Genomic DNA, 72,089 nt, shown 5'->3' with positions numbered 1-72,089 from the left:
CCTTTAAGCGTTCACTGAAAACCCACCTCTTCAGACAAGGTAATGATATTCTGCAACCACCATCTTAATTTCCCTAGATTTCCCTATTACCATCCTCTACACAGCGAACGCAAGACAACAACCCTCTGACCAACAGCTGGTCCATTGTGCAATATGATGTAGCACATGCCCTTGTGTTTCAAACTCCCATTGTCCTATAGATTGTAAGCTTGCAAGCAAGGTTCTCTTGCCTCTCTGTCTGTATTACCCAGTATTGTCTTATTAATGTTTGTTCCCAATTGTAAAGCCCTACGGAATCTGCTGGTGCTATATAAATAAATGTTGATGATGATGATGATGAATGTTTCATTCAGTTTGAACGTCTTCCATTTAATTTCCCTTCTTCAAAGGTTAAAGTTGCATATATTATTTCTCTTTTATCTGGGTAAGCATTTGTCTGGCCCTCCCCTCTGTGGGAGTGGAATGATAATCTTTTGAATGACTGTTTCTGCCTTTATTTCTAGGTTTAGTAGGATTTTTGATGAACCAGGTGTCACGAGCCGCGGCGGTACGCTGCCTCCTGGCGTGAACTAGCAGCCGGCCACGTACTCTGATTTTATCCTTGTGGCATAGATGTAGGAGGGTGTAGGGATATCCTCCAACTCCAGGGGGAGCTCTCATATTATTTAAACTAGTTCATTTATATTTGTATACATGGTTCCTGGTTTGTGTTATTACCTATGCTAGTTCTAGTTAGTAATTAATTAGCAGCATCCTGAGCCTGATTGTCAGCTCTGTCCTCCTCTGTCCGGATTGGCTCTTGGTACTATTTAAGGCAGTGCAGCCTCACTGACGGTTATAGCTTCTGTTACCAGTCTGCTGACCTGCTCTGCTCTTTGCTCATGTCCTTTGGATATTCTGTTGGATTGCCCTTGCCTGGATTTGGACCCTGCCTGTGTTTCTTGTGACCCCGACCTCTGGCGTGTTTACCGACCTTCCTGTTTGCTCGTGACCCTTGACCTCGGCTTGTTTATTGGATTCCCTGTCTGCTGCCGGCCCTTGACCCTTGCCTGGACTTCTCTCCGCTTTCCCGGGTTCTCCCCAGCCGGTGCGCACTTTACGACCCTTTGTCAGTCTGCGGCCCAGTCTGTCCCCACCACTAGGGGCTTCAGTGAACACCTGATTGGCAGAGTAGATTCCGGGTTGTGCAGTATCGGCTAGTGGGGTTCCTAACACCAGGACGAGTTATTTCTTCAGCTTCCAGTATCCTTAGTTTACGCCAGGGTTCGCACTCTGTGGTTCAATATGTAATAGAATTTCGGAATCTTTCTTCTGAATTACAGTGGAATGATGAAGCCCTGGTGGCTACTTTCTGGCATGGTCTCTCATATAAAATCAAGGATGCCCTGTCTTCTCAAGAACTACCAGCAACTTTGGATTCTTTAATTTCAATGCGTAATAGAGTGGATATTAGATTCCGTGAGAGATCTTCTGAGAAAGAGAATCCTAGATATCCACCTTTTCGAGTAATTCCTCGATTTCAATTTTCTGGCTCCTCAGTTGAATCTATGCAGTTGGGTCATTCTCGTTTGACTCCTGAGGAAAGGTAGAAGAGAATCAAGAATAAACTCTGTCTTTATTGCGGGGATGCCAGACATGTTCTTAAACCTTGTTCTAAACGGTCGGGAAATGCCAGACCTTAGCCTGTTCAGGAGAGGTTAGGCTAGGGGCATTTCATCACTCTCCGAAATTTTCTTTTGATCAAGTTTGTTCGTTTCCTGTCAGTTTACATTGGTCTTCTAAAACTGTTCATACTACTGCTCAGGATTCAGGAGTTGTGGGAAACTTTATTTCTCTACACCTTGTCAAACAGTTGAATCTTCCTACATTGCCTTTGGAGAATGCTATTACGATTACAGGAATTGATGGAATTCGCCTCACCAATGGTTCTATTCAGTTTTGTACTAAGCCACTTTGTTTACAAAGTAGGAGCACTTCATAAGGATGACATTTCCTTTCCTGTTTTGCCTTTTTCTACTAGTCCACTTATTCTAGGTTTACCATGGCTTCATCTCCACTCGCCACAACTAGATTGGCCTTCCTCTGAGATTACAGTATTGGGAAAAGCCTGTTCAGGAAGATGTCTCACTCAAGTCAAGCCTTTGAGGACTCTTACCGTACCAGATTTTAATATTTATTTTTTGTCATCACAGTATTCTTCCTTTGCGGATATTTTTAATAAATCTAATGCTGAACGGTTGCCTTCTCATCGTCCATGGGATTGCCCTATTGACCTTGTTCCAGGTAAAACACCACCCAGAGGACGTGTTTATCCTTTATCATTGTCGGAGACTGAGGCTACTACTAATTATATTAAGGAAAATCTACAAAGAGGTTTTATTAGACCTTCCACTTCTCCAGCTAGAGCTGGTTTCTTTTTTGTAAAGAAGAAAGATGGAACTCTTCGTCCTTGCATTGATTATTGAGGTTTGAATGCCATCACAGTAAAAACAAAAAACATATCCTATTCCATTGATTACTGAATTATTTGATCGTCTTAAAGGTGCAATTTTTTTTTCTAAATTAGATCTTCGAGGAGCATACAATCTTATTAGAATACGAGCTGGAGATGAATGGAAGATGGTATTCAACACACGAGATGGCCATTATGAATATCTTGTTATACCCTTTGGTTTGTGTAATGTGCCTGCAGTCTTCCAGAGTTATGTCAATGAAATTTTCTGTGACCTTTTGAATTCTTCTGTAGTGGTGTACCTAGATGATATACTAATTGTTTCAAAGGACTTCCAGTCCCATCTTCATGTTACTGAAGTTCTTTCTCGACAACAGGAGAATAGCTTGGATTGTAAATTGGAAAAATGCTCCTTTGAAGTAGTTGAGATACTCTTCTTGGGGTATATTGTGTCCAGAACGGGTTTGCGGATGGATCTTACGAAAAGTTTGGGCTATTCTGGAGTGGCCTCGTCCTAACACACTTAAAGCTATCCAACGCTTTTTGGGGTTTGCCAATTATTATAGACGTTTTATTTCTGGTTATTCCACCAATGATGCTCCATTGGTGGCTCTTACCAAGAAAGGTGCTGACTCTCAACATTGGCCTACAGAAGCATTTGAAGCATTTTCCTTCCTTAAAGAGACTTTTTCTACTGCTCCTGTTTTGAAACAACCTGACCCCTCCCTTCCATTTTTTCTCGAAGTTGATGCATCTACAATGGGAGTTGGAGCCGTTCTTTCACAGAAATCTACTCATTCTGAAACCAAAGTGTCTTAATGCTATTAATCTTTCTAAGAATCCTACTCCTCCTCCAGGAAAAAACTTTTCTTCCGCTCAGTTTACGGAAGAGACTATTAATTTGGTTTCATGCCTCACATTTTGCTGGACATCTGGGAGCTCGGAAGACTTTTGAATTGATATCCTGACAATATTGGTGCTGCTTCACTGTGGGATCATGTGGGATTGTTACAAAGATGGAATATCAAAAGCAATGATGAAAAAAAATATATATTTAAAAAAAAACACTTTGGCAGGAATCTCTTTCATGGCCAAATCACAAGGCGTCCCTGACCCCACAAAAGGTTTCCTCATATGCAAAGCCCTCAAAGGTTGGGCAAAACTCCACTCTGTAATAGCAGATAGCTGCAGACCAATTGACGGCCCCATATTATACCTACTGGTTTTAGCACTGACGGACATTACCACAGATGAGTACAAAGCTTTGCTGTTCAGCGCTGCATTTTCTATGGCATACCAAGGGGCATTTAAAGTTAGTGAACTAGCAGCACTATCCAGAGAACATCCAGGTACAACATTACTAACAAAAATACAATATGTTTACCCTTGGTTATAAAAACTAAAATATCCAGTTGCAAAACCGACCAAATAGGAGGATGCCACTGGTTATTTTTATCAGCCCAACCCAACCAAAATATTTGCCCCGTAGCTCTATGTTGTAAACTTTCCAACATTTGCCCCAAAAGTGCTATACGGTTGATACACAGGGATGGCAGGGACGGCTCTCCCCTTTTCAGGTTCCAATTTATTGCCCTTTTAAAATGAATCCTAGCCCACATAGGCCTAGACCAGGCTTCATATGGCACACATTCCTTCAGGATAGAGGCAGCCACTGCTTCGGTCGTAGGCGGAGCTACAGTCCCTGAGATACAATCATTAGAGCTGTGAAAATCTGACATACAAAAGATGCATAAGACCAGAGAAATAAGTTACCTCCGTCTGCAGCTTTTAGCGGAGACACAAAAGGATTTTTTAATTTTTTTCCTTGGATCAAGGCCTGCTTAGTGGTGTGCCTCCGAGATTTTATGGGTCTTTACCTGTGTTTGGATCAAAGGCCCCCTTTTTCTTCCATTTTCTCTGTCAGAGTCGCGTTCTAGTACTAGGGTGAATAGTCAATGTTGTATATGTCTTTTGTCCTAGGCTTGCCAAACAAGCGGACCCAGATATGGATATTTGAGCATTGTTTTGTTTTGGGCGGCCAAACACAAGATGGCCACCAATTGGTCCTGTTTCCCCACCTCGATAAACATAAAATGGGTAAGGAGGAGTGGTATGAACTGGTCAGCCCTCATGCCCATGCTAACTCAGGAAATAACTTCACACTGTACTCTTGACATACTAGCGATAGATTTAGGGGGTAATGACATTGAGTCATGCTCAGCACTGGCTCTCATCCTCCAGATAAGGGAAAGATATTGTGGCACGATGGCCAACAATTCAACCTTGTTGGTCAGACATAATACCATGTATAACATGGAGATCAGACATCTCCCCCCAATGTCATGGCACACATAATTAAGAAGGCCAACAAAGCCATAGGATGGGTCCTAAACAAACTAGGGGGAACAGTCATAGAGTATTCCTTACTGGCCACAAAAGCAGCCTACCTCTTCAGAACAGACATTTTACACGTGTCAGAGGAAGGGACATGGATATTCATAGAAAAAATTATCTAGAAGCTTAGGGCAGTGGTTAGGAAGTCAGATGGCTGGCCATGATTCTCCAAGGTTCACAGCTTTTGATTATTTGGTAGGATATCAGCGCAGTCAGCAGGCAGATAGCTTATGATGCTTGTTTACCAGCTTTCTCGAGTCAATACACCTCTCGAAGTCACCAGACTCTTGGACCTCTAGCGAGAAGTTCCCCTTGGCCTGCTGAACGGTCACATGCCACTGTCGAGTCCAGAAAGGGAGTAGTCACTGCTTGACCCATTTAGTACCGGCCAATAGATAAGGTATAGCCTGGGTTGGTGGTACAATGGTCTGACTTTTACACCTTTATTGGTTTTGCAAATGTAGCTTACTGCCCTGCTCTCGCCACCACCGAGGGTTCAATATTAAGGTTTAATAAACTGTGTTCTTTTCCAAACTTAATTACGTGTCCTGTCTTTATTTTAGTTAGTATAAGTTATGTAGAAACGTAAGTTTGTGAGCAGGGGTCTTGAAGGAATAATCAACGCTATACATTTTAGTAATTTAAGGATAGTTATCAACTCTATCACAGTCACACCTTGATAATTTTTCTTCCTCTAATAATTTGCATTTCCTGTTGCATGAGAATATATCATTCTTAGTAGTCAGGCACTGCAAACAGATGTTTCCTAATCAATGTGGGATAGTTTACAGTTCTCCCGTGAATAGTAAATAAAAAACTGCATACAAGACAATGTACATTTCATCAAATATGTGACCCAAGAATAAATATATTCTAGCCATTGTTGGCAACAGAATACATTACAGACAGTTGTTTTAACAAATGGTTTGATTAGTTACTGTGCGTCTTGCATTGTATTTTAACCTCAGTAGTGGAACAATAAAAGCCAGTGAGCCTGAGTCATTAAGGAAAGTAATGCAAAAAAAGAAGTAAATTTTCTCAGAGACAAACCACGTTACAATGCAAGGGGTGCAACTTAGTTTATTATTGTGCACATAAGTTAAATACTGGCTGTTTTTTCATCTAGCGCACAAATACTTGATAGCTTTATTTTCACACTGAAATTTAAAGCTGATCTAGGACATGCCCTTCCCCAACTATAAATGTGTCCCCACATTTTGAATTTACCTCCCCCTCCAATGCAACATGGTTTTGCCCATGTGCAACATTATTCCTTTTTTATGGTTTACTCTTCTTAATGACTCAGGCCCAGTGTGTTACGAGAATGCATTTGACTGGTTATGGTAAGTTTCAAATTGTACTGCAAAATTTTTCTCTGTTACATAATGGAGCCTTGTTATGAGAAGTATAAAGATAATACAGAATGACATAATAGTTTATCATCATGTTGTACTTCCACTTCTTATAAATTAATAATTTTGTTCATCCATTCCATATAAATTAGATTGATGATTTTAAGCTAGGCAATGGTCAAAACAACATTTCTACTCTTAGACACCTCTGGAGAATCTCTTTCTCACCAATGGTAACGCTCTACACAAAACCACTGATTTGACACTCTCTTATCATGTGGTTGTCATCACTTAGCATTTCAGTTGCATCAGGGTCTCTTTCCCCTTCCCTTGGCATCACATACTATAGGTTTCCTCCTCTTTAGATGTTCTACATTTAGATGTTTCTCCTCTTTAGATGTTCTACACTCTGCCCCACATGTTACTTAAGTGAAACTTAGCGGTATATTTACTATACTGCAGGTTTGAAAAGTGGAGATGTTGCCTATAGCAATCAATCAGATTGTAGCTGTCACTTAATTAGTACATTCTACAAAATGACAGCTAGAATTTGATTGGTTACTATAGGCAACATCTCCACTTTTTCAAACTTGCAGTTTAGTAAATATACCACTTAGCTCCTTACACTTACCTTCAAGGCCCTCTCCAACTCCACCGCCCCCTACATCTCCAGCCTCATCTCCATTCATGCTCCATCCCGCCCTCTGCGTTCGGCCAATAACCGTCGCCTCTCTTCCCCCCTGGTCACCTCCTCCCACGCTCGCATCCAAGACTTCTCCCGTGCTGCCCCACTCCACTGGAACCAGCTCCCCTGCTCCATCAGAATTTCACCCAACTTGTCCAGCTTCAAACGGGCCTTAAAAACCCACCTCTTCCTTATAGCCTTCCAGTCCCCCACTTAACTGCCCTCCTTCCTGTCTCCCACCTACCTTCCTCCTCGTCGCTCTCCTCTTCCCCCTTCCCCTCCGTCTTTGCCTCCACTCTCCCCCTCTCCTCCTCCTACCCTTGCGTCTCTGTCCGTCCTACCCTCCCCTTAGATTGTACGCTCCTTCGAGCAGGGCCTCCTCTCCTCCTGTTCTCCACCACCTTAACTCTGCTCTCCAGCTCCTTGTCTCTTCCGTGAGGCCCTTCTACCCCTCTAGCTACCCCGCTGGGGCTCTCGCCTGTCATCTAGCTGTACTTTGAGCTTCTGAGTTACTGTGCTTTTTGTTAACTGTTCCGTGATGTCTCACCCTGTACTGTATTTCTGTCTGTCCCTGTACGGCGCTACGGATACCTAGTGGCGCCCTATAAATAAATAATAATAATAATAATAATAATAATAGTCTCTGGATTTAAATACATCACTCATTACACTTGAGTATTCATGTTGGAATTCACCCTGACTAACCTGTCAAACATGGCTTTCAATATCTTTTGTTCCCTCCTATATCAATAGAACACTGGGTATGAAGGGCTGTGGCACTGAAATGAGAGGTCATATCCAAAGGTAATGATTTGGGCTCAAAGGGAAGGTAGTAGATATTGTCGAAGTATTGATGTAACACCTGTGGGTGTCCCTTTGAAGGCTTCCCCAAGGTTTTGCATAGGGAAACATATTTAACAAGTAAAAAGGCTGTGCTTGCATCGACAAGCCGGCTCATGCATGAACATTTTTAAAGGATTGGCAAGCTAAATTGTTTCGACAAGTGATTGTGGAGATAAAAAAATCAGCCTTATGACTGCAATTGGGACTCTAATAATAAATAGGCCCCTTAAACTGCTTACCTCTTTACTTTACAAGCTGAATACAAGATATTTCACAAGAACCACACATCATTTTTCTGTGCTGTTGGGAAACCTTCATCCATTCACTATTTACTTTTCAGTCCATGGCTTCCTGATTAACTCAACTCTCCTCTTCATATCATGATTTGCTCCTTTCATATGCAGCTGTGTCCTAACATGATCACACAAGTGAATATATCGCTGCCTATCACAAGATCAGCACAATCATCTCCTAATATAATCTGTGCTGCTGTGCACATCCAGATCTTTCTAGACTTTGTTCTCTCCCTACTTCAAAACTGGAGGTTTAATAGTCAATCAATAGTTGAAGACTGAATACAAGTGAAGTGTATGAATTTATTTCATATACAGGTACAATTGACACCATAATACATTTTTTCTCACATCAATTAGACAGGACCTTCCAATATCTAACTCAGACTCTGGTTGAATTCAAGCCTTTTGCAGTCAGAAAACTGCTGTGTACCCTCTTGGAAAACATGGAATGCCCCTTAAATTTTCCTTCTAAGCAATTTAAATAATCTTGTCCTGCAAAAAGCTATTTCTTTTATCCATGTGGATTTATTCGGAAATAGAAATAAATGCCCCTGATCCACCATCTCCTCCCATCATAGGATGCACAATTTTGTATAACCACAGACACCACAATCATGACCTGTAGACCCATGCACTTCCACTTAAAAATGGACGCGTGACATTACCAAGTGACTGCAATTGCTGACATCCCCTTCACTGCATTTGTACTTCATTGGAGCCATATGTGTAAAGTAGGGATGTGCACCGGCCACTTTTGGTGTCTCGTGTTTTGTGTTTTGGATTCGGATTTGCTTGAGGTTTTGGGTTCGGATTTGTTTCGCAAAACACCTGACGAAAGGTTTTGGTTCGGATTTAAGGCTTTGGATATCGATTTATTTTGAAAAACACATAAAAAGTGTTAAAATCAAGTTTTTTTTGTTTATTTTCACTCCTACGCTATTATTAACCTCAATAACATTCATTAGCAATCATTTCCACTAATTCCCAGTCTATTCTGAACATCTCACACCTCACAATATTGTTTTTAGTCCAAAACGTTTCACCGAGGTAGCTTTCTGGACTGCATAGTGCAGTGGTCCCGATACACAATTTGGTACCGGGGCCACAATATATCACCCTCAACTGGTCTCAATTCCACCAAAAAAGTATCTGGACTGCGTAGTGGAGTGGTCCCCACAATATAATAAAAAAAACCCTCAACTGGTCTGAATTCCACCAAAAAAGTATCTGGACTGCGTAGTGGAGTGGTCCCCACAATATAATAATAAAACCCTCAACTGGTCTGAATTCCACCAAAAAAGTATCTGGACTGCGTAGTGGAGTGGTCCCCACAATATAATAAAAAAACCCTCAACTGGTCTGAATTCCACCAAACAAGTATCTGGACTGCGTAGTGGAGTGGCCCCGGTACCCAATTTGATACCGGGGCCACAATATAATAAAAAAAACCTCAACTGGTCTGAATTTTACCAAAAAAGTATCTGGTCTGCGTAGTGGAGTGGTCCCCACAATATAATAAAAAAAAACCTCAACTGGTCTGAATTCCACCAAACAAGTATCTGGACTGCGTAGTGGAGTGGCCCCGGTACCCAATTTGATACCGGGGCCACAATATAATAAAAAAAACATCAACTGGTCTGAATTTTGCCAAAAAAGTATCTGGACTGCGTAGTGGAGTGGCCCCGGTACCCAATTTGATACCGAGGCCACAATATAATAAAAAAAACCTCAACTGGTCTGAATTTTACCAAAAAAGTATCTGGACTGCGTAGTGGAGTGGTCCCCACACTATAATAAAAAAAACCTCAACTGGTCTGAATTCCACCAAAAAAGTATCTGGACTACGTAGTGGAGTGGTCCCCACAATATAATAAAAAAAAACCTCAACTGGTCTGAATTCCACCAAACAAGTATCTGGACTGCGTAGTGGAGTGGCCCCGGTACCCAATTTGATACCGGGGCCACAATATAATAAAAAAAACCTCAACTGGTCTGAATTTTACCAAAAAAGTATCTGGACTGCGTAGTGGAGTGGTCCCCACAATATAATAAAAAAAACCCTCAACTGGTCTGAATTCCACCAAACAAGTATCTGGACTGCGTAGTGGAGTGGCCCCGGTACCCAATTTGATACCGGGGCCACAATATAATAAAAAAAACATCAACTGGTCTGAATTTTGCCAAAAAAGTATCTGGACTGCGTAGTGGAGTGGCCCCGGTACCCAATTTGATACCGGGGCCACAATATAATAAAAAAAACCTCAACTGGTCTGAATTTTACCAAAAAAGTATCTGGACTGCGTAGTGGAGTGGTCCCCACACTATAATAAAAAAACCCTCAACTGGTCTGAATTCCACCAAACAAGTATCTGGACTGCGTAGTGGAGTGGCCCCGGTACCCAATTTGATACCGGGGCCACAATATAATAAAAAACCCCTCAACTGGTCTGAATTCCAGGGAACAGATGGCGGACACCGGATGGACGTCTAAAACCAACATAGCAGTTAAGGGCGCAGTTCCTCTTTTTTGTGACTGCACAAACAATTAACGTAGTAATAGAAATGACAGGTTTTTTTTTGTTTTAAATATAGAAAGAAAGAAGATAGTACTAGAAATGGCAGTTATTTTTTTTTTTTTAAATAGAGAAAGAAAGAAGGTAGTACTAGAAATGGCAGTTATTTGGTTTCTTTTAAATATAGAAAGAAAGAAGGTAGTAATAGAAATGACAGGTTTTTTTTGCTAGTCTGCAATATAACAAAGTTTACTGATCCTGCAGTATAAGTCCATTGGTACTGCTATATAACAAAGTTCACTGATCCTGTAGTATAAGTCCATTGGTACTGCTTTATAACAAAATTCACTGATCCTGCATTATAAGTCCATTGGTACTGCTATATAATAAAGTTCACTGATCCTGCAGTATAAGTCCATTAGTACTGCTATATAACAAAGTTCACTGATCCTGCAGTATATGTCCAGTGGTACTGCTATATAACAAAGTTCACTGATCCTGCAGTATAAGTCCATTGGTACTGCTATATAACAATGTTCACTGATCCTGCAGTATAAGTCCATTGGTACTGCTATATAACAGATAGTCCTGCAGGCCATGTCACCGGCATGACTGAGTCCTGTTCAATCCGGGATTCTTCCGGAGGATCCTGCAGCAGTACGCCTACTACTGCCTCTGCTGCTGTTGCTGCTGGGAGTCGGTCATCTTCCCAGAGGGGAAGTCGTAAGACCGCTCCGTCTTTCTCTAAGCAATTGACCTTACAACAGTTGTTTGCCATGACCACGAAGTACGACAGCAGTCATCCTATAGCAAAGCGGATAACTGCAGCCTTGACAGCTATTTTGGTGTTAGACGTGCGTCCGGTGTCCACCATCAGTGGAGTGGGATTTAGAAGGTTGATGGAGGTATTGTGTCCCCGGTACCAAATCCCGTCGAGATTCCACTTCACTAGGCAGGCGATACCCGGGATGTACAGAGAAGTACGAAAAAGTGTCTCAGTGCTCTGAAAAATGCGGTTGTGCCCACTGTCCACTTAACCACAGACATGTGGACAAGTGGTTCAGGGCAAACTAAGGACCATATGACTGTGACAGCCCACTGGGTAGATGCATCGCCTTCTGCTGCAATAGCAGCAACAGCATCAGTAGCAGCATCTCCGAAACGCCTGCTCGTTCCAAGGCAGGCAACGTTGTGTATCACCGGTTTCAGTAAGAGGCACAACGCTGACAACCTCTTAGAGAAACTGAGGGAAATAATCTCACAGTGGCTTACCCCACTTACACTCTCCTGGGGATTTGTGGTGTCGGATAACGCCAGTAACATTGTGCGGGCATTACATATGGGCAATTTCCAGCACATGCCATGTTTTGCCCACACAATAAATTTGGTGGTGCAGCATTATCTGAAAAGTGACAGGGGTGTGCAGGATATGCTTGCGGTGGCCCGCAAAATTGCGGGACACTTTCGCCATTCTGCCACTGCCTACCGAAGACTGGAGCACCATCAAAAAAGCCTGAATCTGCCCTGCCATCACCTCAAACAAGTGGTTGTAACGCGCTGGAACTCCACCCTCTATATGCTGCAGAGGATGGAGGAGCAGCAAAAGGCCATTCAAGCCTACAAAGCCACCTACGACATAGGCAAAGGAGTGGGGATACGCCTGAGTCAAGCGCAGTGGAGACTGATTTCCGTGTTGTGCAAGGTTCTCCATCCGTTTGAACTTGCCACACGTGAAGTCAGTTCCGACACTGCCAGCTTGAGTCAGGTGATTCCCCTGATCAGGCTGTTGCAGAAGCAGCTGGAGAAAGTGAGGGAGGAGCTGGTAAAGCATTGCGATTCCACAAAGCATGTAGCTCTTGTGGATGAAACCCTTCGTACGCTTTGCCAGGATCCGAGGGTGGTCAGTCTTTTAAAGTCAGAGGAATACATTCTGGCCACCGTGCTCGATCCTCTGTTTAAAGCGTATGTTGTGTCTCTGTTTCCGGCGGACACAAGTCTACAGCGGTGCAAAGACCTGCTGATCAGGAGATTGTCATCTGAAGAGGACCGTGACATGGCAACAGCTCCTCCTTCATCTTCTTCCACACCTGTGGCTGTGAGGAAACAGCTGAGATTTCCTAAACGACCCGCTGGCAGGGATGTAGAGAACATCTGGTCCGGACTGAAGGACCTGCCAACGATTGCTGACATGTCTACTGTCGCTGCATTGGATGCTGTCACAATTGAAAAAATGGTGGAGGATTACTTTGCTGACAGCATCCAAGTAGACATGTCAGACAGTCCTTACTTGTACTGGCAGGAAAAAAGGCAGTTTTGAAGCCCCTGTACAAACTGGCTCTATTTTATCTGAGTTGTCCCCCCTCCAGTGTGTACTCCGAAAGAGTTTTTAGTGGAGCGGGGAACCTGGTCAGCGAGCGGCGAAGGAGGTTGCTTCCGCAAAATGTTGAGAAGATAATGTTTATCAAAATTAATTATCAATTCTTCAATGAAGACCAGCAATGGCCTCCAGAGACTACAGAGGGACCTGTGATTGTGGAGTCCAGTGGGGACGAATTGATAATGTGTGAGGATGAGGAAGTACACACTGAAGGGGGCGAGGAATCAGAGGATGAAGATGAGGACGACATCTTGCCTCAGTAGAGCCAGTTTACTTTGTACAGGGAGAGATGAATAGCTTTTTTTGTGTGGGGGCCCAAACAAACCAATCATTTCAGCCACAGTAGTTTGGTAGGCCCTGTCGCTGAAATGATTAATTTGTTAAAGTGTGCATGTCCTTTTTCCGCAACATAAGGGTGGGTGGGAGGGCCCAAGGACAATTCCATCTTGCACCTCTTTTTTTGGCATTATGTGGCAGCACAGTGGCCTAGTGGTTAGCACGTCTGCCTCACAGCACTGGGGTCATGAGTTCAATTCCCGACCATGGCCTTATCTGTGTGGAGTTTGTATGTTCTCCCTGTGTTTGCGTGGGTTTCCTCCGGGTGCTCCAGTTTCCTCCCACACTCCAAAAAAAACATACTGGTAGGTTAATTGGCTGCAATCAAAAATTGACCCTAGTCTCTGTCTGTCTCCCTCTCTGTCTGTCTTTGTGTGAGTGTGTGTATATATTAGGGAATTTAGACTGTAAGCTCCAATGGGGCAGGGACTGATGTGAATGAGTTCTCTGTACAGCGCTGCGGAATTAGTGGCGCTATATAAATAAATGATGATGATGATGATGATATGTGCTCTTTGGGGCCTAGCTTTTCAAACTGCCATCCTGTCTGCAACTGCAGTGCCACTCCTAGATGGGCCACGTGTTTGTGCCGCCCTCTTGTGTCGCTTAGCTTAGACATCCAGCTACCTCGGTGCAACCTTTTGGCCTAAAAACAATATTGTGAGGTGTGAGGTGTTCAGAATAGACTGGAAATGAGTGGAAATGAATGTTATTGAGGTTATCAATAGCGTAGGAGTGAAAAAAAAACCAAAAAAATACCCCAAAAATCTGGATTTTAGCACTTTTTATGCTTTTTAAAAAAAAAATCAGAACCCAAAACCCAAAACCTAAAACCCAAAACCTTGAGGGGGTGTTTTAGCAAAACCCATTAGAACCCAAAACCTGAAGGTAATCAGAACCCAAAACCCAAAACCCAAAAAGTGGCCGGTGCACATTCCTAGTTTTAAACTGCACATAACTCAACTCTGCATAGTCCCGAAGTAAAAAAGGAATGGATCTAAAGATACATGTGGTGATTACCACGGGTGCAGGTTTACTCTGCTCTACTAGACCAGACACAGCAGGATACGTACAATAGCTACAGTATGTGGAATATAAAATCTCAAAAGAATGCATAGAAAAAATATATATATTCAATTAATGTTACATGTCAATATTATAATCATTTATTATACATGGACGTTTTAAAAAAATGTATTAGAGTGCACTTAATGTCTACTGTACATAACAGATATTTTTTACAGTTGCTCCTGATTGCAAACATGTTATAGCATGCATACAATACTGACATAAGTAGGACTTAGGGCTAGATTTACTATCAGGCGTGTTTGTAAACCCGCCGACTTTTGGCGGGTTTGGCGGCGGTTTAGCCATCGCCGGATTTACTAAGGCTAAACCCGCCGTCCAAACGGCCAAAAATGATGTTTCCAAACCCGCCTCTGTATAAAGCGCCATGACGGTTTCAACAATGTTCTGCATACAAACAGCCGGATTTACTATTAGGGGGTTTATAAAGCCGCCGGAAAAGCGCCATTCAATAGACCAAAATGAAAGCGCTGCTTGTGAGCAGCGAGATTGTTCAAACAGTGTGCTGTTTGAACTATTTAGCCATTTCTAACATAAGAGAAAGAGCCATTTTGTGCAAAGTTTCCTCCTTTAGGATTGTATATGGGAAATGGGCAAACTGGCATGTAATTTGAGGTTTTTTGTTTTTTTTTCCCATCCTGTATTATTGAATCCTATTTACTGATGTAAAGGTTTACCGGCCACTCTACATGCATTTAAAGTGCGTATGAATCTGGAATCTTTGCCTGATGTGGACGTAGTACCAATGTTTGTACTCATGTAAACCAGGTTCCTAGATATATTTGGTGGGGTGCTTATGTATGCACCTGTTAAGGTGTCTGATATTATCCTGGCTTGCTGTCTGATACATAATCTAGCTTTACTTCAACTTACCCCACCACTGTGCAGTACACAGTGAACAAGTAGGGGCCCGTGTCCCATTTGGTGATGTGCAGAGCACACAAGGGTGAGGCAGATTTGAGACCATCTCATTACAAACTACTTTAAATGTAAGTGCATACAATAAAAAACATATATTGGTTTTTGATTTTATGTCAGTGCAATGGTTTTATTAATGGAATATTTTAATAAAATTGGACCCTTTAAACAGAGGATAGTGTGTACTGTGAATGTTGTAATTGTTAAAATCCCTGTAAAGTGACAGTTAGAGGTCAATGTGTACGTGAAATTAGTGCATCGTTTTAAAGAAAACAGTATACTCTTGTTTAATGGGAAGAAAAGAAAGAATGATATGATTAAAATATAACAGCATTTATTGCATTACAACATAATAAAAGAAAAAGTATAACGCTTACACAACACATTCCCCAAGAATACATTTTTTGCCCTAGCGCCGTCTTTTCGCTGGCATATCACTGTGCTTAGCCCCACTCTCTACCCTCCCTCGCCCACCCCTGGTGCGAGCACCTCTCCTTGGAGGAGTGCTATGTGTGGATCTGCTCGGCGTACTAGCAGTACTGGTGGAGGCCGATGAAAAAGGGGCCGGCAAGCGGGCAATCAGTTCCTGCTGGAGTTGGCCTGTCAGCCGGATAACATTGGCATTCCCCTCACGAACGGAGGAATGCATGGCGTCCACAGACCCAGACATTTGGGCCAGCTGCACATTCGTCTGCTCCAAAGCGCTTGCCAGCCGGTTTATTGCAGCAGGGATTTGGCTAGTGGAGCGGTGTATTCGCCTCAACTGGGCCGCAATTTGTGCCATGTGGCCAGTTTGCCTGTCCATGAACAATGTCTGTTGCTGCTGGAATGCGCCAATAGACAGCGCCATTTCTCTGGCTGGGTCCATAGTTTCAGGTGCAGGTTGGTGGTGTGATGGTTCAGCAGGGCCAGGTGAAACTTCCTGGAGGCCAGACACAGGGGCATCCACTGTTACCAGGGTGATGGTCGTTAGATCCTCTGGCTCAGGGGACATTTCCAGGGACTCCGCCTGAGGTGGCTGGTATGAAGAGGGCCCTGTGTATGAAAAATGACGGTAAGTATATAGTATATAATATGTTTGTATATTGCATTCTGACCACTGGATAGGAAAGAATATTCTTTAGCAACTACAGATTCTTTCACAATGTTTGCATTCCTGATTTCTAGTCCTATGCTATCTGCTTACGGATGCACTTATTATCCTTTTAATACCCATTATCATTTGGACTGTGTAGTACATGCTGGGTTATTTTGACTAAACTGCATGCTATAAAAAGTGGAGATGTTGCCTATAGCAACCAATCAGATTTTAGCTGTCATTTTGTTGAATGCAATAAATAAAGTAAAGGTATATTCTGATGGGTTTCTATAGGCAACATATCAGTTTAGTAAAATGTAGCCCTAACTTCTCATTGCAAACAATAAAAAGGAAAAAAAAACAACATTGACAGCAACATTTGCACAGAAAATCAAGTAACTCCATTATTTCTCTCCTAAACAGAAATCACGCACCTGCTTGCTCGTCTGTGCCCGAATCTCTCGCTGAAGGTGGAGGTGTAGGTCTGGCACTGGGACTGAACTGCGGTCCTGGCGATTCTGGATGTATTAGAAAAAGCATACAATGTATTTCCAGAAAAAAACAATTTCCAAATATACTGTTTATTGCACAAATGTGTTTGCAATTTTTTTTTTTTTTTTCTATGAGAAAAAAAACCTTTACAAACTATTAGAGGCAAAAATACACTTTGAAAAACAAAACAAAACAAAAAATTTAAGAAAAAGCGTTTGCAAAGAGAAAAGCAGTTTTGCAAAGAGAAAAGCAGTTTTGCAAAGAGAAAAGCAGTTTTAAAAAGAGAAAAGCAGTTTTAAAAAGAGAAAAGCAGTTTTAAAAAGAGAAAAAAAATATAAATACTGTTAGAGTAAAATATGCAAATAACTCACCAACTACTTGTCCAAAAGAGGGCGAATCCGTGTCTTGGACGTTTATCCCCTCGACAATCTCTGCCGGCATTATCTGTCGCAGCTCCTCCTCGTACGTTGTGTACTCAATACGAAGAGGGGGGCCACCACCCGTGCGCCTGGTTGCCCTCTTTTCCTGGGCCATCTTCTCTTTCAGCCTCCTTTTTATATCCGAAAACCGCTTGCGGCAGTGTGCCACTGTCCTCTTTAGTGGGCCCACTGCGTTCACGGCATCACAGACACGCCCCCACAATTAGTGACGCCGCCTTAGAGGACTCCGGGCTGCCAGGTTGCCTAGTATGACCTCATAACAGGGAACGATATTGTGCACCAACACACAATTCTCATCATGTGAGAAGCGCACATTCCTCCCTCTCTTGGTCTTCCTGCCCTGACCTGTCTCCTCAACCTCTCCCTCTTCCTTCTCTGACCCCTCAACCTCCATCTCCCTCTTCTCAGCCTGTTCTCCCCTCCTATCTCTGGACATAATGACAAATAAATGCCAAACACAGAAAACACAGAAAGACTTACAAACACAAAGGACAAACTACACTAAATACAGACACACTCTCCACACAGGCACACACAAGTAACACAGACAAAGGACAAGTCAAATACAAAAAATACAAGACAGAAAATAAAAGAGAAAATAAATGTACAAAACAGAAAAATACCACAGGACTACTCACACTTCAATCAGATATCGCTCCACCAATCCACCAAACTCCAACTCTCACCAACTCTCACAAAGCACAAACCAACTAACTCCTCTCTCAAAACTCCTCAAAACCCTATCAGAGAAAAAAGTGTCAGGCCAGTGGTTTATATAGGGCTTGTGATGTCAAATCTCCTGAGTTTGAAAATAGCCAATAGTAACAGGCCAGGAGACAGGTGTAATTTTCAAAAAAACCGCCTTTACACAAAAGCGCCGTCATTTAAAGCAAAAGCGCCATGTTCTATTCAAAGCAGCCGGCGGCTTTGAGCATTACATCCTGCCGTGACATCGCCGGCGGCTTCAAATTGAAGCTGATATGCGCCCATTAGTAAATCCGGCTGTTTGCAATGCAAACCCGCCGGAAAACCGCCGCGATGCATGGCGGCTTCAAGCCGCCATGCATCACGCCTGATAGTAAATCTAGCTCTTAGACTAGATCTCTAGCTGGAGCAAGAGACATGGCAGGAAACCAGCATACTTCTGTGTGCACCTGAGTTTGACTTGGATGTGGCTACACTGGAACGCCATACTTGCCAACTCTCCCGGAATGATAAAAGATAATTTTGCAGAAATATCAATGTATCTAAGGCACTCTGGGCCTGAATCATTAAGGCATGCAAATTGAGTGCAGCATGCATTTATTTTAAATAGGGATGAGCGGGCTCAGATTGCAGAAATCAGAACACCCCCTGAACAGTGCAGATCCGAGCCTAATTCGAGCACTTTTCGCGGATTCCCGCCGATCGCAAAACTCAAAACGAGGCAAAACCTCATAATCCCGCCGTCGGATCTCGCGAGATCCGGATTCATATTAGTCCCCGCTGCCCGCCGCCATCCTCACTCGGGCATTGATTAGGGAAGAGGGAGGGTGTGTTAGTGGTGTCCTCTGTCCTGCTCATTCCTGTAGTTCTGTCCTGGTCAGTCCAGTGGTGGTGTCCTGTGCTCTGTCCTGCTGAGTCCAGTGGTGCTGTCCTGTGCTCTGTCCTGCTCAGTCCAGTGGTGGTGTCCTGTGCTCTGTCCTGCTCAGTCCAGTGGTGGTGCTGCCATAATTCCAGTGGTGCTGTCCTGTGTTCAGTACAGTGGTACTGCTATATAAGTTCACTGATCCTGCAGTATAAGTCCATTGGTACTGCTAAATAACAAAATTCACTGATCCTGCATTATAAGTCCATTGGTACTGCTATATAACAAAGTTCACTGATCCTGCAGTATAAGTCCATTGGTACTGCTATATAACAAAGTTCACTGATCCTGCAGTATAAGTCCATTGGTACTGCTATATAACAAAGTTCACTGATCCTGCAGTATAAGTCCATCGGTACTGCTATATAACAAAGTTCACTGATCCTGCAGTATGAGTCCAGTGGTACTGCTAGTCTGCTATATAACAAAGTTCACTGATCCTGCAGTATAAGTCCATTGGTACTTCTATATAACAAAGTTCACTGACCCTGCAGTATAAGTCCATTGGTACTGCTATATAACAATGTTCACTGATCCTGCAGTATAAGTCCATTGGTACTGCTATATAACAAAGTTCACTGATCCTGCAGTATGAGTCCAGTGGTAATGCTATATAACAAAGTTCACTGATCCTGCAGTATAAGTCCATTGGTACTGCTATATAACAAAGTTCACTGATCCTGCAGTATAAGTCCATTGGTACTGCTATATAACAAAGTTCACTGATCCTGCAGTATAAGTCCATTGGTACTGCTATATAACAAAGTTCACTGATCCTGCAGTATAAGTCCATTGGTACTGCTATATAACAAAGTTCACTGATCCTGCAGTATGAGTCCAGTGGTACTGCTAGTTTGCTATATAACAAAGTTCACTGATCCTGCAGCATAAGTCCATTGGTACTGCTATATAACAAAGTTCACTGACCCTGCAGTATAAGTCCATTGGTACTGCTATATAACAAAGTTCACTGATCCTGCAGTATAAGTCCATTGGTACTGCTATATAACAAAGTTCACTGATCCTGCAGTATAAGTCCATTGGTACTGCTATATAACAAAGTTCACTGATCCTGCAGTATAAGTCCAGTGGTACTGCTAGTCTGCTATATAACAAGGTTCACTGATCCTGCAGTATAAGTCCATTGGTACTGCTATATAACAAAATTCACTGGTCCTGCAGTATAAGTCCATTGGTACTGCTATATAACAAAGTTCACTGATCCTGCAATATAAGTCCATTGGTACTGCTATATAACAAAGTTCACTGACCCTGCAGTATAAGTCCATTGGTACTGCTATATAACAAAGTTCACTGATCCTGCAGTATAAGTCCATTGGTACTGCTATATAACAAAGTTCACTGATCCTGCAGTATAAGTCCATTGGTACTGCTATATAACAAAGTTCACTGATCCTGCAGTATAAGTCCAGTGGTACTGCTAGTCTGCTATATAACAAGGTTCACTGATCCTGCAGTATAAGTCCATTGGTACTGCTATATAACAAAATTCACTGGTCCTGCAGTATAAGTCCATTGGTACTGCTATATAACAAAGTTCACTGATCCTGCAATATAAGTCCATTGGTACTGCTATATAACAAAGTTCACTGATCCTGCAGTATAAGTCCATTGGTACTGCTATATAACAAAGTTCACTGATCCTGCAGTATAAGTCCATTGGTACTGCTATATAACAAAATTTACTGGTCCTGCAGTATAAGTCCATTGGTACTGCTATATAACAAAGTTCACTGATCCTGCAGTATAAGTCCATTGGTACTGCTGTATAACTCCAGTCCAGTGGTACTGTCCTGTGCTGCATATAATTTTTAAAGGCTTTGCCGGGTGTGTGTGGTTTAGGGGTACGCTCTCTTATGCTGTATATAATGTAGTACAAAAATTGAAGGTTAAAGTAGGGAAAGATCAAGAACCACTTCCTCCTAATGCTGAAGCTGCTGCCACTAGTCATGACCTAGACGATGAAATAGCATCAAAGTCGTCTACCAAGGCCGATGCCCAATGTGATAGTAGAGGGCATGTAAAACCCAAAAAGCCAAAGTTCACTAAAATGATCAAAAAAAAGAAATTAAAATCATCTGAGGAGAAACGTAAACTTGCCAATATGCCATTTACGACACGGAGTGGCAAGGAACGGCTTAGGCCCTGGCCCGTGTTCATGACTAGTCGTTCAGCTACACCCAATGATATAAGCCCTCCTCCTCCCCCCCCCCTTCTAAAAAATTTAAGAGAGTTAAGCTGTCATCAAAAACACAGCAAACAACTCTCCCTTCTAAAGACATGGCATCACAAATCCCCAAAGCGAGTCCAAGGGTGTTGGTGGTTGCGAAGCCTGACCTTCCCATCACTGTACGGGAAGAGGTGGCTCCTTTCACCATTTGCAGCACGCCCTCTGCATATGCTGGAAGGATCACCCACAGTGCAGTTACAGATTTGGATAATGAAGGTGTCATTGTTGTACACCAGGAGGAGGATATTGATGTAGCTGGCGCTGAGGAGGAACTTGACGAGGAGGATGCTGATGTGGTTTTCTTAAATGAGACACCAGGGGGGGAAACAGTTGTTGTCCATGGGATGAAAAAGCCCATCGTCATGCCTGGCCAGAAGACGAATAAATCCACCTCTTCGGTCTGGAATTATTTCTATCCCAATCCGGACAACGAATGTATTGCCATATGTACCTTTTGTAAAGCTGCAATAAGCAGGGGTAAGGATCTTGGCCACCTAGGGACATCCTCCCTTATACATCACCTGAAGAACCTAAATGTGTGTTTAGTTCAGGAACTGTGGCTAGGACCGTCAGCAGTCCAGGGACACCTAAATCCCTTGGTGCCATTGTAACCACACCAGCAACACCCTCCTCGTCAATTTCCTCCTCGATCTGGATGGGAGATAGTCCTGCAGGCCATGTCACCGGCATGACTGAGTCCTGTTCAATCCGGGATTCTTCCGGAGGATCCTTCAGCGGTACGCCTACTACTGCCACTGCTGCTGTTGCTGCTGGGAGTCAGTCATCTTCCCAGAGGGGAAGTCGTAAGATCCCCACGTCTTTCACTAAGCAATTGACCGTACAACAGTCGTTTGCCATGACCACGAAGTACGACAGCAGTCTTCCTATAGCAAAGCGGATAACTGCAGCCTTGACAGCTATTTTGGTGTTAGACGTGCGTCCGGTTTCCGCCATCAGTGGAGTGGGATTTAGAAGGTTGATGGAGGTATTGTGTCCCCGGTACCAAATCCTGTCGAGATTCCACTTCACTAGGCAGGCGATACCCGGGATGCACAGAGAAGTACGAAAAAGTGTCTCAGTGCTCTGAAAAATGCGGTTGTACCCACTGTCCACTTAACCACGGACATGTGGACAAGTGGTTCAGGGCAAACTAAGGACCATATGACTGTGACAGCCCACTGGGTAGATGCATCGCCTTCCGCTGCAATAGCAGCAGCAGCATCAGTAGCAGCATCTCCGAAACGCCTGCTCGTTCCAAGGCAGGCAACGTTGTGTATCACCGGTTTCAGTAAGAGGCACAACGCTGACAACCTCTTAGAGAAACTGAGGGAAATCATCTCACAGTGGCTTACCCCACTTACACTCTCCTGGGGATTTGTGGTGTCGGATAACGCCAGTAACATTGTGCAGGCATTACATATGGGCAATTTCCAGCACGTGCCATGTTTTGCCCACACAATAAATTTGGTGGTGCAGCATTATCTGAAAAGTGACAGGGGTGTGCAGGATATGCTTGCGGTGGCCCGCAAAATTGCGGGACACTTTCTCCATTCTGCCACTGCCTACCGAAGACTGGAGCACCATCAAAAAAGCCTGAACCTGCCCTGCCATCACCTCAAACAAGAGGTTGTGACGCGCTGGAACTCCACCCTCTATATGCTGCAAAGGATGGAGGAGCAGCAAAAGGCCATTCAAGCCTACAAAGCCACCTACGACATAGGCAAAGGAGTGGGGATACGCCTGAGTCAAGCGCAGTGGAGACTGATTTCCGTGTTGTGCAAGGTTCTCCATCCGTTTGAACTTGCCACACGTGAAGTCAGTTCCGACACTGCCAGCTTGAGTCAGGTGATTCCCCTGATCAGGCTGTTGCAGAAGCCGCTGGATAAAGTGAGGGAGGAGCTGTTAAAGCATTGCGATTCCACAAAGCATGTAGCTCTTGTGGATGAAACCCTTCGTACGCTTTGCCAGGATCCGAGGGTGGTCAGTCTTTTAAAGTCAGAGGAATACATTCTGGCCACCGTGCTCGATCCTCTGTTTAAAGCGTATGTTGTGTCTCTGTTTCCGGCGGACACAAGTCTACAGCGGTGCAAAGACCTGCTGATCAGGAGATTGTCATCTGAAGTGACATGGCAACAGCTCCTCCTACAAACTGACTCTATTTTACCTGAGTTGTCCCCCCTCCAGTGTGTACTCCGAAAGAGTTTTTAGTGCAGCCGGGAACCTGGTCAGTGAGCGGCGAAGGAGGTTGCTTCCGCAAAATGTTGAGAAGATGATGTTCATCAAAATTAATTATCAATTCTTCAATGAAGACCAGCAATGGCCTCCAGAGACTACAGAGGGACCTGTGATTGTGGAGTCCAGTGGGGACGAATTGATAATGTGTGAGGATGAGGAAGTACACACTGAAGGGGGCGAGGAATCAGAGGATGAGGATGAGGACAACATCTTGCCTCAGTAGAGCCAGTTTACTTTGTACAGGGAGAGATGAATAGCTTTTTTTGTGTGGGGGCCCAAACAAACCAATCATTTCAGCCACAGTAGTTTGGTAGGCCCTGTCGCTGAAATGATTGGTTTGTTAAAGTGTGCATGTCCTTTTTCCGCAACATAAGGGTGGGTGGGAGGGCCCAAGGACAATTCCATCTTGCACCTCTTTTTTTTTCTTTGACAGCTCGTTTTGTGGGGGTCCAAACGAACCAATCATTTCAGCCACAGTTTTGTAGGCCCTGTCGCTGAAATGATTGGTTTGTTAAAGTGCGCATGTCCTATTTTACTAACATAAGGGTGGGTGGGAGGGCCCAAGGACAATTCCATCTTGCACCTCTTTTTTTGGCATTATGTGCTCTTTGGGGCCTAGCTTTTCAAACTGCCATCCTGTCTGCAACTGCACTGCCACTCCTAGATGGGCCACGTGTTTGTGCCGCCCTCTTGTGTCGCTTAGCTTAGACATCCAGCTACCTCAGTGCAACCTTTTGGCCTAAAAACAATATTGTGAGGTGTGAGGTGTTCAGAATAGACTGGAAATGAGTGGAAATGAATGTTATTGAGGTTAATAATAGCGTAGGAGTGAAAAAAAAAAAAAAATACCCCAAAAATCTGGATTTTAGCACTTTTTATGCTTTTTAAAAAAAAAATCAGAACCCAAAACCTTGAGGGGGTTTTTTTTGGCAAAACCCATTAGAACCCAAAACCTGAAGGTAATCAGAACCCAAAACCCAAAACACAAAACAGAAAAAGTGGCCGGTGCACATCCCTAGTTTTAAACTGCACATAACTCAACTCTGCATAGTCCCGAAGTAAAAAAGGAATGGATCTAAAGATACGTGTGGTGATTACTACGGGTGCAGATTTACTCTGCTCTACTAGACCAGACACAGCAGGATACGTACAATAGCTACAGTATATGGAATATAAAATCTCAAAAGAATGCATAGAAAAAATATATATATTCAATTAATGTTACATGTCAATATTATAATCATTTATTATACATGGACGTTTTAAAAAAATGTATTAGAGTGCACTTAATGTCTACTGTACATAACAGATATTTTTTATAGTTGCTCCTGATTGCAAACATGTTATAGCATGCATACAATACTGACATAAGTAGGACTTAGACTAGATCTCTAGCTGGAGCAAGAGACATGGCAGGAAACCAGCATACTTCTGTGTGCACCTGAGTTTGACTTGGATGTGGCTACACAGGAATGCCATACTTGCCAACTCTCCCGGAATGTCCGGGAGACTCCCGCATTTTGCGAGAGTCTCCCTAACTCCCGGGCGAGTGGGGCAATCTACCGAATTCTGCCCACTTCACTAGGCAAGCTGCCGGCTTGCCTGTGACCTGTTCGACCTTTGCCTGGACCTCACTTCGCTTCCCTGGGTTCTCTCCAGTCAGTGCACAACTTACGACCCTCTGTTGTCTGCGGCCAAGTCTGTCTTCACCACTAGGGGCTCCAGCGAACACCAGACTTCAGAGCAGACACCGGGTTTTGTGGTGCGGATATTAAAGAATACATATTATCTTGTGATCTGTGCTCAAAAAACAAGGTTCCTCAGAGATCACCTACCGGGCTATTGTTACCATTGCCTGTTCCAGTGAGGCCTTGGACCCACTTGTCCATGGATTTTATTGTCGATTTACCTCCTTCCTCCGGGTGCAACACCATATAGGTTCAGTAAAATGGCTCACTTCATTCCGTTGAGTAAACTACCTTCAGCACGCACCCTAGCGCCATTATTCATTAAACACATATTCCGAATCCATGGCCTCCCTGAAAATATAGTATCGGATCGAGGCTTTCAGTTCGTAGCAGCCTTCTGGAGGTCATTTTGCTCTCTGCTGGGTATTAATCTTAGTCTGTCATCTGCCTACCATCCGCAGTCAAACGGACAGACTGAAAGAGTGAACCAATCTCTTGAGCAATACCCGCGATTATATATTTCTAAAAGCCATGACAACTGGGTGGACCTTCTTCCATAGGCAGCCCCTATTCATCGATGGTCATCAAGAATTTGAAGTCGAGAAAATCTTGGACTCTAATTAAGTCCAAGGTCAAGTCCATTTTCTTGTTCGTTGGAAGGGATATGGCCCTGAAGAGTGGACCTGGGTGCCACAAAGGAATCTACATTTGGACAAACTACTTTTTGAATTCTTTAAAAAAATCCTGGGAAAACCAGGTTGTTGGGGTTCCCTGACCCCTCCTCAAGGGGAAGGTACTGTAACGAGCCGCGGCGGCTTCAGGCACCGCCGCGACTCGCTTCTCCTGGTGCCCTCATGTCCCGCCCGTCATCATTGACGACCGGGACGTCACTTCCGTTTTGTCCCTGCCGTTGCCAAGGCAATGGTCGAGACGCTCTCTGCTCACAGCGCCGCGTCCCAGCATCTAGGGTAGCCGGGCGCGCGCGCAATATAAAATTAGTTACGTGGCAGCTGGGCTGTTCCTCCCCCTGCTGCACAGGACAACATTCTATTGGGCCACATCTGTATATAAGGCAGGAAGGGGCTAGCTTTCTCTGCCGGTTATAGTACCTGCTTCCTAGCACACTACCCTGCTTGTCCTGTCCTCTGTATACCTTCTGGATCCTGATTTTTGTTGCCAACTTATTGCCTGAATTTTGACTACGATTTATTGCCTGTGACCCTTGACCCCTTGCCTGGATATTGACCACGATTGTTATCTAGTGACCCTTGATCTTTTGCCTGGATTTTGACGCTGTCGGCTTGCCTGTGACCTGTTCGACCTTTGCCGGGACCTCACTTCGCTTCCCTGGGTTCTCTCCAGTCAGTGCACAACTCACGACCCTCTGTTGTCTGCGGCCAAGTCTGTCCCCACCACTAGGGGCTCCAGCGAACACCAGACTTCAGAGCAGACTCCGGGTTTTGTGGTGCTGGCTGTTGGGGTTCCTAACACAGACTTACTTTTGGAGTGAGACCCAGCGTTGGAGATAAAATAAGGAGAGGAACTTTCATAGATATGTTTAGTATTACCGTGACAGCAAAATAGAACCTACAAGTAGCATGCGGTAGGAACGGCATAGGGAAAGACGTGTACCGCTCCTTCCCAACTGGTTGAAGGGGTATTGTATTTTTGCGGCCATATATATTGAGTATAGAACGGAAGAAAGCATTGATGTCTGGAGTTACTTGTTCATGATTAACAACTAGAGATGCTCAGGCTCGGTTCCTTAAGAACCGAACCCACCCGAAATTTAGCAGATCCGAGTAACAAACTGAGCCAGCTTGGTACTTTCGCGTGCCTTCGAAATTGAAAACGAGGCAAAGCTTCATCGTTATGCCGTCGGATCTCGTGAGTTTTGGATTTTATTAGTAGCGAGATCCAGCGCCATTTCACAGAGAGATACAGAAGGGGAAGCAAAGTTCTTGGCAGTCTCTAGTGCAGTTGGGCAGCGTCATAGCTAGAAAATAAAGAGAAGCAGTAGCAGTGTTCGTCAAAGTCTCCAGTGACTTTCTACTGAGTTATAGCTCACACAGAAACAGGACAGCTCCATTGCTAATTGTCATTGATGAAATAGAAGTAGTAGGGCTGGCAGTATTGTTTTAAATCTGCAGTCATATTGAACTGTGCCATAGCTCACTCAGAAACAGCACAGGTGGCAGTGTTTAGCGCTGAAACAGAAATTCAAATAATAGGGTTGGCAGTGTTCTTAAAAGTCTCCAGTGACATTCTACTGTGCCATACCTCATACAGAAACTGGAGGGGCGGCAGTGTCCTTGTCACTCTCCAGTCTTCAGTCACATTGTTCTGTCTCTCTCCAGTCACATTCATGATGATACTAATCCCTCTACCTCATGTGAAAAAGCCTGTGTTCAAGTGCATAGTGGTTTTAAGTCAGGAAAACAAAAAAGCTAGTACCTTTTTAAAGAAAAAATACCTGTCTAATAAACGTGAAAGTTTTCTGTAGAAAAACATAAAATTGCCAACATGCCATTCTACCCAAAATATTACCAAGCAAACCAGCATCAGCTAGCTCCCTTCTCTCAGCTAGATCTTAGCACCTGCAATCTACACAGTCATCATATTCACCCTCATCAGTGTATACATCAACCTCAAACAATACTAATTCATTCCCACTGGAATCCACCATTACAAAAGTCTGTGAACTTTATGTAATGGCCGGTAATGGCCTTCCTTGTGGAATTTGTAGTTCATTTTACGGCAGAGTTGTCATGATTTTTGGGCAATTCTTTTAGACCAGACCAAACATCAAAATGTTGTGCTGACTCATCTGCATCACCACTGCATCACCACTGGGTGTCTTGGGAAAGCTACGCTTTTTCCAAGCAGCAGTACCAGAGAAACTGAAGGAGGAGACGTCATTGTGTCATGTACCACTGGAGCTGTCAGCTTGTTGACCAGGAGCTCATTGCATCTATTGAGATCTGGGTCAGTTGGAAAGAAAGAGAAGACATAGCTCTTAAACCTAGGATCAAGCACAGTTGCCAAAATGTAGTGATCCGATTTCAAGATGTTGATAACTCTTGGATTCTAACGAAACTAATAAAGTACTTGGTCTACAAGTCCAACATAGTTTGCGGAATTGCTTTGTTTCATGTCCTCCTTCGATTTCTCTAGCTGCTTTCCATAAAATCTAATTAGGGGAATCATTTGACTCAAGCTAACAGTGTCTGCACTCTCTTCAGAGGTGACTACTTTGAGTGGTTTCAGCACCTTGCACAACACAGAAAGTATTCTCTACTGCACTGGACTAAAGTACATTCCCCCTAAATTCTATTCTTCTTGCAGCTGCTGCATTCTCCTACTAAACTAAGGGCATATTTAGGGGCATTTTCTGCATTCTGCAACAGCATGTTGCAGAGTGCAGAAAATGCCCCTAAATATTTTGGGCCGTAGACAGCATGTCACTGTCATTTTTTAAAAAGTTCTGCACCACCAAGTTGTGTGAGCAAAACAGGGAATGTGATGGAATTCCCCCTGCTGTAATGCTTTAACAATATTGGTGGCGCTATCAGAAATTACATATCTTCAGGAGAGTCCAAGCCATGTTGCAGTGACAGCCCTTAGTTTTTCAAATAGGTTGTCAGCAGTATGCCTCTTAGTGAAGCAGATGATCCACAGAGTAGCCTGCCTCTGAAAGATCTGGCATTATTTGTTAGATGCTGCTGCTGTTCCTGATGCTGAAGGCGATTTACCAACCCAGTTGGCTGTCACAGTCATATAATCTTTAGTTTTCCCAAATCCGCTTGTCCCCATATATGTGGTTAAGTGTACAGTGGGTAAAATTACATTTTACAGTCCAATAATTTTCTTTTTTGTAGCCTCCTGGTACAGGTGAGGAATTGCTTGTCTAGTAAAATGGTGTTGAGATGGAATTTGGTAACAGGGATACAGGACCTCAATTAACTGTCTTATTCCTGCTACATAAATGGTGGATATTGGACGCAGATCTAATACTAGTATAGTCGCCATAGCGCCTGTGATCCTCTGTGCGACTGGTTGACAGTTGCCATACTTGCTTCCTCTTGCAAAGGATTGTTTAACAGTCAATTGTTGTAAACTACTAGTAGTCTTCTTCTTGGTCTCCTTCTGGGTTGAAGATCCACCCCCAGGAGCAGGAGCAGCAGCAGTGGGCGTAAAGCTCTAGGATTCTTCTGAGGAATCCTGGATAGGGGAGGATTCATCTCGCCTTAGAAACTTGGATGCAGGATTAACTCCGATCACTTGTGAGTATATTGATGATGAAGGTGTTGGGGGTGTAGATTGCAGGTGCTGGGATTTAGCTGAGAGAAGGGAGGTAGCTAATGCTGGACTGCTTGTTGTTATTTTTTGGCATAAGTTTATGATTTTCACAAAAGATTTCCATGAACTCGCTACAAATGGCGTAACATGGATGAGGTTCCTAGATGGTTAAGGTCCCTGCCTCTACAATGCAACAAATGGCTAGACAAATGTTGTCAGGATTTGTGTAAAAATAATTCTACACATAAGAGGTGGATTTTTTGGTCTTATGCCCAAACATGACAATGGCCTTCTTCATATCACTGGCAAGAACTGCTTCCACTGGTACATGACTTGCTACAGTAGAATTCCTTAACAGCACTGTTTTCTGTTAGGTGCCTTAAGCCCATTGTTAGCTTGTTTTATGGGGGCCCTTACAAACCAAGCACTTCAGCTATAAAAGTTGCACTTCTTGCAGCTGGAGCACTTGCTTTGTTAAACTGTTCTTGGGAGGGCCCAAGAACAATTTTATCTTGCAACACTTTTCTTTTCTGCCACTGCTGTGTGGCAATGTTTCCTAGATGTGCTATGAACTGCTGTGTGTTTGTGTCGTTCTTCTTTCACTTAGCATCCAACCAGCTCACTGCAGTCTTTTTCCGAGAGTGGATGGAAATAATATTGTGACCTGTGAGTTGGTCAAAATTGACTAGAAATGACTGGAAATTAGTGTTATTGAGGTTAATAATAATGTAGGAACAAAAAAAGAGCAAAATTATGTGATTTTAGCTATTTTTTCTTAAAAATACAGATCCAAAACCAAAATATGCAAGGACGGTTTTGCCAAAACCAAAACCAAAACACATCAAAGACGAGGGCCTCATATGGAGAGCTTACAATTAAATATTTAGGCATAAAATAAGCGGACGTTTCAGTATCGCCCTTAGCTATAAAGACATTGACACATGGCTGGAGCTGATGCATCCCATTAGTCAGGCCAACATAATTCCAGTGCAAAAGCGATTTCAATCAGGGGGGAGGGCAACAGCAACCACCCCTCAAAAAAATATATGCTTCGCTTTCAATACAGGGTCCTGCTCAAGAGGCACGGGATGTAAATACAGACATGTGTGCTCCACTTGTGAAGTGCCCACCCCATCACAGAATGTCCCAGACCCACTCACTCAACTGGCAGAGGAAGAGGCTGTCAGGCTTCATCTACGCATTAAAGCTCCCTCCCTAATTAATCTAGTAGCATTGAATAGATGGCTTATATTAACACCTGTTCACGAATCTGCTTCCTTCTTGAGAAATGGCTTTCATTATAGCTACCATATCCTGGTGCAGGTTACCTTACAGCTCCCTATACCACGCAATTTAAAATCCCCCGACATCTTTCCACGCGATGGCCGACAAAATTGCAAAAGAAATCAGCGTGGGTCGGTTGATATGCCCATTTGATCACCCTCCTCTCCACAATTTAGTTGTATCCCCAATGGGGGTAGTCCCCAAATAAACAGCCGGCAAATGTCGTCTGATACAACACCTATCCTATCCTGCCAGTGGTTCGATAAATGATTTCATAGACCCCTCACATAGCTCAGTGAACTACCAATCATTTGAATCAGCACTTTCACTAGTGCAAGAACAAGGCCACGGCTCACTCCTAGCCAAACTAGACATTGAAGTGGTTTTCCGCTTACTGCCACTTCACCTTACTCCTTTAAATTCATGGGCTTTCGTTACCAAGGCGGTTTCTACATAGACCGCTGCCTACCCATGGGTTGTGCTATCTCCTGTGCATACATTGAGAGGTTCAGCTCATTTCTTCATTGGTGCATACAGGCGGGAACGGGACACCATGGTGTTGAAGTCGTATAATTGGATGAACGAAAGTATATTGGTTAATATTGTTTTACCATGTGATTGTGATCGATACGCCACGTAACACATGGCATGGTGCAATCACACGATAAAATACGCACACATACACTCACACTCTCACATTCATTTATTTATATATTTCATATTAAATTAATATTAAAGAACAATTTTTTTTTACTTTGAAGACCACTATTACCTTTAAAGAACAGGCACGGCCATGGATACCAGGTTTGCCCCAAGTTACACCAATTTGTTTACGGCGTACTGGGAGAAACAATTCTTGGGTGTTCATAACCCATTTGCGGCAAACCTGGTATCCTGGTTTCGATATATTGATGACATCTTGTTTATTTGGTCTGGAGAAAACGAACAACTTGAGGCATTTTTTTCCTATTTGAACAGTAATGATTGGAATATAATCATATATTTTAATGCAGGAGCAAGGAGAGTATCTATTTTTTGGATTTAGAGATATATATTAAGAACTGACAAATTCAAACCAAATGTTTCAAAAAACCTACAGATGTAAATTCTTACATTTTAAATAACAGTGAACATCATGAGGGGCCTACAACCTGATCCGCATTCGGAGAGGCGACGAGTGGAAAACGGCATTTAACACCCGTGACGGGCACTATGAGTACTTAGTGATGCCTTTTGGACTTTGCAATGCCCCAGCATTTTGTCAACGAGATCTTCAGGGATCTCCTGTATCAGTTCGTGATTGTCTACCTGGACGATATTTTAGGATTTTCATCTGATATACATTCTCATCGTCTTCATGTCAAGACTGTTCTTTCTCGTCTCAGAAAATATTCCTTATATTGTAAACTGGAGAAATGTATTTTAGAATGTTCACAAGTTCCGTTTCTGGGGTACATAGTTTCTGGCACCAGTCTGCTGATGGATCCAAAAAAAGTAGAGGCCATTATCAGCTGGCCATTACCAACTGGCCTCAAGGCTACTCAACGCTTCATCGGGTTTGCCAACTATTACCGTCAGTTTATTAAAGGTTTTTCGTCCATCATCTGTCCCATTACAGCGTTAACCCGCAAAGGTGCCTGCAACAAACCGTGGCCTGTCGAAGCTATACAGGCTTTTAAAACTCTTAAAGAAGCATTCCTTTCGGCCCCTATACTCAAACAGCCTGACCAAGGGAGACCGTTTTTTCTTGAGGTAGACGCTTCTTCAATAGGAATTGGAGCGGTACTGTCCCAGAGATCTTCTTCAGGTACACTGGAGACTTGTGGATTCCTGTCTAAGAAATTTTCCGGGGGTGAACTAAATTATGGAATCGGCGACAAGGAGTTGCTGGCCATCAAGATTGCTCTTGAGGTGTGGCGCCACTTGCTGGAGGGTGCCTTACATCCCGTCACGGTAATGACAGACCACAAGAATCTTACTTACCTCCAGGAGGCACAATGTCTTAACCCCCGTCAGGCTCGCTGGTCTCTCTTCTTTTCCAGATTTCAACTTATCCTGACTTTCCGTCCCGGTTCCAAGAACTATAAGGCCAATGCACTTTCCAGGTCCTTTGATAATACTGATGCTCTCCCCTATCCAGACAACAAGATGATTCTAAATCCGATACAAGTAGTGGCTATTACTAATTCCTCAGCAACCTCTCCCCCTCTGGGGTGTTCGTTTGTGGAACCACATCTCCGCTCTAAATTACTATGTTGGGCACACGAGTCCAAATTTGCTGGTCATGCCGGTTACAAAAGAACGAAGGAATTCCTTTCCAGATACTACTGGTGGCCTAAACTTGCTTCGGATGTTCAGAGATTCGTATTGGCATGTTCGGTTTGTGCCCGCCATAAAGTGCCAAGACAAAGTCCTCCTGGTCTTCTTCGTCCTCTTCCTATTCCTGACTCTCCCTGGACCAGCATCACGATGGACTTCATCACCGATCTACCTTTGAGCAACGGCTACAATACCATCTGGGTCTTGGTAGACCGCTTTTCTAAAATGTCACACTTCACTACTTGTAAAGGTCTCCCTTCAGCTCCTAAACTCGCAGATCTATTTTTAAAGAATATCTTCCGTCTCCATGGATGTCCTCAGGAGATCATCTCTGATAGGGGTGTACAATCTGTTGCTAGGTTCTGGAGAGACTTTTGTACTAAGATTGGAGTCAGTCTCAAATTCTCCTCCGGATACCACCCTCAGACAAATGGACAAACAGAACGAGTGAATCAGAGTGTTTTCTGCGGTGCTTTGCCTCTGATCATCAAACGTCATGGGGGGGGGGGGGGGTGCTGCGAGCAGGGGTGGGGGGTGAATTAGACAGATAATCAAAACATCATTGGTGGTCAGTGGCAGATTGCACCTCAGACAGGAAGTGCTCATTTTTCACTTCCTGTCTGAGCAGCTTGGACTGAGGCAGCAGAGAGCAAGGTAAGAGAGAGAGAGAGTGTTTGTGTGTTGTTTTTTTTTACACAGGGGCTTGTGTCTGACGGTAGCAGGGGGCTTGTCTGCAGGTCCAGCTGATATTACAGCACAGATTTATGTTTACATGTCCAATTTAAAGTACATAATGGTATTGCCAAATATGCTCACGATATGGGCAGAGCATGCCATGGCTTCAGTTGAACAAATGTGTGGGAATTTGTGTTCCTGGTTTTTTCCCATGGAGTGTTGGGCAATATAGATAATAACCAATAACGCCTTTGGAAAATATAACCATTTTTTTTATGTAAAACATGCAAAATATTACATTTGCATTCATGACCAGGGACTTCTAGTAGATTTAATAAAGAACTAACTATTACCCTCATTTGCAGACCTGTACTCACTTGATCACATGAATGGTCATATCATTGCCTCTCACAAGGTCATCACAGGCATCTCCTGAAATAATCTGTGCTACTGTTGTTCTCTACTTCCCCCCAACTTCAAAACTGGTGCCACCGAGCAGGAGATGAATAATGATAACTAAAAGGTGCACTCACTGCACCTATTAAAGCTCATTAGGAATGCAGCCCTTACCTCAAACAGCATAGACCCTAAGGGAGACTTACAGCAGCAATAGGTGAAGTACATAAATATGAAATTAGTAGACATATGGTATTAGCTAAAAAGTGCCCATGAGGAAGTCCACAATAGGAAAAAACACAGTGGATATCATCTAAGGACCAGTCTAGAGAGATCTGGATAGAGTACCATTCATATGTGGCTGCCATCATTGGAAAATGACTGTTAATCCTGGGAATCCACATTAAGTACAGCAGATAACCCTTTTTGTTTCTGATTTTGTATATCTGCATTTTGTTAAACTTTATTACATTTGATGATTTTATTACACTATATTGCTGCTATCTTTTTCTGTTCTATATAACTGCATCTATTGAGCTGCTTGCTACCTATGAGAAACAGATCCACTGGAAATCTACAGACCACAAGACATTTGAGATAAGCTTACATATGTATTCCATCTGGTGTGCATTTTTTCTTTTGGGCATAGCTGCAATTTATTAATATACTGCACTATAAGGGGGGGGGGCTCTCTGCAAATTATTTATCTACAGACTCTACACTTGTTGACAACCTCTAAAACGATGAGGAAGTAACTGTATTTGTTTTACCATGTGGAAACTTGTGTCTATTTAGTACAGTTTCTATGTTTACTGGCACCTTTTCACTGTATTTTGGAACAGCATCTTATTTTACACTTTTTTTTAGTCTTTTAGCAGACATTTATGAAGAGGTGGGAAGGATTCTCTACTCACATTATTCTACATTAAATTGTTAAATTAAAAAAAAAAAAAAGGGTACACGAACTGCAGTACTCAGGGAAATCCATTTTAAAATGAATATTAACACTTGTAGATCAAAAAAGCGTTTGTAACAATTTAAAAAAAATCTGAAAAATAAACATAGGCAACATAATACACAAGCACCAGACTTTTATCATATATTATATATGCATGTGGCAAACTATAAAATAAAAACAAGTGGCTATAAAGATTAACTAATTTACAAAATATTTAAAAAATAAATGATGTGTTCATACTTACCAGATCTGGACTATACATCTTAAGGATGGTTAAATAATAATATTATACTTCTTGTAAAATAGAATAAAATTTCCCACTTATTCAGTTGAAAAATGTGGTACTATACCAAATGACTCTACAAATGATTGATGATGATTTTGCATTGCAAAGGAATTCCCTTAAGAAAACCCCCCAGAAAGGAATGGAAACTTCTAATTAATATGTTACCTCAATCGCTTCCTAAATTCTGGATTATCCTTTGCTGAGTTGACACAGGGGCTTGTGTCAGTTTAATGTGTGTGAGGCCACAGGGGGCTTGTGTCAATGTAGTGTGTGTGACGGCAGCAGGGGGCTTGTGGCAGTATAATGTGTGTGAGGGCAGCAGGGGGCTTGTGGCAATGTAGTGTGTGTGAGGGCAGAAGGGGCTTGTGGCAATGTAATGTGTGTGAGGGCAGAAGGGGCTTGTGGCAATGTAATGTGTGAGGTAGGTAGTGGCTAATTAATGGGTGTTATTTTGTTTGTGGGGTGATGGTGGGGCAATTTAATTTAATAGTGGGGTGGGTGCAGACTTATCAATGTAGAGTGGGATGATTAATTTAATGTTGGAGTGGTTTGGGCGCTATTAATTAAATGTATGGCAGAGTTTTGGAAAAAGGATTGCTATTTCTTAAAAGTGAATGCAAGTTATTTAATGTATAGTAGGAAATTGGTTTATTTAATAAATGTGATTACTATTAATTTAATGTTGGGGTTGTTTGGCGGCAATTAGTCTTTTTATTAAAGATGAATACAATTATTTTACAGTCGGGCTGGTTACAGGAAAGGGGCACTAATAATAAAACATGAATTGTTTTGATTTAATGTCGGACTGCATAGAGGCAGGGAGGCCTACTGTGTTCACTCATTGCTGGTATTTCTATATGTCATGTACCTATTCTATTTCCAAACAGGGAACCAACATTCAGGATCCAGACAAGCACAACTGAGCTTCAGACCCAAGCAGCAGCAACAAGTATTGAAAGCGGGAAGAACAGGTAGGAGCAAGCAGGACATTCTGCCAACTGTCCTGATTCTGGTGGGGCAGTCCTGGGGACTGACCCACTCAGTCAGGACTTTGTCCCGACTACAGGGATAGTTGGGAGGTATGGCCCACTTCACTCTGCTCTGCTCATGAAGGGGGAGCTGCCTGCACTGCACACAGTATTGTATGTGTATTAGTCTAAAATTATAGCCATAGTACACTTTAGGGGCCCCCCTGTCCAAAGTGCCCCGGGCCCCCCCAGAGCCTTAATCCAGCTCTGATTCCTCCTCAGGTCGTTCACCATTCTATGGCAGACATCCCACTCCTCCTTTCCTATCCGAGGCTCCATCTTCTCTAGTTCCGGCGGCCGACACTCTCATCCATGACTTTTCTCAAATTTGGTCTCAGACTAAAACAGCACTTTCTACTTCAGTACAAAGACAGAAGAGTGCGGCTGATCATCATAGGAGAGATTCTCCAATCCTGAAGGTGGGAGACCGTGTTTGGTTGTCTACTCGCAACCTTCGACAAGTTCCATCCATGAAATTGGCTCCTAAGTTTATTGGTCCCTTTGCCATATCACAAATCATCAACTCCGTTTCTTACAAGCTTTCATTACCCCCGTCCCTCAGAAGCCATAACTCATTTCATATTTCATTGTTGAAACCTCTAATTCTCAACGAATTTTTCAAAGAACCTGTTCCTCCTCCACCTGTCAAGACATCTTTAGGTGATGAATTCGAGATCGAGAGGATTCTGAAGAGACGTTTCTTCCAGTGCAAACCTCAATACCTGGTACACTAGAAGGGCTACGGTCCTGAGGAGAGATCTTGGGTCTCGGAGGCCGATCTCCATGCTCCTCGCCTTCTTGCTAAATTTCTCAAGAAAGTTAATCCTTTTACGAGAGGGAGGAGGGGAGGGGGTACTGTCAGATGCCGTCCCCACTGATTCCCTGTCAGACGGGGAACGGACGTCTGACTTCTCTGTCGGCTGCCGTGGGACTCGCTTCCGGGTACTCGGGCGCATGCACCCTGTCCTCAGTCCCGTTGCTAGGCAACGGGACGCCGATTCTCCCACCTGTCACGCCTCCTCCTCTCCGCCAATCACTGCAGTTAGCCCTCTATTTAAACCTGTCTCTGGCGCCATTAGGATGCCAGAGTAACAGGTTCACCACCAGTGTTCCTGGCTTCCTTATTCTCCATACTCCTGAGTATCCTGCTTCCTGATTACCTGTTGTGACCCCGGCTTGGCGACTATTCTACTCTTCTGTGTGACCCATCCTGTACTGTGACTTCGGCTTGGCGACTATTCCTCTGGATTACCCTCTGTACCTGATATTCATGATTGCTGTGACCTGGAACCGTCTGACCTTTCTACACTACACTGGTGACTGGCTAATAGGACCGCGACCTGCGTGCCCTGTGCAGCAAAGTCCAAACCTCCTTGCGGGGGTCCCTGGTGAACACCAGGAGCACGTTAGACTCCGCACCTGTTAGACCAGTTGCGCTAATACCGGTTAGTGTTTACTCCTCTCCAGTATCCCTAGGCTTGCGGCCTGACAGTTTTGGTATAAAATTTGTTCATCTTAAAAAATTGTATTATACTCGAACCTGAAGCTCCTGGTGGAACAGAAACTGTAAATTCTTGATGTACCTACTATGGAAAATGTTCTATCATTGTATATCATATTAATGTTACACATATTATATAATGACTTTGGTATGCAATTTCTATTGTTTTGGTATAAAACTTGCCTCTTTTAAGAAATTGTGTAATACCTGAACCGGAAGTTCCCATTGAACCATAAACCGGAAGCTCCTAGTGGAACACAACCCGGAAGTTGTCAATGGACCGCAAACCGAAAGTTCCATTGATTATGATCGGCACGGAACGAACACTATGGTATCTTAGATTTATTAGATAAGGTTTTTTTTCTAAAGATGAGAGACAAGTTTACCAAAACATTACAAGTGGCTTGAAAACATTTGTTATGTACATTGAATACTATGAAGTCCGGGATCCCTAGTCTGTCCTGTTCATAAAATCAATTTTGATTGGAGGAGAGAAAGGAGACGATGATTAGATACAGGGACTATAAAATGAAGACACTATTGTTTGGACTCATCCACCTTGATAAAGACATCACTGTCGAAACGCGTTGGGTAATGAGACTACAAAGTTACTGACCGATTCACACTATCATATACCTTGCAGTTTGTTACTATCCCGGGAAGGATATAAGATCTGATTCTGCCTGAATAACCGTAGTTTTCGGTATGAGTATTCTGTACATGTAATTTAGGATATTTTATCATGTTTTTTTATTATGCCTCTTTTGTGTGTTTATATGTATTTTTATTAAAATCTGTTTGCCCTACAATATCACACAAGGCTTTCTCCGCGTTTTTTCATCTTTTCTACTATGATCGATTAATGAGGGGAAGAGAATTATTTATCTTCAAGATCCACATAAGGGAAGAGTTCAATATATACGTTTAAGGTGCATTTCTCTTCTTCTTTTGGTGAGTGTGATACCATTGGGGGCACTGGATCTACTACCCGGAAAAAATTGAAGAGCATCATGATTACATCATATATAGCTGTTAGGAACTTACCTTGTTCCCGTTCCGCTGCGCTGTCAGCGGGAGCTGACAGCGGTGTCCATTTCTTCAGCGCTTCTTCTGTTAGCGCTGTCGCACTTCCGGGTTCTCTCTGCTGCTGATCATGTGACTCCTGGGCGGGGAATTCAAACTCCTATATCTTCCCTGCTCTGACACGCTGCCTGTGTCAGAGCAATGTGTTTCCTGTTCCTGGCTACAGTTCCTGTGTCCTGACTCCTGTGAACCTGCTCCCTGTTAACCCCTCTATTCCTCCTACTCCTGTGTACCTACCTGGCTGTGACCTGACTATTCTTTGGCTTATCCCTGGCACTACGCAACTGGACTATCTTCTGTGTACCGACTCGGCTGTGTTACCAACTATTCTCTGGATCTCCCTCTGGCACCGCATACCTGATACCTTCTGTGTACCGACTCGGCTGTGTTACCAACTATTCTCTGGATCTCCCTCTGGCACGTATACCTGATACCTTCTGTGTACCGACCCGGCTGTGTTACCAACTATTCTCTGGATCTCCCTCTGGCACTGTATACCTGATACCTTCTGTGTACCGACCCGGCTGTGTTACCAACTATTCTCTGGATCCTGCCACGCACCCATTGCCTCCGTGCATCTACCGGTTACTGTTCCAGACCTACTACGCCTGGAATTAACGGTTAGTGCCTGTACTTGCACCGCATTGTCTATTTTCTTGTCTGCCTGCCATCACTTAGAACTTTCTCCCTTACGTCAGTAGGCTAATCTGGGGGCCGCGACCTGCGGTTCTTCGGCAGCTAAGCCCACACTACCTTGCGGTGGTTCTTGGTGAAGACCGGAAGGCCGTTAGACTCCGCGCCCTAGGTAAGCCTGTGCTAATACTGACTAAGGCATCAAAATCGTAACAGTTTGCTCTGACCCTTATCTAACTGATGGAAGCGACAGGGAATCCCACTGCGAGAGTACTACTGGATAACTTAGCGGCTCAGGTTGAGGAACAGGGAAAAAATCAAGAACAGTTATTACAGATTCTGCAGACTCTGTCTAACAGGTTGGATACGCTCCAAGCAGCTCAGGTGGCAGCTCCTAATCCTCCACCTGCTCCGGCCCCACAGCCTGCCCCCGCTCCAAGCGGTTCAGCTGTATCTGCTCCCACCACCTCTCAACTCCGCATACCTAACCCACCCAAGTTCAATGGACATCCTAAGGAATGCCGAGGCTTCTTGAACCAGTGTGCTATTCAATTCGAACTTTTGCCCGGAAACTTTCCCACACAGAAAACTAAAGTCGCTTATATTATTTCCTTATTGTCTGGTCAAGCGCTTGCCTGGGCTTCTCCTCTCTGGGAACATGATGACCCCATTCTCCATAATTGTGCCACTTTCTTGGAAACCTTCAGACGCATCTTTGATGAACCCGGACGAGTCTCCAGTGCAGCTTCTGGACTCCTCCGTCTGCGCCAGGGTACCCTTACTCTGGGCCAGTATGCCCTTCAATTTCGCACTATGGCGGCCGAACTTCGTTGGAACAATGAAGCTTTAGTGGCCACATTTTGGCAAGGCTTGTCCGATCGTATTAAGGACGAGCTAGCAGCCCGAGAGTTACCCACTACCCTGGATGCTTTGATCTCTCTCTGTAACCAGATTGATATACGTTTCCGTAAACGCACTCAGGAGAGAGAGAGTTCCCGTCGATCTACTTTCCGTTTGGCTCCTCGCTTCCAAAGTCCTATTACACCGGAGGAAGAGCCTATGCAGTTGGGAAGAGCACGTTTATCCCAGGAGGAAAGAGAGAGGCGGTTCAAGAATCGTTTATGCCTTTATTGCGGGGAACCCGGTCATGTCCTGAGTCAATGTGGGAAGCGCCCGGGAAACGATCGGACCTAACTGATGACGGAGAGACTAAGTTAGGTATGAACATTCTCTCTCCTATGGATTCTAGTTTTTCTATCCAAGTTATTCTGCAATATACTGATAAACAATTGTCTCTTCCAGCGCTTATTGACTCCGGTGCAGCGGGGAACTTTTTACGAGCTGACATTGTAGAGCGGTTATCATTGCCTAGGCAACCCTTAGATCCACCTATTGCCATTACAGCTATAGATGGCAGTCGTATCATTGGAGGATCCATTAAGAACAGAACTGTCAACATGTCTCTACGCATTGGAGCCTTGCACACTGAGGAAATCTCCTTCTTAGTCATTCCAAAGGCTATCAACCCGTTGATCTTAGGCCTACCTTGGCTCAGACTTCACTCCCCCACTTTAGATTGGCAGAAACCGGAAGTTCTTGCATGGGGTTCAGAGTGTCATTCCCGATGTCTTCCCAGGATTCATAGACCCGCTATGGGCTGTCTTCCAACACCCTCCGGTATTCCTCCTCAATATCATTCGTTTTCTGATGTCTTTTGTGAAAAGAAGGCTTCCAAGTTACCCCCTCATAGACCTTGGGATTGCTCCATTGAATTGTTGCCGGATAAGATACCACCTAGAGGACGGGTATTTCCATTATCTCTACCCGAATCAGAGGCCATGTCCCTATATATTAAGGAGAATTTAAACAGGGGTTTTATCCGGAAATCCTCGTCACCAGCAGGAGCAGGTTTCTTTTTCGTAAAAAAGAAGGACGGCGGATTGCGTCCTTGTATAGACTACCGTGGCCTCAACGCCATAACGAAAAAGAATAGGTACCCCTTACCATTAATCTCTGAACTCTTTGATAGGATCAAGGGAGCTTCAATTTTTTCTAAACTGGATTTGAAAGGGGCCTACAACCTTATCCGTATTAAACAAGGGGATGAATGGAAGACGGCGTTCAATACGCACAATGGGCATTTTGAGTATCTTGTCATGCCATTTGGACTTTGTAACGCTCCTGCGGTTTTTCAAAATTTCATTAACGAAGTTTTTCAGGATTTCCTGTATCAATTTGTTGTCATCTACCTAGACGATATTCTTATTTTTTCACCTGATATTATTACTCATCGCCATCATGTCTCCTTGATTCTTCAACGCCCTCGGTCGCATCATCTGTACTGTAATGTGGACAAGTGTGTCTTTGAAAAAACGCATCTACCTTTTCTTGGTCACGTGGTTTCTGGCTCCGGATTACGTATGGACCCTGAGAAATTAAAGGCGATTTCTGATTGGCCCCAACCGGTTAGACTTAAGGCCATCCAGCGTTTTATTGGGTTCTCTAATTATTACCGCCACTTTATCAAAGGGTTTTCGTCTGTTATTGCACCCATCACTTCCCTGACCAAGAAATCTGCCAACGCTAAGACCTGGCCACCAGAGGCGGTAGAGGCCTTCAAGTATCTTAAAGAAGCCTTCATATCGGCACCTATTCTTCAACAGCCAGTTTCTTCCTTCCCCTTTTTTCTCGAAGTTGACGCATCCTCCACTGGAGTAGGAGCTATTTTGTCTCAGAAGAATTCTACTGGAAAGTTTTCTCCCTGTGGCTTCTTTTCTCGTAAATTCTCATCCACCGAAAAAAACTACGGCATTGGAGACAGAGAACTACTTGCTATCAAATTGGCCTTGGAGGCCTGGAGACATCATTTGGAGGGAGCCAGATTTCCTGTTACTATTTTTACGGATCACAAGAACCTGCTTTATCTACAAACTGCATCCTGCCTCAATCCCCGTCAGGCCAGATGGTCTTTATTTTTTTCACGATTCAATATGATCATTACCTTCAGACCAGGGTCCAAGAACAAGAAGGCTGATGCTCTCTCTCGTTCCTTTGATTCTATGGATACCGAAGAAGAGAGTGTTAGGTCTATTCTAGATCCAGAATGTATTTTGGCTACTACTCCTACTCGGGTGATCATTCCTCACGGGAAGACTTTGGTTCCTCCACATCTCCAAACTAAACTCCTTAAATGGGCTCATGCCTCCCGTTTTTCTGGTCATGCCGGTATAAAGAAGACCTTGGAATTTATCTCCCGTAGTTATTGGTGCCCGGCTATCCGTTCGGACGTTCGACAGTTTGTGACGGCGTGTTCCACTTGCGCTCAGAATAAAGTTCCTCGTCAAGCTCCATACGGTCTGCTGCAGCCTCTGCCAATTCCGGATCGACCTTGGAGTCATCTCTCCATGGATTTTATCACAGATTTACCCTCCTCCAGAGGGTTCTCAGTAGTGTGGGTGGTCACCGATCGCCTTTCCCGAGCCGCTCATTTTGTGGCATTAAAAGGTCTCCCTTCTGCTCCTATTCTGGCTCAACTCTTCATTAAAGAAATTTTCCGCCTACATGGCTGTCCAGATATTATCGTTTCTGATCGAGGAACTCAGTTCGTGGCAAGATTTTGGAGGGCCTTTTCTCGTCTTTGTGGAATTAAGTTAAATTTCTCTTCTGCATATCATCCGCAAAGTAATGGTCTCACGGAAAGGACGAATCAAGAATTGGAGAAATTCCTCAGATGTTTCGTTTCAGCTAAACATGATGATTGGGTTGATTTATTACCTTGGGCAGAATTCGCCCACAATAATAATTCACACGACTCTACCTCCATTTCTCCCTTTTTTGCTCTTCAGGGATTTCATCCTAAAGTTCCACCCTTCAAAGAGTTAACCGCTTCTGGGGTTCCTGCAGTGGATTCCCTTCTATCAGACTTCTCGTCTAGGTGGGATCTTATCAAACACAAATTACTTCACACCTCTGCCATCAGTAAAAAAGCATTTGACAAAAGAAGAAGACCGTCTCCACTACTTACTCCTGGTGACAAAGTGTGGTTGTCTACAAAGAATCTTCGCTTGTTGGTTCCTTCTAGGAAATTCGCTCCCCGATTTATTGGTCCCTTCAAGATCATTGAGGTCATTAATCCGGTGGCCTTTAGATTAAAATTACCCCCTACCTTGAGGATTCCCAATGTCTTCCACATTTCCCTTCTCAAACCACTTGTTGTTAACAAATTCTTCTCTTCAAGAAGACCTCCTGCTGCTATTTCTGCACCAGATCAGGAATTTGAGGTGAAGGAGATTCTAGATTCTCGGATTTCCAGAGGTTCCTTGCAGTTCCTGGTTGACTGGAAAGGTTACGGTCCTGAAGAGCGTTCTTGGATTCCTGCACGAGACCTTCATGCTCCGAGTTTGTTGAAGAAATTCCATACCAAGTTCCCTCTAAAGCCTTATAGGTTGTCCGGAGGCCACCCCTGAAGGGGGGGGTACTGTTAGGAACTTACCTTGTTCCCGTTCCGCTGTGCTGTCAGCGGGAGCTGACAGCGGTGTCCATTTCTTCAGCGCTTCTTCTGTTAGCGCTTCCGCACTTCCGGGTTCTCTCTGCTGCTGATCATGTGACTCCTGGGCGGGGAATTCAAACTCCTATATCTTCCCTGCTCTGACACGCTGCCTGTGTCAGAGCAATGTGTTTCCTGTTCCTGGCTACAGTTCCTGTGTCCTGACTCCTGTGAACCTGCTCCCTGTTACCTGACTATTCTTTGGCTTATCCCTGGCACTACGCAACTGGACTATCTTCTGTGTACCGACTCGGCTGTGTTACCAACTATTCTCTGGATCTCCCTCTGGCACCGCATACCTGATACCTTCTGTGTACCGACTCGGCTGTGTTACCAACTATTCTCTGGATCTCCCTCTGGCACTGTATACCTGATACCTTCTGTGTACCAACCCGGCTGTGTTACCAACTATTCTCTGGATCTCCCTCTGGCACCGTATACCTGATACCTTCTGTGTACCGACCCGGCTGTGTTACCAACTATTCTCTGGATCCTGCCACGCACCCATTGCCTCCGTGCATCTACCGGTTACTGTTCCAGACCTACTACGCCTGGAATTAACGGTTAGTGCCTGTACTTGCCCCGCATTGTCTATTTTCTTGTCTGCCTGCCATCACTTAGAACTTTCTCCCTTACGTCAGTAGGCTAATCTGGGGGCCGCGACCTGCGGTTCTTCGGCAGCTAAGCCCACACTACCTTGCGGTGGTTCTTGGTGAAGACCGGAAGGCCGTTAGACTCCGCGCCCTAGGTAAGCCTGTGCTAATACTGACTAAGGCATCAAAATCGTAACAATAGCTTATCTTTGATACATTGTTATCCTGATGTTGTTACACTATATTGTATTATTTTTTCATTATATATGATCCACATTGGGTGTTCACTATCAATATAAGAAGACAATTGGGAATACACACCAAATATCAATTGAAGTATTTTTTGTTTTCTTTTTTTTTTTTTTTATTACATGTATTTTGTGTATTTTCTTTATGGGGAATATTTGGAGCGCTTGAATCACCTCTATTCTGGTTTTGTTTATCCGTTTTTTCAATTGGTGTATGGTTGTGTGAGGAACATTTTAACTGCACCAGATTGTAGAGTGCCGGTGGGATTACAATTTTCCTTTTTTAATGATTAAATCTTGCTTGTGTTTTTTGTTAAACAGCATAAATGAGTTTTTTGTTGTTTAGTATTTATGTTTGCATTTTTTATTTTTGTTTTTATTCTTATTTTTGTTTTATTTCTGTTTTACATTTTGATTTTATTTATTTTTTTATTTTTATTCTTATTCATGTTAGTGGGGGGATTCGTTAAATTGAATTTCAATTGGAAATAACGGTTTTAATGTGGGGTCACTGTTATAATCAGTTTTAAAGTGTTAGGTCTGTCTGATCACATGACCAGAGAGGCGGGGAATTCAAACTTCCCCACTATTTCTGAGGTCCGTCTGATCCCGTGACCTAAGAGGCGGGGAATTCAAACTTCCCCACTATTTAGTCTTCACTCTGACACTCTGACACTCTCCTGTGTCAGAGCCACAAGTGTACGTAGTGTCTGGATGCTCCTGATTCCTGTGCTTTCCCTGTGCACTTCTCAATGTGAATACTTGCTGACTTTTTGTGTACTGGCCTGGCTTGTCTGATTAACCCTGCATCTGCTGAATCCCTGGCAACACGCACTGGCTGACTTTCTGTGTACCGACCCGGCTTGTCTATTTAACCCTGCATCAGCAGAATCCCTGGCAACCCGCACTGGCAGACCTTCTGTGTACCAAACCGGCTATAGTTCCTGACTCCTCTCGTGTTTGTCTCCTCATGCCTCTCTTCTAGACAGCAAGGTACGTCTGGCTTCCTACTTCTTACAATTAAGCTGTTTAATATCCAGCTAGACAATGCTTTTTGCTGTGTTCCCAGAACCGTTCACCTTACTACTCTCTCGCTACCACACTGGTGGGTTAACCTAGGGGCTGCGACCTGTGGGCCTCCGGCAGCTAAAACCATCCCGCCTTGCGGTGGTTCTCGGAGAAGACCGGGGAGTCCGCGCCAGTGAGACGTAACACAAAGTGATTAGAAAAACAATGGGTTTCCTTGCTTAATATTTCTCATGTGGTCAAAGATACGTGTTATCAGTTTTCTACACATTCTCCCTACATATTGTAGTTTCTTCCTACATATTGTCACTAGGTAATTTGCATTCTTGCTGTCGCAAGTAATCCTGTCTTTTATATTGTACTTTCTACATGTAATATTTGGACTAAATTCTTCTATTGGTTAGTGTTTGTGATGCATCAGGTTCTACACGATATACATTTGGTGCATGGATAAAACCCACTCTTTTTAGCTAGCCAGCTGGTGTTTACCGTGTTTCCTCTATTTCTCCTTTGGTCTCTCCCAGTCTACCTCATTTCCGACCCACTGTGATAGACACTCCCTTGATCTTGCCTTTACCTGCAACTGCTCAACCTCTAGTTTTACCAACATAGCTTTCCCACTTTCCAGCCACAACCTCCATTCCTTTAGCCTCACTATACCTTATGCCCTCCTCCCTGCACCCGAGTCCACATGTACACAACGCCACCTGTTCACATAACACAATCCACTTCTCAATTTCACTAAAAGAACTATTATCTCCTATGTGTTACAAGCCGCGTCGGTCCTCAGCCACCGCGACTTTCCACTCATCTGCATCCTGGTCATCTCCATGATGACCGGGACATCACTTCCGGTTCTCACCCCGTCCTAGGCAATGGTCGGGACGCCATGTAGCTAGCGCGTCCCGGCATTAGGGGCAGCCGGGCACGTGCGCAGATCTGCCTGTCTAAATTATATTATAAGCAGCTCCTGAGGCTGATTACCCCTGCTGGCCTCCTCTGCAGCTATTGGTCAGTCCCTGTATTTAAGACAGTGAGGGCTTAGTCTCCCTGCCGGTTATAGTGCTCAGTTACCTGTCTGCTTGCGTGCTCCAGTGCTGTTGCTGAACTTTGAATTTTCCTCTGTGTTTTGACCCTTTGCTTTGTGACCCAGACCTCCTTCGATCGCTGCCAGCCCTGACACCTTGCCTGTTTCTGACCACATTGCCTGTTTCGGAACTATGACCTTGTCCTGTTTCCTGACTACTCTTTATTCTACACCCCGATACTCTGCGCTACGGTACATTCATAAACCTGTGCTACTTCGAGTATAAGACCTGGGGGCATCCGAGTACCTGTGAGCATAACGAGCTCTATGGGAAAGGCGGCTGCTAAAGGTGAAGGCCTCTCCATCTGGTTCTACGGGTTTATGATAAGACCGTTAGTCATAACACTATGTTTTCACTGTCCTCCCTAATCAGGCCTCCTCTTTCAATAGCAAAACACTCACTTCAGCCCTAGATAATGCAGCTCCAGCTACCACATACAGTCTCTAAAGATCTAAACCCCAACCATGGCACACCAAACAGACTACCTGCAAAAGTGTTCCTGCACTGCAGAGCGCCACTGGCGGAAATCTCATTCCCATCCCAATTTCCTCCACTATAAATTAATCCTTTCATTTTACAGTACTGCCCTTTTTATTGCCAAACAAACATTCTTTAAATCTCTAATATCCAATCAGTCCACTAACCCACATTGCCTCTTTGCCATCTTCAACTCATTTCTTTGCTCACCTGCACCTCTTCCCCCTTCCTCCCTCAGATCCCATGATTTTTCCACCTACTTCTTGCCAAATTACACACACTCTACTCACTCTACCCACTTTCACGTACGCTCCCCAATCCATCTTTAAACTAGTAACTGAAGTTGAAGGGCTTGAGTCATTAAAGAAAGTAAGGCAAAAAAAGGAGTAAATGTTCTCCGGGACAAACCATGTTACAATGCAAGGGGTTCAAATTTTTTGTACATAATTTAAATATTGGCTGTTTTTTCATGTAGTACATAAATACTTGATTGCTTTGTTTTTACACTGAAATTTAAAGTTGATTTAGGACATGCAACTATAAATCTGTCCCCACATTTTAAATTAACCTCCCCCTCCAATGCAACATAGTTTTGCCCAGGTGCAAATTTACTCCTTTTAATCCTTTACTCTCCTTAATGACTCAGGTTCGAAGTGGCTACACTCATTTCATCATCTCACCCTACAACCCTATTCCCTCCCAACTACTCGGCTCCCTCTCCACCACTACATGTTCACCTCTAGCTCACCTCTTCATCTTGTCTGTCTTCACTGGCACCTTTCCATCCTCCTTTCAACATGCACTCATCTCATCAATTCTAAAGAAACCATCTCTCGACCCAGCCTCTCTCTCCAAATACCGCCCTATTTCTCTTTTACTCTTTGCCTCCAAACTACTTGAGCGATTAGTGTACAAATGTCTGTCTCACTTTCTCTCCTCTCATTCCATTCTTGACTCTCTGCAATCAGGCTTCTTTCCCAATATTCCACTGAAACTGCTCTCACAAAAGGGATCGATGAGCTACTTACTGCAATGTCTAAGGGTAATTTCTCCAAATTCATTCTCCAGTATAACTATGCTATTTTTGATAATGTTGATCACCCTCTTCTCCTACACAATCTTCACTCCAGTGGCCTTTGTGACACAGTTCATTCTTGGTTCACTTTCTACCTATCAAACTGCTCCTTTAGTGTTTCTACCTCTGTCACATCCGCCGCTAGACTCCCACTATCTGTTGTGGTCCTGCAAGGCTCAGTTCTAAGTCCTTTACTTTTTCATTGTACACCTCTTCTCTTGCGGCGCTAATTCACTCATTTGGCCTCCAACACCACCTCTACATTGATGACACACAAATCTATATCTTTACCCCTGACCTCTCCCCTTCTGTACTATTTCGTGTAACCAATTGTCTTCCACATGGATGTCCCAGCGCTACCTAAAGCTCAACATGTCCAAAACAGAATTTATTATTTTTCCTGCTGCCAAAATCTCCATCTCCCCTCAAATCTCCCTCACTGTCAATAACCCCACAATTTGCTGCCTTGGTGTCAGACTTGATTTTGCCCTCTGCTTAACCCTTCACAATCAGACTCTCTCCCAGTCCTGTCGACTCCATCTTATAAACATTGCCAGAATATGCCCTTTTTCTTACTCTACATGCTACCAAAACTCTTATCCATTCTATCATTATCTCCAGTTTTGACTACTGCAACCTCCTGCTATCTGGCATTCCTGACACCCATATATTCACACTTTCATCCATCTTTATGCTGCTGCAAGACTGATCTTCCTCTCTCACCACTCCACATCTGCTGCACCACTTTGCAAATCCCTACAGTGGCTCCCTGTGTCCTCCAGAGACCAATTCAAATTACTCATCCTTATCTACAAAGCCCTCAACAACACTACCCCTTCATACATCTCAAATTTCATATCAAAATACTCTCCCTCCAGCCCTCTTAGATCTACCTCTGCCCTGCACCTTGTCTTGTACTTGGTAACCACCTCTCACTCCCGCCTACAAGACTTCTCCTGTGCTGCTCCCCCCTTAAGAAATTCCCTACCACACCAATTAGGCTTTCCCACATCCTTCAATCTTCATCATCATCATCATTTATTTATATAGCACCATTAATTCCGCAGCGCTGTACAGAGAACTCACTCACATCAGTTCCTGCCCCATTGGAGCTTACAGTCTAAATATCTTTAGATGTTCTCTAAAAACCCATCTCTTTTTTAGAGCTTACCTTATGCCTGATTATACTATTCACACTAATACACAAATAATAATATGCCACCTGCTCATTGCCAGATGGAAGAGTTGTTGGCAGCTGATATTTACATCTAAGTCTCATGTATGCAGCCAGCTCTTAACATACAGGGATTGATTCAAACCAGAACGCAATGCAAGTTGCAGTTAAAAAGAGCATGGAATATGAGCGTAGTTCTGACCATATTCAAATCCAAGTGGATTTCCAGATGCGTTTCTATTTGAATCTGAGTATAAGTACACTCTGCCTAAATGCTACTTGCTGCATGTTAATAGACAGGACAGAGTGCAGTATGCATATGTCGAATATAAATCAGATTGTTCACCTGTAAGTGTCAGTTTATCAGTTATGAGCTCATCAGCCAGGAGAATAAAAGACACTGCAAGTTCTGCGTGTACAATTAGCTCTCTAATTTATTAGTTACAGGCTCGTGTCTTTATAGCACAAAATCACGTATTACAGAAAACGACGCCCCAAATGGTTTTAACCACTCATGCTTCTTTACTTAAATCTTGCTATATTCAAACATTTTCAAAGGAATACTCCCAAAAGGGGGTGTTGGTTTTATCTTACACCTGCTATATCCAAGGTCATAAGCATGGTTCTAGAAAATAATGAATTACTCCTACAAACTAACTGTATCTAATTGTTATTAAGCTATAAGAGAATAAAATGACTATAAGGCAACAAGATGGCGTCAGCTTAGCAAAATCATATTTCTCATTTCCCATCTTTTTATTCATTATTTGCCCTAACACTACCTATCAGAGATCACATTCTTGTTGTCGATTTTAATGGGTACTTATACACATACACCCTTCTAACAGAACATATGCATAGGGATGCCTAAAACTGGATACATAGAACAACCCATCCTCCATCAATAACAAGTCCATGATCCCTCTTCTAGCTGATATTAATAGATGGTCAATGAGTCGACAACTGTCTTGCATCTGACGCATGTTCTTTTTTCAGTTGGTTTTAATAGCTTTTTCACAGATGGTGCATTTAGATGATCCTTCAGATAGCTGCAGCATCCTGAATTTGCTAGTTTGCTCAGAAGTCAGATCTTCACATATATCTGCGATCATAGGAGTCTCTGCAGATTCCAACGTTGTCATTTGTTTCTTAAAAGAGCAACATTTAAGTGTCAGTAACTTCCTTATCAACCATATTACAAGCTTTACTATTATATAAAACAATAATAAGATAACTAAGCCTTTTGCAATTAGCGATAATATATCAGATATCCATTCACCTATCCCCCCAAACCATGTGGCGGGATTGAGCCAGGATAGGCCACTAATATCAAATCCCCACCATGGCTTTGCATGCTCCTCAGAAATATTTTTCGTAAGTTCTCTAATCTCATCCATATGTTGTGTGATGACATATTCCGGATCTGCAGTGCTATTATCAGTGAAGTAGGTGCAACAGACAGATCCTGTGTGTGTGAAAAGGGTTAGCAATAGCCACCTGTTTGTGCTGTGAGATAATCCAAAATTAATCGATGTTGTGGAAGCTCCTTATGTATAATTTTCCACTCTGTACCCACATATCTGAATGTTTCATCATAAATTTCTGTAACATTATCTAACAGTCATGCTAGATCTTTAATTTGCTTAAGGGTATAGGCTGTTCCTGTGGTACCAAATGACACAATGTTACCTACAGACAGACATACTTTCATCCAAAACCCTGTGTGAAAAAGGTCCTGGTACTTTCCCTTTGTCTTTGAGGCACTTTTAATTTCCCTTTTACCTCGGTAGTGATGCATAAGACTTGTTTCCTCAGTAATCAAGATTTTCAGCTCCTCATGTGGTATCAATATCGTTTGTGTAGTAAGCTTACCTAAAGTACATATTCCTGTGTATCCAAAAGGCAACCATTTATATGCCTTCTTCCCACATATGATATAAACATCTTCTGGCAGTTGATAAGGCCAGGTAACAGTAAGTGTGAACATTATAGCAGAGAGGTTATGATTACCTGTTGGAAGGCAGGTTTCTACTCCTTCCTTACTGGTATACTCCCCCTTCATACCTTGTTTCTGCCAGTGCTCTAAACTAGAGATGGTCACTGACCCCCGTGTTTTGGTTGGATTCGGTTTTGGATCTGGATTTCCATCGTGTTTTGGTTTTTCAAAACCGCCATTGCGTGTTTTGTTTTTGGTTTTGTTTGGTTTTGTTTTACTATTTTGATGGAAAATCAATGTTTTTCGGCCTAAAATAACCCAATTTAGTGCTCCAACTGTTTCATAGATAAGTAATCTAATTGTAGAGGTAATAAATCATCCAAAAAACAGTTTAATTCCTGGTAGGTAGGCCTTCATTTATTCTACACAGAAAACAGATTGTCTTCCTCTCCATCTATGCATATTGGCAATGCAGCCATCGTCTTTGGATGTATATTACACTCTACACTTATAGTTAAATATGTAAAGAAATGCAAAAAGGCAGTTTGCTTTCTGTCTCTATAGGCCCCCCGTCCACTTGTTTAAAAAAACCAAAAATTCAGCCGTTATAGACTGTACAATATTAATTGAAATGGACAAAGCCAGTTTGGGGTCACTGTGTCTATGACACCCTACCCTTAAGAATAAATTGCCCAAACAGCAGCCTTTCAAGACGGTACATGATATGGAAATGCCACAAGTCCCTTTCCTCTTTGGGGGTAGATTGCACCCTACACTTACATAGAAAGTTTTAAAAAGATGTTATCGTCATTATCTTCAGCTTCATCCTCACCCTCATCAGTGTGTACGTCATCATCACTGACTATCAATTCATCGCCGCTTGAATCCGCCATTAGAGAACAGTCAGTGCTTGGATGTCTTGGATGGTGAAGACCTTCCTCGTGGAAGATGTAGTTCATTTTTATATTTTTATAAACATCATTTTCTCCACATTTTTGGGAAGTAACCTTCTACGGCGATCACTGACTAAGTTCCCTGCTGTGCTGAACACTCGTTCAGAGTAAACACTGGAGGGTGGGCAGCTTAAGTATTGCAAAGCAAGTTTGTACATAGGTTTCCAAATGGCCTGCTTTTCTTCCAAGTAAGAAAAGGGACTGTCTGACATTTCCATATCAACTACCTCTTGAAAGTAATCCTCCACCATCCTTTGCATGTTTATACTCGTATTGGATGGAGTTATGGGCAACGTGACACATTTTTTGGAAAAATCCTTCAAACCAGCCCAGATGTTAAATTGTTCTGGTCTGCCCCCTGCGTCTTCCCTGCTTCTTTTTGGGAAATTTAATTTTTTACGAACAGCAGCAGCTTGAGAAAGTGAAGGTGGACACGTCGTCAAGTCGAGGCCCAGTTCAGCGGCCAACTTGCTAAGCAATAGCTCCTTGCAAAAGTTCACATCTCGCTCATTTACAAGTAAAGACTCAATGTAGGTTTTAAACCTTGGATCAAGCACTGTGGCCAAAACGTACTGATCCGAGTTCAAGATCTTAATAACTCGAGGATCATTGTGAAGCGAATTAAGTACTTGATCGACAAGGCCAACATACTTTGCTGAATTGCTTGCTTTCAGCTCCTCCTTCATTTTCTCAAGCTGCTTTTCCAATAGTCTAATTAAAGGAATGACTTGGCTCAAACTAGCAGAGTCTGCACTCACCTCACATGTCACAACTTCAAATGGTTTCAGCACCTTGCACAGCACTGAAAGGATTCCCCACTGTGCAAGAGTGAAATACATCCCCACTTATTTCCCAATGTCATAGCTTGTGCAATATGCTTGGATGGCTTTGCACTGTTCCTCCATCCTCTGAAGCATGTACAGGGTGGAATTCCACCTAGTTACCACCTCTTGCTTAAGTTGGTGGCAATGCAAGTTAAACTGCTCTTGGAGCTGCTGTAATCTCCTAAATGCTGTGCTGAATGCCTGAAATGGCATGAAATTTTACAGGCCACCGAAAGCATCTCCTGCACCTCACGGTTATTTCGTAGGAAGCTCTGCACCACCAAGTTGATGGTGTGAGCAAAACAGGGAATGTGTTGGAAATCACCCAGCTGTAATGCTCTCACTATATTGTTGGCGTTATCAGAAATGACATATCCTGGGGAGAGTCCAAGTGGTATAAGCCATGCATCAATCACATCTCTCAGTTTGCGTAACAAATTGTCAGCTGTATGTCTGTTAGTGAAGCCGGTGATACAAAGAGTGGCCTGCCTGTGACAAATGTTACGTAGTGGTGTACATGCTGCTGCTGTTCCTGCTGGTGAAGGTGAATGACCAACCCAGTATGCTGTCACAATCATATAGTCTTTGGTTTGGCCACTTCCACTTGTTCACATATCTGTGGTTAAGTGGACAGTGGGCAGAATGGCATTTTTCAGCGCAATCTCTACATTTTTACACACTTTTTGGTATCGTTGTGGAATTGCTTTACGGGAGAAATGGTGTCGCGATGGAATTCTGTAACGCAGACACAAAACCTCAATTAACTGTGAAAAACCAGCTGCGTTTATTGTGGAGATTGGACGCAGATCTAACACTAACATTGCAGCCATGGCGTCTGTGATTCGCTTGGTGACTGGGTGACTGCTGTCATATTTGCTTCCCCTTGCAAATGATTGTTTCACAGTTAATTGCTGAAATGTAGGACTGCTCATTTTCTTGACCTGCCTCTGGGATGACGATTCACCCCCAGCAGCAGCAACAGCAGCAGCAGTGGGACTAACGCTTTCTTCAGAGGAATCAATAATAGTACAGGAGTCATCCAGCCTTAAGTGGGATGCCGGGCTAACTCCGAGCGCTACTGAGGATATTGATGAGAATGATGTGGTGGGTGTATTTTGTAGCCGTCGGGATGTCGGTGAACGGAGGGTCTTAGCTGATGATGGAGTGCTTGTAATTTTTTGGGAAGAACTTTCAGCTTTTCCCAACACTTTGCCATGAACTCTAGTTAAATGGCGTAACATAGACAAGGTTCCAAGATGGTTAAGGTCCCTCCCTCGACTGACTGTGGGTTGACATACACTACAAATGGCTATACAATTGTTGTCTGGATTTGGGTAGAAATAATTCCAAACATAAGAAGTGGATTTTTTTGTTTCATGCCCAGGCATGACAATGGCCTTTTTATTGTCACATGCCAAAACTGCTGCCACTGGTGCAGGACTTACACAAACAACCACATCCTCATCAACATCCTTATTAGCACCCTCGTCATTTCCACAAATCTCCCCCTCATCCTCTTCTAATTCCAAAGTGGCATCCTCAATTTGTGTATCACCGGCTACACTCGGGCTATTAAAGCACACAGCAGCAGAATGCTCACGATTAGACATCTCACTGTTGGATGGACTCTCCACAGGGATTGGTGTCATTTGTGAATCAGAGCAAACATTATCCTCTAATGCCTTACTGTTATCTTGCAGCTCGGCTTTGACGCGTAACAGTAGTTGTGCACCAATTGTAGGCTCGGTAACTTTTTGGGATCTGCCACTAATAGCCAAAGGTGAAGGCCTCATTCTCTCTTTGCGCCTGCGTGTGTAGAATGGCATGTTGGCAATTTTTTTTTTATCGGCACTTAACTTTTGCTCAGTAACACTTCTTTTTTGCTTCAACACAGTAAAAAAAAAATGTTTTTGTTTTTTGGACTGATTTCGAAACACTCTGTAGTTTGACATCGCCTTGCCCACATGACGTAATGGGAACACTAACATCAGGACTGGTGACAGAACATGGTTGCTCATTCTGCTCATATGTGGACTGCTTTGAATCCATTCTCAGCCCAAAGCACTTGTAGTGCTAAAAATTATTTGGTAAGATACTGCTGACAGATAGTAATTTTGACAGCCAGAAATATTTATGCACAATTAGGGGGGACACCCCAAAAGCACTGGGGATTGCTAAAAATTAGTTGGTAGATACTGATGACAGATAGTAATTTTGACAGCCAGAAATATTTATGCACAATTATGGGGGACACCCCAAAAGCACTGGGGAGTGCTAAAAATTAGTTGGTAGATACTGCTGACAGATAGTAATTTTGACAGCCAGAAATATTTATGCACAATTATGGGGGACACCCCAAAAGCACTGGGGAGTGCCAAATATTGAAAAGAAAAAAAACCTCTATCCTCCTCTCTTCTCTAGCGATTTTTGTTACAACAATTGGAAAAAGAATATTGGATTCTCTGTCCCTGCTCTAATCAGCCTGTGACTACACCCTGCTCTCTCCCTCTATTCAGCTCGGTACTCGGATACCCAAAGTTCGGGTGGGTTCGGTTCTCGGGGAACCGGACCCGTCCATCTCTACTCTAAACACATTTGTGTTTTGTTACCTGGTGTTCTGAATCTTATAGCTGTGAGGCGATTGCTATCCTTCCCCACTCTTGTGTATATCATCTTTGCTTTTCTACAGTCAGTATGACCTGCTGACGTATTAGCCACAACCAGTGTCAAATTAATAGTGGGATCATTGTTTCTATTTAAAAACCAAATATTCATGTTAACCTTCCCCTTTACCGTGGCACTTACTCGAAAACACACATCAGGGGGGTGATATAATTGGCTTATTGAAACATAATGCGCCTCAGTAAGGTAATGACTTATCTGGGAAACATTATATACCCATTGATGGGGAAGCTGTAGCATCTCTTGGAAAGTTAAAGGAACAGCTGCCCATGAGTACAACCGTGACGTAGGCGGGCTTTGTGTACATATCCAGCATGAGCTATTGCTGACAATCTGACCAATAAGGTTATGCATTCGCAAAAAAACGTTTTCAGACTTTCCCTGTTTGTTATTGCATATGTTTTCACACTCCTCTTGTTTCTGTGCCTCATAGGGGCACAAACAGTTTTGTATATCATCACCTGTTTCATCAGTCTCAAAAAAGGGGAGTGTCCTGACTGCCCTGTGCAAGGCTTCTGAACCCTTTGTATGTTCCCATGCTAAAGATGCTGCATATATTGCAAGAACTATACCTATTGTCATTAATGATAGTCCTATCATTATTGCCCATGCAGGTTTTTTACATGTCAAAGCAATGTTTTTACACATTTTTATACTTCTGAACCTGACTTCCCTTGTGCAAAATTCTTGCAATGGGATGCGTGAATCCAGGTGTTTTTCCCCTCAAGTTTTGCTGATGTGGGAGTTGTCAATAGGACTTGATAAGGACCCTCGTATCTGGGCTCAAGACTTGTCCTGACGTGCTTTCTCACGACCACCCAGTCCCCAGGCTGCAGGTTGTGAGTTCCTGTATCAAAATTAGGGTCTGGAAATGAAGAAAACACTTGACCCTGTATTTTAGTTAGTTGTTTTTGCAACAAGGTTACATAATTCAACAAGTCACCATGTGAATGCTGTAGCTGCTGTGTAAAATAGCAGCCTGTCCTGTGTGCTGTGCCAAACAGAATCTCATAAGGTGTGAGCCCTGTGTCCTTTCTAGGTGTATTTCTTACTGAGTGCAGGGCCATGGGTACGCATGAAATCCATGGCAGGCCTGTTTCAGCCATTAATTTCTGCATTTTCAATTTCAGAGTACCATTAAGGCGCTCCACACAGCGCCGGTGCTAGGATTCACGGCGCCCTAGGCAAAATTTCGACACCGCCGCCCCCCCCCCCCCCCCAGCGAACACACGAAAAAAAAAAAGGAGAGTTTAATTACCTTTTCTCTAGCTGATCCGCGCCTTCTTCACGCAGAGGCAGAGTGATGCATTCTGGGAGGGGAGGGGGGTGCCGGGAAAGAACTTTATTCACACTGTCTGTCTGACAGACAGTGTGATACTTCACAGATGCCCCGCGGACACTGAAAAGCAGCGGCGGCGCAACCCTCTCCTGAGCCGCTGACTAGATTAGAAAATCTAGTCAGCGGCGCCCTGCAGGTCCCTGGCTCCACACATCCCTAACTTTGGAGTCTGTAAGGGGCATATATGATTCCCATGTCTTTTAACAGTTCCTGGAATGCTTGCCCTGTAAAGTGTGTCCCTCTGTCACTTTCAATGACCTCTGGTACCCCATATCTGCAGATTACTTCACTCATAATTTTCTTGGCTACAGTTTTAGCATTTGCTGTCCTGCATGCCCAAGCCTCTGGCCAACGACTGAAGAGGTCGACACACACGAGTACATACTCGAATCCTGAGCATTTGGGAAGCTGTATAAAGTCTATCTGTATCCTATGAAATGGATACTGTGTCTGGGGTGTGCTTTTCCGTGGAGTTGGGACAGACTTCCCCGGGTTATTCTTTGCACAGATTAGGCATCCTGCTACTAATGCCTGTGCTGCTTGGGCGAAACCTGGTGCTATCCATAACCTGTTAGTGAGTGCAACCATTGCATCTTTTCCCAGATGCACTTTCCCATGCGCTATATTAGCCATAATGGGATAAAGGGCTTTTGGTAGACACAAACACTGACCTTTACACCACTCCCCTTGTACTTCTAGTGCTCCATGTTTTGACCTCGTGCGGCCTGGTCTACCAGTCTATTTCCCTCAGCTACAGGGGTAGTGTCTCTAGTGTGTGCCTTCACCTTCATTACTGACAATTTGGAGGGCTGCTGGAATGCGGTGAACAGTGCCCTAATGTGTTCTGCATGCTTGACTGGTTTGCCTGCTGAACCCATAAAGTCCCTATTTTTCCATATAGGGCCATAATCATGTGCAATTCCAAAAGCATACCTTGAATCAGTGTAAATGTTTACTCTACGTCCTTCTGCATATATGCATGCAAGTGTCAGAGGCTTTAATTCAGCTTCTTGAGCTGACATGTGACTCTGTAAAGTCTGTTGAATCACTATGTCTGTGTGTGTGGTTACAGCACACCCTGTATAAGGGACACCATCTATGTAGTAGCATGAACCATCTACAAAAAGAGTGATGTCTGCATCTGGCAGTGGTGTATCTTTAATGTCAGATAAAATCAAAGATTCCTGACGCATTACTCATACTTGCCAACATTTTTTTTTCTGTTTCCGGGAGATGCCGGCTGGGACGTGGGCGTGCAGGGGGCGGGGCTGCGAAATCGCGTCATTTTGGCCCCGCCCCCGTGACGGAATGACGCAAATCGCGTCATTTTACAGTGGGGGCGGGGCTAAACGCCGCGATTCCGGGTGAATCGCGGCGTTTAAACTAAATTTTTCCCCCTTCCTATCAGGGAGATTGCCACACTCGTCCGGGAGACTCTCGCAAAATGCGGGAGTCTCCCGGACAATCCGGGAGAGTTGGCAAGTATGGCATTACTTCTACACAATCATGTTCAGAAAAATTTTGTGTTTGCATTTTTTCTTCCTGTTCAAGCTGGGATTCCCCCAAATCCCTAGGGGTACCCTGATATATACAGGTACTTTTCCCATCTTTTGAATCTTGCTGCAATAAGGTAGCAGGATTCAACATTGTGCACCGCTTAAGTGTAACGTTACAAGGAGTTAGCCGTGCTACTTCATATTTGGTAAGTCGGGCTGCTGAGAGGTGTTTTGTTTGTGCTTGATTTAAAATTTCTGTCATGGCATGTGGTACCATTAGGGTTACTGGGTGCCCTAGCACAATGTCTGTACTCTTTTCAAGCACTATGGCCGCTGCCGCCACTGCCTTAATACATGTAGGTGCTGCTCGTATGACTAGGTCTAATTGTGCAGAGTAGTATGCAAGTGGCCTCTGCCTGTGACCATGTACCTGTGTCAGTACTCCTTGCGCATGTGCACTGACTTCATGATAAAATAATGTGAAAGGCTTGTCATAATCTGGCAAAGCCAGTGCTGGAGCATTAAGTATGTCATGTTTTTCACTGTTGGAACACCTGTTGTTGTGTTTCTGTGAGCGTGATGGGACCCTGCTGTGTTGGTCCTTACAAAACCTCATATAATGTTTGCAGTTTGCTGGATGCTGCTGGAATCCATTCTCTACAGTATGTTAGTAGGCCCAAAAGTGCTCTTAACTCTTTATATGTTCGTTGTATTTTGACTTTTAGTATTACTTATTTTCTCTGTTCTGACAGATGCTTCGCCTGGTGTGAAATGCAGTGTCCTAAAAATTCTACCTTCTGTAGAACTAGCTGCACTTTGTCTTTTGAAACTTTACAGTTTTTGTCATAAAGAAACTGTAAGAGTGAAATTGTGTCTTGTACACAATTAGTGTGAGTGTCTGCACAAAGCAAAAGGTCATCCACATACTGTATGACTACTGTGGAGGTGTGGCATGGCAACCAGTCTTTTAATACAAGAGCCATGGCTTCTGAGTATTCACTTGGACTGGTCGCCCCACCTTGTGGTAATTTTGTCCAAGTGTATTGTTTGTCCTGATGTGTAAATGCAAAATACTGCTGACTGTCCTCTGTAATGGGGACAGAGAAAAATGCATTTGCAAGGTCTATCACTGTGAACCATTGTGACGTGGGGGGAAGTTGGTTCAACAATGTGTGTGGGTTGGGCACAATAGGAGAATTTACGATGATACGTTTATTGATCTCCCTTAGATCGTGTATCATTCTAAAAGATGGTGTCCCATCTGTATTGGGGGTCTTCTTCTGGATTGGGAAAACGGGTGAATTCCAACTAGATCGGCACTCCTTAAGTACCCCAGCTTTTAAATAGTCCCCTACTTGTTTACTTATGGCTGTTGTTTGATCAGGCCTTAAGGGGTACAGTTTAACTTTTACTGGCTGTGCCCCTGGTTTCAGTTTAATATGTACAGCTTGTACAGGAATACAGGCTGACAGTAAATCAGCCCCTAGTAGGTTCATGGGGCAACTGTCAGACACCAAAAACTGTGTGTCTATTGTTAGGGTGTCACTTACTTGTACATGTAAAGCCGTTGTCTTTTGTAGCAATTGTATCTGTCCATCTAACCCTGTGGCTGGCACTACTGCAGAGGAGATTAAATTGTGTGGTACCAGTTTAGATTGCAAAACAGAAATGGTGGCCCCAGAATCTACTAGTGCTGTGATTTCCTCTAGTCCCCTAATTTTTAACGGTACTGTACATTGTGGACCAGATGTGACTGATAAACTGGGGAGTATGTGACTCTGGGGGCCGTGTTCCTATGCTGCTTTCCCTTTGGGCTCAGGCCTAATTTTACATTAATGGTCTCAGGTGTCTGCTTTCTCTGTCTTGACTTAAATTGTGGACGCCTAGGTTGTGTAACATCAGGCTGTACCACATATATGGGCTGTGTCACCTTCTTCCTGTCCTGTTTCTCATTATTATACTCCTCAATGGATCTCAATACTGTCAGTAAGACATCAGGGGTTAAAGTTGCATATTCAGGCCGACTGACTTTAAGGGTCTTGAGGAGGTCGGAATTTAAGCCTCCCAAAAATGCATTTTTGAATATGCGTATGTCCCTAGCAGTGACATGACCAAACCCATAATCTTCATGTCTTTGTCGGCATTGTGTGAAATACTCTGTCACAGGTTCATTTTTACCCTGTGGCACATCTTGTAAAGTCATGTCCCTAATTTTCCCTTCACAGTAAGCTGTGCATTTTGCCATCCACCATTCACCACGAATACTCTCCTTTTTCTGTGCTTCTGTGGGCACAGGTATATCTGCAGCATTATACTGGGCTCGGGCTTCAGCTATTTATGTTGCTGTATAATTACCCACAGTGACCTTTGTCATTTAGTCCAAATCTAACCAAGTGGCATTATAAAATGTCTGTAAATGTGCCATATATCTGGAAAATACCATAGGATTTTTGTCTACGTTTGGGACATCTCTTGCAAATGACATTTGATCAGTGGGTGACCATGGTTTAAACCAATTGACCATGCGGTCAGGGATTGCTTGGTTACCACCTTCCGCAGGTCTACCTGGTGTGGTCTGGTTATATACAGGGTACAATTCTGTAACGGCGACTGTTGGCAGATTTTCGTGATCTGCACCTTCATAAGAAGGAGGAGGTGCTGTCGGGGCTGGAGAGGCTAATACCATATCAAATTGTGTTGCCTTGCACATGGTGCAGGCAGAATTTCTCCACAAATGTATTTTTGGACAATTGCACCTCCATATACTTTTTTCGGTCATTTGTATTATTTTCCCTGCATTATTTATATATCCCCTTAAGTCTGTCCTTGGTCCTGTGTGTGGCTGTGTGGTGTAACAAGATTTACAGGTTACTGTCCACGGGGAACCACATATTACACACAATTGATCTTTTGCTGAATTACAGTATTGACAATCATATTTGGGGCATCTCCACCCTCTCTCTCTAGCCAGATTTCTAGAACCAGATGTACTGGGATGGTTCTTAGTGTCACAGTGCTGACTTAGGGTAAATGTACTGATACTTTCCTCCATCTCTTGTGTCTCTTGCTCCAGTAGGATTTGTTCAGAGACCTTCAACCAATTTAAGAGTTTACCTTCAAGCTTGTGTGTCTGTATGAAAGGGCGATATGACTTGTGTATCTGTTGTATCTTTATGGGATCTAATGTACCTTCTTTACCTATCCCCGCTCTTTTGAACAGTCCTGGCAGACCTTCTACTCCCCCATTACCTAAGATTTTGCGCATCATGTCTATAGGGGAGTTGCCATCATCTATCTGCTTGCTGTCTATATTTCCCATATTGACAGTATTCTGTTAAGTCCCAATAGAGACTCTGATCTAGTTTATGTGGGTTGTCCTATTAATGGACGTCCCATTCTGTTGACCTCTTATAGTGAATGTCCGGTTCTGTGGGCTTCTTACACTAGATGCCCCTTTTGGGCTCCATACACTGGATGCCCCTTTTGGACTCCTTACACTGGATGTCCGATTCTGTGGGCTCTGTGCACTGGATGCCCCTTTTGGACTCGTTACACTGGATATCTGTACAGAATAGCCTTTCTGATAGTATCTGGGATGAAGGTCTGCAAATTCTTTCTAAACTTTGGACAGATTATAAAGTGTCCTCTCCATAAAATATTTCTGGGGATGGTTTTTAAAGTGTTCACCCAATGTTCTCCTACACGTGTCTTAATGTATTCCTTTTCAATGTGACAACCTATTATGGCAGTAATCTCTCTGTTGCTGTGTTCTGGGTTAAATCTATAGTATATGTCCCCTTGAACGTTATTATCTGTGACCGCTATCAAATCTGGACTTATAAATGCCTTTTCTTTCTGTAAAATCAGCAGGCATTGACACTGTTTGCATGAAAAAGAGGACATGTAGGTTACTTAAAAGAGTAAGTCCCTTATGCCTTCAATACCCTTGCGTATCTTCCAAAATATGTACAGAACCCCAAGTGTAACTAGGACTGCAATTAATACTATCACACAAATCTCAATAGCAATTTCCATGAGGTAGTAATGTTAGAAAGCAGCAGAATGTACAAGAAACACAGACACCCTCCGGTTTCTGGCACCTCCCACGGGTACCAAAAACACAGAGGACCCTAGCCATAAGCAGTGATCGACTTTATTACACTATTACCGTGTTTATTAGCGTCACTTCAATCAATCCTCATATGAGCTAGGAGACTTAAAGATTACCCAGGACCCAGTGTTCACAGTTCTCATCAGACAGGACAAGCCTCTAGTAGCATGTGAGAAGTGTAGTCTTTGATTGGGTATCTTAGTCTTTTTTTCCTTTATACATCATATGACAGATACAGAAACATTTATTCACACAAGCATACTGCAGCTTGGACAAGACAGTTAGGGAGTTAGTAATTAGTACTGCATAAATCTGAAACTTACAGATCTGTGTGCCTGATACCTTAGACGGAAATGAGGCAGCTCTAACCAGAGGAGTCTAACGAGTAGAAAACTACTCACCGCGGTTGAAGTCAGAGTCCTGTGTCCAGGGCGTCCTCCACTTTTCTGTCCTCGGTTCAGGGCAGCAGTCTCAGTGTTGACCTCCAATGCTGTGGAATCTGAATCAAATTGTTCACCTGTAAGTGTCAGTTTATCAGTTATGAGCTCATCAGCCGGGAGAATAAAAGACACTGCAAGTTCTGCGTGTACAATTAGCTCTCTAATTGATTAGTTACAGGCTCGTGTCTTTATAGCACAAAATCACGTATTACAGAAAACTACGCCCCAAAAGGTTTTAACCACTCATGCTTCTTTACTTAAATCTTGCTATATTCAAACATTTTCAAAGGAATACTCCCCAAAAGGGGGGTGTTGGTTTTATCTTACACCTGCTATATCCAAGGTCATAAGCATGGTTCTAGAAAATAATGAATTACTCCTACAAACTAGCTGTATCTAATTGTTTTTAAGCTATAAGAGAATAAAATGACTATAAGGCAACAAGATGGCGTCAGCTTAGCAAAATCATATTTCTCACATACAAACATATGTGCATTATAAGATTACATCACAATGCATAAAAAAGTATATTATTAAAAAATAAACAACTCTAAACAGTATTACCATTAATAAAAATATGGTTTGTTTAAAATAAATAAATATATAAATCATTGTCTATCTTACTTACACAAACATGTTCTGTGCTAGCTAGTGGCACACATACTTTTCCAAGCAAGACTGTGCTGTGCCAGTCATCCCTATCAGACTATACTTACACCTTCCCTATAAATTATATGGCTGAAACAAGTGTATTTAAGAGAAACCCAGTACTTGGATTGTCTGCATCTGCCCTTATTGTACAATGGCTACATCCATACCCCCCTACCAACCCCTGTTCTACCCTTCAAGTCATTGGCAATTGCTATTTCACATACGATATGGCATGCAAACGGACTTATGTCACTCTGGCCCACAATGTATATTAATCCAATACACGTTCCCCTTTTGTTTCTGTCTCATTATGATCATTTTGGCCACAGAAGAATCTCTACTATACAAAACTTACAACTAAGACTCTAAAAGCTTCTGACAAGCATTCATAATCTGTCTTGAGCAATGTAGACTTTTCTGTCCTGTGTTTTCTATTTCACAAGCCAGTGGCCAGTTACACCGTATTCTCTTACTCCCGCCTGGCTTTGACAAACTGAGTGGAAAATCTGTGACATTTATTGGAATAAAAAATAATTAGAAACAAAACAATACAGAATCTCCCTTAATGCTAAAAAGAAACAGGTTAATGAAACTGGAAGCAATGGCAGCTGTGGAATTCAGGGAGGCTTTCCTATAACTGCTGATGCTTTCATTCCTCTGTTATCTGAGTGAGCTTCCTGTCAGCAAATCTATAGCAGTATAGCTGAAAGAACCTCTTTTTTTTTTACGAGGAATAATATGATTTGTTAAGTGATGCTGGAAGGCCTTCCCAGCTTTTTGATATGCTGTGTTATTTAAACCATTGTGGCAGGTCAAAACTTCATACACCAGACATAATGTAGAATAGATACACTATTTGAATTGCAATAGGTCAGATACAGTACAACAATACTGTTACTACACACGTCTTCATTCCCTAACCAAGGGAAATACAGAATTTTTATGAGCGAGATTACACCTTCATAATTTTTCAAAAAAAAATTGGCAAATTATTTAAATCTTTTATGTATAGTAAAAATAATAGTTAATATATACACAGATACATATATATATTGTGAAAAGCACTCCAAACAAACTGCTCCTCACACAAGTTTTGCTGAACCACTTTGAAGTTTATTTTCTTGTCAGGGTGGATAAAACAGCCTCTGTAGAGTCTTCAGCAATCACATCAAACATATTCAAATATTTACAAAGTCCCATAACCCTAACACTGGCTATTACAGTTAGATCCCTAACTGGACACTTGTTGGCACCAGTCTTGCACACACAGCTCAAACTCAGCTATTTAAGTTTCCTGTGTAAGCATTGCTCTAGCTGATTCCTTAATTGATTAGGCCAGGTGCTCCACCTGTATTCCTGTGCTGTGCGTGTGTGTTTGTGAACGTATACCTGAGTTAACCCTGTATGCATCCTCAGCCTGCAGATTCCTAGGGAAACCACCAGTATTTTCTGTATTATTATGTGGCAAACTGCCCCTATCACCAGTGCTCGAGTCACAAAGCAAGGTTTGGGGCACATTGGCCTTGGGGGAAATGACTGCACACAAAAAACATTTTTTTTGCACAAAAATAAAACATTAGAACATAGTCTGCTGGTCTTTTTCAATAAGTCCTACATATGTAATGGACTAAAGCTGAGTATACACTGATCAGCCACAACATCAACCATCAACAAGTGAAGTGAATAAATTTGATTATCTCTTTTCAATGGCAACTGTGGGATATATTAGGCAGCAAGTGAACAGTCAGTTCTTGATGTTGGATGCAGTAATAATAGGCACACATAAGAATCTGAACAACTTTGACAACGGCTAAATTGTGATGGTAAGATGATGGAGTCAGAGCATCTCCAAAATGGTAGTCTTGTGGATCATTTGACAGCGACAGGTTTGTGGGTGCCTACAGCTCATCGATGCACGGGGGGAGCAAAGGCTAGTCTGTACCCGCAGACCAGTCAGAGTACCCATGCTGACCCCTGTCCACTGCCAAAAGTGCCTACAATGGACATGTGTACATCAGAACTGGACATGGACCAATGGAAGAAGGTGAACTGGTCTGATGAATCACGTTTTCTTTTACATCATGTGGATAGCCAGATGTGTGTGCGTTGTTTACCTGGGAAAGAGAAGGCACCAAGATGCACTATGGGAAGAAAAGAAGCCGGCGTTGGCAGTGTGATGCTCTGGCCAATGTGCTGCTGGGAATCCTTGTGTTCTGGAATTCATGTGGATATGACTTTCACATGTACCACTTACCTAAACATTGTTGCAGACCAAGTACATCCCTTCATGACAACGATATTGCCTGATGGCATTGGCCTCTTTTCAGCAGGATAATGCGCCCTGCCACACTGCAAATATTGTTCAGGAATAGTTTGAGGACCATGACAAAGTTCAAGGTGTTGACTTGGCCTCCAAATTCCCCAGATCTCAATCCGATCAAGCATCTGTGTGATGTGCTGGAATAACAAGTTCAAGCCATGGAGGCTCCAAATTGCAACTTACAGGATTTAGGATCTGCTGCTAACATCTTGGTGCCAGATACTACAGGATACCTTCAGTGGTTTTGTGGAATTCATGCCTTGACGGGTCAGAGCTGTTTTGGCAGAATGAGGGGGACATACACAATATTAGGCAGGTGGTTTTAAAGATGGGCAATACATTTGTTTGTGTAAAAAAATTCTATTTTGCATCTATCAACAAATCAGAATATGTTTTTGAGAAATACATGTGACAAAATGTTCACACATCTCAGCAAAATTTTCATGAGCATGTATTCTATGTATGAGTATGTATTCAATGTATACATATTTGTACCAAACTGTAATCCAAAATTAGCATGGTTTAGGTGAAAATTGGAGAATATGCACAATTTGTCTTTTAAAATATGTATTTTTAGTTTGCACTTCCATCTGAAGTATTGTGAAACCAGATAATCTTGAATGTTCTGACTTTCTCCCATGGTTGTAGGTTTCTGATCATGATTGTCATCTTCCTTCACAACAATCTCCATCTCCTCCTCAAAAGGTACATTTCTAGTCGTCATGTTATGAAATATGGCACACAGACCAATACTGTTGCACACAAAATCCGGTGCATACATAAGGGAGAAACTCAGATGTTCTTTCAGTCACCATACTGGTGGATGCATGTGCAGAATTGTATGCTGCTTGTTGGTCTGTGATTGGATTTAAAATGAGAGTGAGGAGGTAAGGTCAGAAAAGGTAGGCACTGTTTCTAAAGTAGCACACTTTATAAAAAAACAAATCTGTATGTGTGGTTCAATTGTGTGTTACTACAGACACTTTAAAGTATCAGAAATGTGTAGTGAGAGACAAAATTATGTACAATATATTTTAATAGGAACATGATTCTAAATAGGTTAGCTCCATTGTGAAAATTAGCTTAAATACATGGAGCATTGTGACAACTATAGTGTTCTATGTACTTTAATATTTACATTAACAATGCAATATTCACTAAGTAATTTTTTAAAATGACTTAACAGCCATTTTGCCTCTTTTTTTCTTGATACTTTTTACCATATTACTTATTGCCTCAAAAGGAGTCTTGGGTACTCCAGGGAAATTTTCCAACAATGCTACGGATGAGGAGAGATGCATCTCATATATCATGAACATTGATTGAATGAAAATATTACTGATTCTGAAAAATGGGTTAATGGATTACTTTCTTTTCAGTGGTACCCAGGCTACATGAATACCATCCACTACCATATGACATGAAAATATTTAGCAATGTTATAAAACTTCTGTTTTACAAACAAACGGAATTCTTCTTTCAATGGCAAATTAATTAACTGGTTGGTGCCTAAAATGAATTCCGGTGGAATTGTCACATTCCAGACCCAGGGTCCCAGCTTTCAGTTATCGGACACAGTCTAGTGCTTTCTACTTCCTTTCTCCGACCACCAAACTGGTCTACATGATAATTGTGTGGGGCAAGGCATTTCCATGGGGTTTTCTAGTTGTGATCAGCTGACTGGTGAAGTCATCAGGCCCACTTGACTCAAATCAGGCAGACCTACTTAAACTTAAAAGTGGTCTTCTAGCTCCAGCATTTGTACCTTGTCCTACCTTTCTCCTTATGTGTCTTTCTGCATTCCTGACTTGTTGGAACGTACTTCTGATTTGGTACATCATCTGTGTCATTATGTTGCAAATCCTAGCTCCTCCTTTGATTGCTTATCGGACTGCTGGATCTGCGGTGTGACTTCCCGTTTATCCAGTTTGACCATCCATCAGCTTGCTGATTCGTCATCTTGTTGTTCCCAGTTACCAGCTTCCTTTGCGTGGGGTCCATGGTGAATACCACAGGTAGTCCGTTAGACACAGAGCTTCTGTTCTGCCAGCAATAACCTTTGTTTGCAAAAGTGATTACACTAACTTTAGATCCTAAGCGTGACAATCTACTCTGGCCATGGATTCTGATGGCATTACATTTATTCGGGATCTGCTGCAGTACATGGTATGTCGAATCGAGAAGCAAATGGCAACTAGGATCAATAGATTGAATGCCTGCAGGCTCTTTCTTGCTGCCTTGATAAACTCCAGCATTCTTTTGACACACCAGTCCCTTCCATTGTGCCAAAAAAGGCTCCCACTATGGTGCCTACACCTTCTCAGCTCCAGATTCCCAATCCTGCCAAATATGACGAGGATGCCAAAGTGTGCAGGAGCTTCTTGAACCAATTATCTATCCATTTTTCATCTATTGCCTGGAGAAATTTCATCCCATAATATACAAAAATGGTGTTTATCATTTACTTGTTGTTTGGTCAAGGTTTAGCTTGGGCCTTTCCTATATGGGACCAAAACTATTTATCCTACACAACTGCATTTCTGGAAGCTTTTTGGAAGCCTTCTGATAAGTTGTTTCAGGTATCCCCTGCTGCTTCCAGCATTTTACAGCTCCATCAAAGTCCACAGACCATTGGCAACTGAGCTTCAGTGGAACAACAAAGTCCCCGCACTGTCCATACGTGCCGGGGACAGACGACTGTCTTCCTGGCCGACTTGCCTCCCATTGCCTAGCAACGGGACGGACTTCTGGGTTTTCGCTGCGCGTGCATGCGCAGTAGACCCGCGTCCCATTGCTAGGCAATAGGGCGCTTCTTCCCTCTGTTTGTTGGTGGTCAGGTGCATCTGACCACCAAATTCTACTGCAACCAATCAGGGGCCACCATTACGTACATCTGGCACCTCCCTCCATCAGTCTGGTGCCAGAATATTGGTTTCACCAGCTCCAGTGTCCTGTTCTCTGCTTCCTCCAGTAATTTGATCCTCGGTTCCTGACTTTTTGGCTTCTTTCCTGACTATTCTCTGTCCTGCAATTTGTCTCTGTTGTTACCTGAAATTTGACCCTCAGCTTGCCTCTGACCTCCCCTTTGGATCACTCTTTTGTACTGCACTGCACCCGCTGCCCTGATTACTAACCGGGAGAACCACGACTTGCGCACCTTCCGCAGCCAAGCCCATACCTCCTTGCGGGGGTCCCTGGTGAGTATCAGGGGTGCGTTAGACTCCACGCCTCCCAGATTATTTGCGTCAATATCAGGCAGTGGCATCCTCTCAAGGTCATTATCGTGACAGTATACTCTGGCCATGAGTACACAAGATGAAGCTTCGGCCCAGGACCTTCTTTTACATTTAGCCCAACGTGTGGACCAGTAAGATGCCAATCAGGCCCAACTGCTCCAAGGTGGATGCACTGTAGTATTGCCTGCGTATAACTATCAAGCTCAAAGTTGCTCAATCACACATACTCTGTGATGTCAACAATGACGTCACTTCCCGACGTATGTTTCACCTATCGCTTTGTCAAGGGAGTCCTTGACAAAGCGATAGGTGAAACGTACGTCGGGAAGTGATGTCATCAGTGCCGTTACAGAGCCCGACAGTGGCATTCGGCATCAGGAATGTATGCCTAAAATACCAGTCCAAAATAAATGGTTACTGTGCCCAATGCGGTAATACACACGGAGACTAATTGAATAACATATATGCTCCATTCACACTAGGAGCATGTATGTGTGATTGTGTGACTATGAGCTTGATAGTTATACGCAGAGGCAATACAACTAACCAATGAGAGAGAGAATCAATATATGAGAAAGATTGGATGCATTTGACCTCTCCTGACTCATATCTAGGGATGATTTGGGTATTTTTAGGTGTGCATTGACAATAAGGGTGCTGCATTATAGGTGGCTGATTTGTACCCAATGATTAGCATCAAGGTCCTACATGCATACATAGTGCTTGTTATGCAGTAAGCAACACCGATATATATTGTAATCACTCCCTGAAACAATATGAGTTTACCTATAATGGTGTTTATCCCTATAATTACCTACTCTGGACTAGTTTTAAATGTTTTACTTGTGCAAATAAGACTTCCAGTATTTTGAGATATTACTGAGATACCTAGCATCGATCTGACAGCTGGCGATTTATTGTGTATCCCATGTAGAACATATAATGGGAATGTGATGTTGAATAAAATTTAAATAAATACTGAAAAATATAACCATTCTTGAATAGGATCCTGCTCTGATATTTGCCCACAACGCTCCTGAAGGGTTCATTTATTATTGTCACTTTTTAATATAGATCATACTAGGGATGTGCACCGGCGATTTTTGAGGTCTCGTGTTTTGTGTTTTGGATCCGGATTTTCGTTATTTTTGAGGTTCGGATTTGTCTCGCAAAACACTTGACGAAAGGTCTCGGTTCGGATTTAAGGTTTTGGATTCGGATTTTTTTTGAAAAAAACATAAAAAGTTTAAAAATCAAGTTTTTGGGCTTATTTTCACTCCTAGGCTATTATTAACCTCAATAACATTCAATAACAAGCATTTCCACTAATTTACAGTGTATTCTGAACACCTCACAATATAGTTATTAGTCCAAAACGTTGCAACAAGGTATCTTTCTGGACTGCGTAGAGGAGTGGGTCACCACAATATATTAAAAACCCTGAACTTTTATGATTCGCACCAATAAATGTACCTGGACTGCGTAGAGGAGTGGGTCACCACAATATCTTAAAAACCCTGAACTTTTATGATTCGCACCAATAAATGTACCTGGACTGCGTAGAGGAGTGGGTCACCACAATATATATTAAAAACCCTGAACTTTTATGATTCGCACCAATAATTGTACCTGGACTGCGTAGAGGAGTGGGTCACCACAATATATTAAAAACCCTGAACTTTTATGATTCGCACCAATAAATGTACCTGGACTGCGTAGAGGAGTGGGTCACCACAATATCTTAAAAACCCCGAACTTTTATGAATCGCACCAATAAATGTACCTGGACTGCGTAGAGGAGTGGGTCACCACAATATCTTAAAAACCCTGAACTTTTATGAATCGCACCAATAAATGTACCTGGACTGCGTAGAGGAGTGGGTCACCACAATATCTTAAAAACCCCGAACTTTTATGAATCGCACCAATAATTGTACCTGGACTGCGTAGAGGAGTGGGTCACCACAATATATTAAAAACCCTGAACTTTTATGATTCGCACCAATAAATGTACCTGGACTGCGTAGAGGAGTGGGTCACCACAATATATATTAAAAACCCTGAACTTTTATGATTCGCACCAATAAATGTACCTGGACTGCGTAGAGGAGTGGGTCACCACAATATATTAAAAACCCTGAACTTTTATGATTCGCACCAATAATTGTACCTGGACTGCGTAGAGGAGTGGGTCACCACAATATCTTAAAAACCCTGAACTTTTATGATTCGCACCAATAAATGTACCTGGACTGCGTAGAGGAGTGGGTCACCACAATATATATTAAAAACCCTGAACTTTTATGATTCGCACCAATAAATGTACCTGGACTGCGTAGAGGAGTGGGC

The 72,089-nt window shown here is 43.1% G+C and overlaps 1 protein-coding gene and 1 long non-coding RNA gene across 2 annotated transcripts; both read right to left on the bottom strand.

Moving 5' to 3' along the window:
- Window positions 1-15,628: 15,628 nt before the first annotated feature.
- On the bottom strand, window positions 15,629-17,432 carry LOC142142932 (uncharacterized). Its single transcript, XM_075200696.1, has 3 exons — window positions 17,194-17,432; window positions 16,765-16,848; window positions 15,629-16,287 (listed from the first exon to the last, which is right to left on the bottom strand). Exons 1-3 carry the CDS (start codon window positions 17,354-17,356, stop codon window positions 15,662-15,664), a joined length of 873 nt encoding a protein of 290 aa, XP_075056797.1. The 5' UTR covers window positions 17,357-17,432; the 3' UTR covers window positions 15,629-15,661.
- Window positions 17,433-50,159: 32,727 nt separating this feature from the next.
- Window positions 50,160-63,994, bottom strand: LOC142142931 (uncharacterized). Its single transcript, XR_012689407.1, has 2 exons — window positions 63,495-63,994; window positions 50,160-50,900 (listed from the first exon to the last, which is right to left on the bottom strand). It is a non-coding gene; the product is annotated as an uncharacterized LOC142142931 (long non-coding RNA).
- Between the last annotated feature and the right edge of the window lie 8,095 nt (window positions 63,995-72,089).

This window comes from Mixophyes fleayi, chromosome 3, assembly GCF_038048845.1.
Source record: "Mixophyes fleayi isolate aMixFle1 chromosome 3, aMixFle1.hap1, whole genome shotgun sequence".
NCBI classification, from domain to species: domain Eukaryota; kingdom Metazoa; phylum Chordata; class Amphibia; order Anura; family Limnodynastidae; genus Mixophyes; species Mixophyes fleayi.
This window is presented reverse-complemented; position numbering and strand designations above follow the sequence as displayed.

What these genes read in the sequence shown, in the direction of transcription:
- LOC142142932 (XM_075200696.1), bottom strand. Translation starts at nt 17,356, where the DNA reads ATGGCCCAGGAAAAGAGGGCAACCAGGCGCACGGGTGGTGGCCCCCCT. An exon ending in CTCTTTTGGACAAGTAGTTG is followed by an intron (nt 16,849 to 17,193) that starts GTGAGTTATTTG and finishes TAATACATCCAG; the next exon opens with AATCGCCAGGACCGCAGTTC. An exon ending in GGGCACAGACGAGCAAGCAG is followed by an intron (nt 16,288 to 16,764) that starts GTGCGTGATTTC and finishes TTTCATACACAG; the next exon opens with GGCCCTCTTCATACCAGCCA.